The sequence below is a fragment of the Onychomys torridus genome, chromosome 13 (assembly GCF_903995425.1).
Source record: "Onychomys torridus chromosome 13, mOncTor1.1, whole genome shotgun sequence".
NCBI classification, from domain to species: Eukaryota; Metazoa; Chordata; class Mammalia; order Rodentia; family Cricetidae; genus Onychomys; species Onychomys torridus.
The window spans coordinates 55,609,500-55,662,083 of NC_050455.1; the positions used below are offsets into that span (position 1 = coordinate 55,609,500).

The 52,584-nt window shown below is 48.4% G+C and overlaps 1 protein-coding gene across 1 annotated transcript; it reads left to right on the forward strand.

Moving 5' to 3' along the window:
* The first annotated feature begins 17,900 nt into the window (after nt 1-17,900).
* Nucleotides 17,901-49,583, forward strand: Impa2 (inositol monophosphatase 2). Its single transcript, XM_036205298.1, has 8 exons — nt 17,901-18,199; nt 31,120-31,253; nt 36,340-36,444; nt 38,941-38,986; nt 40,635-40,743; nt 45,990-46,098; nt 47,260-47,411; nt 48,755-49,583. The coding sequence occupies exons 1-8, from the start codon at nt 18,098-18,100 to the stop codon at nt 48,868-48,870; spliced, it is 873 nt and encodes a 290-aa protein (XP_036061191.1). The 5' UTR covers nt 17,901-18,097; the 3' UTR covers nt 48,871-49,583.
* Nucleotides 49,584-52,584: the final 3,001 nt, after the last annotated feature.

Sequence of the window (52,584 nt, forward strand, 5' to 3'; positions counted from 1 at the left end):
CTCCCCTCTCACCTCATAGTACTCCTGACACCGGCTGACAGGTGAGTGGGAGGTGGGAGGGGACAGAGACACAGACATTCTTCCAACCCCAACCTGATCCTGTGATTTAAATAGCCCAGCTATCAGGGGATATATAAACTTCAAGAATAAAGTCTCCATCTCCCAGGTGACTTTTAAGAAACAGCTTTTGTCTGGGAAAACTAACTAGAGAGCGACAGAGTTTCCTGTAGCCCAGGATCATCTTGAACATACTTTGTGGCTGATAGTGACCTTAATCTTCTGATCCTCTTACCTCCAAGTGTTATAAGTATGTACCAACACACACACACACACACACACACACACACACACACACACACACATAATTTTACATCCATTGGTGTTTGTGCCTGCATGCATGTCCATGTGAGGGTGTCAGATTCCCTGGAACTGGAGTTACAGACAGTTGTGAGCCACCACATGGGTTCTAGGAATTGAACCCAGGTCCCCTGGAAGAGTAGCCAGTACTCTTAACCAATGAGCCATTATCCCCAGCCCCCAAAGTCAGGTCTTAAGGCTTGGTGACAAGCACCTCTTACCAGCTATAGCATCTAACCAGCCAGTTTCTACATCTCTAAGTCTACCAATCTACTCAAATACAAATATTTATATTATAGCCTTCTGAGTTGTTGGCCCCTCTAAAGTACTCTCAACATCTTTATTATTATTATTATTATTATTATTATTATTATTGGTTTTTCGAGACAGGGTTTCCCTGTGTAGCTTTGCGCCTTTCCTGGGACTCACTTGGTAACCCAGGCTGGCCTCGAACTCACAAAGATCCACCTGCCTCTGGGATTAAAGGTGTGTGCCACCACCGCCTGGCTTTATTTATTTATTTATTTTTGTGTATGGGTATTTTGCCTGTCTGTATGGCTGTGCGCCCTGAGTGTGTGCAGTGCCCATGGAGACCAGTGTAGTGGGTAACCATCCCAGCTTTGACCTGGAAGTTCCAACCCCCATTGAGGTTTCGGTAATGGTCACGCCTACAGGGTGGGCTGAGAGAGGATGTTGAAGACCCAGGATGAAGAGGAGAGGCTTCTCTTGGTTCCAGGAGCCAGGACGCTGGAGGTAGACCGAGCAGAGTTCTCCAGAAAACACCGCCGGACTGCGCCATCCCTTTCCCAGACCCTGCAACCTATCCCTTCATTTGTAAGCTACCCCACAAAATAAACCTCTCTTTTAACTACGTGGAGTGGCCTTAATAATTTCACCAATACTCTACCACTGAGCTAAATCCCCAAGCTGGGTCTTCTTATGTTCACTAAAATGATATCTACTCGAGCTTTGCTTCAGTGTATATTAGTTTAAAATGCCAACCTCTGAAATCCTTAAAGAGAGACCTGAAAGCATCTAGAAGTCTTTGTTCCCTTCACCATGCCCATCATTTCCTTTACCACGCCCATCACTTCCTTCGCCATGCCTGTATTTCCTTCACCAGGTCCATCCCTGGCTCATGAGAAAGCTTTCCGTGTTCTAACACTCTCTGATGCTGTGGATTGAGCCCAGAGTCTTTCATCCACTAAGCACAAACTCTACCACTGAGCGACTCCCCCGTGTCCTGTTAATTGTTATGGTGATTACAATTTTTTAGAGTAATAGCCTACGGTCTTGGATTGAATGCATCTTGGATAAGGAAATGCACACACACTAACACACACACTCATACACGAATATACACATGCTCTCACACACACAAGCGAAAGTGGAGGCTGCAACACTTGGCTCACAACACAGTAGGTGTGAGGAATGAAGTCAGAGCCTCTGAGAACTTACGAACAATTTCTTCTATAGAGAGAATTGTCTCAGTTGAAACCATTTCAAGTTGTCATAACTTGAAGAAAGGACGTGAAGACAAACACTACTTTTTGTACCGTGGAGATGTCCAAATGTGAATGACCTCCTCCAGCTGTCCCGTCAGGTCCCACCCCCCCCCCCCCCCCCCCCCCCCCCCCACCCCGCCTCCACATCTCTAACACCAGGAAAACAGAATAGAGCTTCCAGGCTGCTCAGCAACACATAACGCAGGGTGCCCGTCCCCTGCCTCACCTCACTCTCCTCACTTCCAGCAGATCATTAGACATCATCCCTACGGAAAAGCAGGCTTAAGGAATTAGGTCCTTGCCTTTACAGTTTGTATTAGACCAAGCAATTGCCTCACGTCTCTGCAAGAGAAGTTCACTGGAGTCATAAATACAAACTGTTGTGACAGCCGAAGGGAAAGCAGGAGTCTATGCAAGCTGGTTCCGGTCACATTCAAGCAGAGGCAGCCAAGGATCGGGACTCGACTCATAGGAAGCCCTGCCCCAGGAGGTCACAGCTGAGTGTTCATCCAAACCTGGGACCCAAGGAATCCCAAACCAGGAACCCCAACAGGGGATACTGCTCCTCAGGCCCTGGAGGCCCACACAGCTGAAAGCAGATTAGTAATGTCGCCACTAGGTGGTGCAAACTGCCTTCTGCTGTGAGAAGACACTAACAGCACGGAGAATTATTTATATTTTTTCAGGCTGTTTTTTAATTTTCATATTAAAATCAATATTTTTATCATTTTTTAACCATTCTCTGATTCTTCCCAGATCCTCCCCCTCTCCCTCCCCACCCAATTTTATGTTCGTTTTCTCTCTCTCAAAAAAAAAAAAAAAAAAGAAACAAGAAACACAAAAAAGAAAATCAAAATAAAGCGAGACCAATAAGAAAAAAAAAAAACAAAAAAACAAAGCAAAATGAAACCAAAACTTCACAAAAACACCACTGAGTTTGTTTTGTGTTAGCCAGCTTCATTCACCTGGCATGGAGTCTGCCTTGACGTGTGGTTAGTATACTCGACCATGCTCCACTAGAGAAAACAGATTTTCCCTTTGCCAGCAAGGACCAGTTACAAATGGCTTTTTGGTTAGAAGTAGGACCCTGTGCCCTATGCCTATCAGTACTGGGGCCCCCTTTGGCTTGAACCTCTGCAGGCCTCATGGGGGCTGTCACAAATCTCTGTGAGTGCATACATGCACCAGTCCTGTTGGGTCAGGAAGACACTGTTTTCCTTGGACTCATCCTTCACTCTGGCTCTTACAAACTTTCCACCGCCTCTTCTGCATAGCTCGCTGAGCCTTAAGGGAAGGGTTTGATGAAAACATCCCATTTAGGCATGAAGGATCCAAAGTCTCTCACTGCACACTGTCCAGTTGTGGATCTCAGTATTAATTCCCACCCAGTGCAAGAAGCAGCTTCTGGAATGTGAGTTGAACAAGGTATTGATCTATGGGTATAGCAGTGCGTCATTAGGAGTCATTTTATTGTTATTTTCCTTTAGCAGAATAATAGTAGTAGGTTTCCCCCAGCTTGTGAGCTTTTCTTTTTTTTTTTTTTTTCTTTCTTTTGAGACAGGGTTTCTCTGTGTAGCTTTGCGCCTTTCCTGGAACTCACTTGGTAGCCCAAGCTGTCCTGGAACTCACAGAGATCCGCCTGCCTCTGCCTCCCGAGTGCTGAGATTAAAGTCATGCTGCCGCCACCGCCGCCAACACCACCCAGCCTCCCTGTGAGCTATTTAGTCTCAGGTTATTGACCACTTTGGCAGTGGCAGGACAGGTTCCATTTCATGGATCAGGACTTAAGTCTAATCAAAAAGTGGGTAATGACTCTCATAATAATGATGCCGCTCTTGAACCGGAATCTCCTGTAGGCACGTCAGAGCTGTAGGTCACAGGGTGTGTAGCTGGGTGATATTGGTGATTACCTTCCTCCTTTGGTAGTGTGCACAGCACCTTCCAACACCATGACCACTAGTCAGTGGGGGTGAAGTTTCTAGTAGTCACTGGGGTGAAGCTTCTAGTTAGTCACTGGCTTAATATCTCTGTTGGATGCCATTAAATGTTCTTTTCAAAAAGACAAGAAGGTCTTACTGTTAGGTTGTGGAGAGCAACCAATAGTCTTGGGAAGAGCCTGTAATGTTTGGGAGTTTCTATAAGGCCCCTCTTTGGATAATGATTCAACAAGATGTGAACCCATCACAGGCACTGGAGGTTTTGCTTTGTGGCATTGTCTCCCTGATTATTTGGTGACATCATTCAGATTCCTTTCTTTTTTTTTTTTTTTTTTTTTTTTGGTTTTTTCGAGACAGGGTTTCTCTGTAGCTTTGGAGCCTGTCCTGGACTAGCTCTGTAGACCAGGCTGGCCTCGAACTCACAGAGATCCGCCTGGTTCTGCCTCCCAAGTGCTGGGATTACAGGCATGCGCCATCACCACCGTCCGGCTAGATTCCTTTCATATGTGTCTGTATTTTAGAAAGCTTCTACAGTAGTAGGATTCCATGTGGCTTTTCAAATGACCCTCCCCACATTGGTCTTCCTGGATCTGGGTTATCTCACTCAAGATGATTGTTTCTTCTTCTTCTTCTTCTTTTTTTTAAGATTTATTTATTTATTATGTATACAGAAGAGGGCGCCAGATCTCATTACTGTTGGTTGTAAGCCACCATGTGGGTGCTGGGAATTGAACTCAGGACCTCTGGAAGAGCAGTTGGTGCTCTTAACCCCTGAGCCATCTCTCCAGCCCAAGATGATTGTGTCTAGCTCCATCCATTTATCTGCAAACCTTATCATTTCATTTTCTAGGACTCCTGAGTAATATTCCATTGTGTATGGAGCTGGGTGGTGGTGGTGGTGGTGGTGGTGGTGGTGGTGGTGGTGGTGGTGCAGCATGCCTTTAATCCCAGCACCTCGGGAGGCAGAGCCAGGCAGATCTCTGTGAGTTAGAGGCCAGTCTGGTCTACCAAGTGAGTTCCAGGAAAAGCGCAAAGCTACACAGAGAAACCCTGTCTCGAAAAACAAAAAACAAAAAACAAACAAAAAAAAAATCCATTGTGTAAAAGCACCACATCTTCATTACCCATTCATCAGTTGATGGACATCTAGTCTGTTTCCAATTTCTGGCTGTTAGGAACAGAGCAGCAGTGAACACGGATGAGCAAGTGTCTCTGTAGTAGGATGGAAAATCCTTTGGGTGTATGCCCAAGAGTGGTCCAGCTGCATCTTGAGGTAGATGGGTTTTCAGATTTTGGAGGCACCTCCACACTGATTTCTATAGTGTCCATACCGGTTGGTACTCCCACCAGCAATGGGTAAGTGCTCCCTTCCCCCACATCTTCTCCAGCATGAGCTGCTGCTTGCTTTATTGATCTTGGCCCTTCTGGCTGGGGTAAGATGAAATCTCAAAGTAGTTTTAATTTGCTTTTCTCTGATGGTTAAGGATGTTGAACATTTAAGTGTTTCTCAACTGGGTGGTGGTGATAGACACCTTTAGTCTCAACACTTAAAAGGCAAAGGAGGCAGGTCTCTGTGAGTTCAAGGCCAGCCTGATCTACAGAGTGAGTTTCAGGACAGCCAGGGCTGTTACACAGAGAAAACTTGTCTTTGGTTGTTTACTTGATGTTCAGGTTTTTTTGTTTTGTTTTGCTTTTTAGTTTTATGTATAAGTGTGTGTATGTTTATTAGATGTTAAACCTCTATCATATATGTAATTGGTAAAAAGTCTTTTCCCATTCTGTAGGCTACTGTTTGTCCAAATGATGGTGTCCTTTGCCATGCAGAAGCTTTTTTATTTCATGAGGTCTTTTTTTTTTTTTTTTTTGGATTTTCAAGACAGGATTTTTCTGTATAGCCCTGTCTGTCCTGGAACTTGTTTTGTAGACCAGGCTGGCCTTGAACTCACCAAAATCTGCCTGCCTCTGCCTTCCAACTGCTGGGATTAAAGGCATGCACCACTACAGCCTGGCTAGTTTTAAAACCACAACAAAGAAATGGAGATAACTTAGGACACAGAAAATCACAACTTAGACCATGGACTTCTGCCAGACATGCTCATTTGTAAAAGCTTGCCATGTCAAGGTTAGCATGTGGAGATTAGGAGCTCAGTGGCCTTTGGTATATGGGTATAGCCACTCTGGAAAACCACGTGACATGGCCCACAACAGTCAAATACATACACCTGCACTGTGACACAGAATGCCTCTCCAAAGACACACCTACAAGCATACACATCTTTGAATCAAAATTCATGTGCAAAGTACTTGAAGCATGGTATGCAATAGCCAAAGTCTACCCAGTGTCTTAGGGTGTCTATTGTTGAAATGATCAAAAAATAATTTGGGGGGAAAAGGGTTTATTCAGCTTACACTTCCACATTGCTGTTCATCACTGAAGGAAGTCAGGACAGGAACCCAAACAGGGCAGGATCCTGGAGGCAGGAGCTGGTGCAGAGGCCATGGAGAAGTGCTTCTTACCGGCTTGCTTCCCATGGCTTGCTCAGCCTGCTTTCTTATAGAACCCAAGACCATCAGCCCAGGGATGGTACCGCCCACTATGGGCTGGGCCCTCTCCCATTGATCACTAATTTAGAAAATGCCTTACAGCTGGATCTCACGGAGGCATTTCCTCAGCTGAGGCTCCTTCCTCTCTGATGACTCTAGCCTGTGTCAAGTTGACACAAAACCAGCCAGTACAGTAAATAACTAGGTAAAGAGTGCTTACACAGTGGAATACAATACAGTCATGAAGACTAATGGGGTAAAGAGTGCTTACACAGTGGAGTACAATACAGTCATGAAGACTAATGGGGTAAAGAGTGCTTACACAGTGGAGTACAATACAGTCATGAAGATTAATGGAACTATAGGTATTGAAAGTGTATCACTGAGTCTCACTAAGTGAATCAAAGAAGCTGAATTTTTTGTTGTTGTTGTTTGTTTTTTGTGTTTTGAGACAGGGTTTCTCTGTAGCTTTGGAGCCTGTCTTGAACTAGCTCTGTAGACCAGGCTGGCCTCAAACTCACAGAGATCCACCTGCCTCTGCCTCCCGAGAGCTGGGATTACAGGCGTGAGCCACCATCGCCCGGCAAGAAGCTGAATTTTTAAAGAAGAATTAATATCAAGTGTTTCTATAGTCAAGGTCCATAGAAAGGAAAGAAACCGCTCCTCGTATCCCAGTGCAGAGTGTAATATGAGCAATTGTGAAGTAGACATATATTAACAAAATATCTTTAAAAAAATTAAAGATAGTACCTACAGGGTCCAACTATACTGCCAGATGAGGAATGAAAGAAAACAGTTGGGATTCCTGAAACGTCATGTAAGCGTGAGGACGAGGCCACGGTCTTGGCACACTGAGGCGGGTTCTGCTAGTATTGGAAAAACCAGCCAGGAAACTTCAACTGTTGGCACAAGAAGAGGTTGCCCTGCAGGGCGCCGCCGAACGTCGGGTGGAAAGGGGGAAGCTCGCCTCCCTTCGGCTGTTCTAGAACTGCTGTTCCCCACCATAGACACCTGGTGGCGCCGAGGACGGGGAATGGGCTGGTGCTGGCCTACAAAGAAGTGTGTGTGTGTGTGTGTGTGTGTGTGTGTGTGTGTGTGTGTGTGTGTGTGTGTGTGTGTCTGTCTGTCTGTCTGTCTGTCTGTCGCCGAGGACGGGGAACGGGCTGGTGCTGGCCGAGAAAGAAGTGTGTGTGTAGCAATAGCCTGATAGCTAGCGCAGGTTGTTTATGTGATGCTCAAATGAACTGCGGGGATAAAGGATACCTGGGCAAAGGGAGAAGGGAGAGGCTGCGGCGGGAGCCAGGTGTGTCAGGTGTGTTGGTGATCGCTTATGCGCGACGGGCCGGGGATGTGCGAACACAGCCTTGAGTTAACACCTGGCCTTCTCGGGTCTGCTCTGCTGACTTACCCAGCTAGCACACAGGGACCCTCCACTAAGCATCCGGGCAGGCCTCTCTGGTGCTCGTCCCAGATTATGTCCTCCCTCCGTCCCTCTCCCACCTCCCGAGGAGGCCGAACTCGTTCAACCAATAAGGCTTTGGCACAGAACCCTAGGGTTCTCTCAGACCCCCCCAAAACAGCTGGCACTGATAGTGTGGGTGAATATGTTATCTGATGGCGAGCTTCAGAAGGGTGTTAAGTACCTCTCCCCATCCCCCCCCAAACCACCGCCACCAGATCAGGAACTTGGGAGAAAGAGCGCCCTTGGGGTTATTGCTTGGAGGAAGGCCGAGGATGACGCAGGGCAGATCACCTGATTGTAAATCCAGCGCCTGAGATCTCTAGGAAAGCCCTTGGGTGGACACTGAAGTGGAGCCTGGAGCGGAGCTGCAAGGACCAGCGCTCTTGAGACCTTTGTCCTACTTGTCATGACCTGATTGGCAGCCTATGTGGACCGGGCCATATGGGGACCTGTTCGTTCAGTTCTCAAGCTTGAACTTGAGCACGCACTCATCACTCACCAAATGGCCCTTTCTAGAGCTTCTCAGTGCTTACGCCAGACCTTTATTTATTTTTTTTTTTTGGTCGGAGCTGAGGACCGAACCCAGGGACCCAGGGCCTTGCGCTTGCTAGGCAAGCGCTCTACCACTGAGCTAAATCCCAGCCCCCAGACTATTTTAAACTGCTCCTGGAAGTTCCCTAACTGAAGCCCCGAGGTCTCAGCCACCCTCTCCTACCCGCCGCCGCCGCCGCCGCCGGTCTCCCCCAGGCCCTGAGAAGCGGCTCCCACAAGGGCCTCGGGGCTCCAGACTGCAGCGGGCGCCTGCCCAGGACAAAAAGGTGGCTCAGCTGGTTTGTCGCCAAGTCTGCTGACCAGAGTTCAATCTCCAGGACCTAAGTTATGGTAAAAACTGACACCTAACATTTATTCTCTGACCTACCCCCCCTCCCGAAAACACACTAAATGAATAAGGCAGTAAAAATTATCATAGTATTTTTATTAATTCTTTGACAACTTCATACATGCATAAAATGTATTTTTATCAGATTCACCCCCCCCCTTATGTAACTTTATAAATCCCTTACTTAACTATATGGAATATTAAATCAAAGGCCTCTGACCATATAACTATCAGAAGAAAATAAAGCACAAAACTTTCATAACACTGGATTCATCAATGATTTTTTTTAAACATTCTTCTTTTTGTTTGTTTTGTTTCTTATACTTTTTTTCATCAATGATTTTTATAACACTAGTAACAGGAGATAAAAGAAACAAGAAAATTTAAATTTCTAGAGCCAGGAAAACGGTTCAGTGAACGAAAGTGCTTAGAACACAAGCATGACACCTGAGTATAATCCTCAGGACCTGAAGAGAGGTGGAGGAAGAGTCTGCAAGGTTACCCCGTGACCTCCAGTTTCATAAATATTGTGCCATTTAGCACAATGTCAGTGTTGGACACCTACTGGCATCCAGGTGGCGTCCCTTTTAGGGAAGTGTAAGGAAAGATAGCCTTTTGTTATTGATGGTTCTAGGCTTTGGTCCTCATCTGTGCTAAGCAGATCTACTGTTGAGTGACATCTCCAGGCCAGCCCTTGTTTTTAAACGGCCCTGACTCTGGGTTGCTGTGTTGGTGACATGGACAGCGGCGCTGTGGGATTTCCCAAAGGCCCCGTCCATCAATTGGCAGCACACCGGTGATACGGGATCTACAATATCAATACAGCCCTTTGGGTGCTCCCTTGTCTCTGAGTAGTTAGGAATGTTGTCACCCAACTTGCTTTGTGCCGACTCTGTTTCTTAGTGCTGTGCCTTGTCAGGAGGCCTGAGCTAGTGTATGTCACATCTGCCTCGGGAATGTGTCGTGAAGCCTCCTGCTCTGTGGGGGAGGTTGTTTCGTGGCAGCTGGTGACATTAGAATAGCACTTGTAGGTCATTGGGAAGATAGGGCAGTGTCAGAAGAGAGGAAGTGTCCACGACTGCATTGATTCGTTTGGACTGCCTTTACAGAGGGGCAGATCTTTGGGGAGCTAGTCCAGGACAGGCTCCAAAGCTACAGAGAAACCCTGACTCGGCAAAAAAAAACAAACAAACAAAAAAAACAAACAAAAAAAGTAATTGAATCTTTCTACAAATTTAGCCTGATGATGATGGCGCACAGCTTTAATCTCAGCACTCGGGAGGCAGAGGCAAGCTAGCCTGGTCTACAGAGGTCACACAGTGAAACCCTGTTTCACAAAACAAACAAAAAATTTAAAAAGTATTTTTTCACTTCACTTTTTAAAATTCATTTAGATCAAACTGGACTTGAACTCACAGAAATCTACTTGTCTCTCGCCTCTGCCTTCTGACTGTTGGGATTGAAGACATGCACCACCGTACCCGCCTGGATTACATTTCTTAACTTGAAATGCAAGGCTGGAGATGTAGCTCAGAGTAAGAGCGCTCACCTAGCATGGAAGGGAACTCTCGCAGGGCAAAAACAAACGGGGTGGGATTTCGGCGCTGGGATTCAGAGAAGCATTGCCCAAGAGCAATCTAGTTTTAAAGTGCAGAAGAATTTGTGAGTACACTTGTTGGAAACCAGCGGCTTCAGCAACTCAGCTCCAGCCGTGACGTCATCACCGGCCGCCAAAAGCAGCAGGAGGACTCTTGAAAAGGTCTCTGCCACCGCAGACCGCTCTCCCTCCGTCTGTCTGTCCCAGACTCTCTCCTGTCCCGGCTCCCCGCCGGCCTCTCGCTCCCCGCCCCCCATAAATCTCTGAAGTATTCCTTGGCTCCGATTTGCCAAAGTACCCTGTCGCCTAAACCCTAACATTCCATCTCTGTTCATTCTCATCCCTGACTCCAGTCTTTCCCATGTGGACAGAAATCTGAGGGTTCTCTAGAGTTTGAGGACACCGAAAAAACCACCCGGACTCTATCAAGATTTTAATCAGCTCTTGGTCGGACTTGGGACTGCTGCCCCGGCTGGAGCCAAGTGTGGGGGCGAGTGTTACAGGCAAAAGTCACAATTCATGGCTGGGGATGTGCGCTTCTGCAGACGCAGTTCCTGGGGACGTGCACCCTGGCTCTTTTGCATTCCTGGAATTCCTGAAATGTTCTAACTGACTCAAGTTGCCCACCAGCCAGTCTCAGACCTCAAGAATGGTTGCTTTAGCCAAAAATGGAGTCACTTTAGCTGCTACTATATATTATATTAAAAGGGGATTTATCAGAGCGGTTTACAGGCTGTGGCCCAGCTAGTCCAACAATGACTGCCTACCAACAGCAAAGTCCAAGAAACCAGTTGTTCAGTCCACAGAACTAGATCTCTCAGCTGCTCTTCAGTGTATGTTAGCATCCCAAAGAAGTAGGCTCTAATGCCAGGAAAAGAATGTTTCAGCAGCAAGAGAGATGAACTTACCAGCAAGAGTGAGGGCAAGCAGGCAAAAAACAAAAGCTTCCTTCTTCCCTGTCCTTTTGTGCAGGCTGCCACCAGAAGCGGTGGCCCCAATTTAGGATGGGTCTATCGACCTCCAACAATCCAATCAAGAAAATTCTTCTCAGGCATGCCCAGCTGCTTAGGTTTTGGTTGGTTGCAGATGTGGTCAAGTTGACAACCAGGACTAACCATCTTACCTACCCTGCAAGGATGGGGCTGGCATTGGTTGGAGGAAGAACTCAAAGCAAAACCATGCCCTATAGTATAATGTTGATAAAGAAAATAAAACAATTTGACGAAGATAAGAGGCTGTGTGGGAAAGTATATGAGAACTCTCTGAACCTTCCTCTTCAGTTTGCTGTAAACCTAAAGATGCTCTTTAAAAAACAACAACAAAAAAAATATATATATATAGGCTGGAAAGATGGCTCAGAGGTTAAGAGCAGATGTACCTTTACAAGAAATTTAAAAAAAAAAAAAAAAAAAAAAGTGCCGGGTGGCAGTGGTGCACACCTTTAATTCCAGCACTCAAGAAGCAGAGCCAGGCAAGTCTCTGTGAGTTCGAGGCCAGCCTGGTCTACAGAGCAAGATCCAGGACAGGCACCAAAACTACACAGAGAAATCCTGTCTCGAAAAATATAATAATAATAATAATAATAATAATAATAATAATAATAATAAATTAATTTTAAAAACAGTGGGAAAGCATCTGCCTTGTACACATGGGACCCTGGCTTTGGTTCCCAGCACCACAGAAAATTAGAACATATCTTATAGTAAAGACAAACTAGACTCATTCCTATTTGTGATTAAACCTGTTTCTCAAGGATTGGGCTATTCCCCACCTGTAACCTTAACTACAAATAAATGGTCCTGTACTGCCTGTACCAAGAATGATAATCATGTCTTTGTTTTAAAAAGCTAACAACCAGCCAGCGTTGGTGGCACACGCTTTTAATCCCAGCACTCAGGAGGCAGAGGCAGGCAGATCTCTGTGAGTTTGAGGCTAGCCTGGGCTACCAAGTGAGTTCCAGGAAAGGCGCAAAGCTACACCGAGAAACCCTGTCTCGAAAAACAAAAACAAAAACAAAAAAAAGCTAACAACCATCTTGCAACCCTACTTTTGTTTCAAAAGGGTTGTTATGACTACCTGTTGTTATGCCTACCTTGCAAACATGTCTTTGTTTCAGAGGGTCATTAGGACTAATTGTTATGATGTTCTGCTTCTGTAACCCTGCCTATTTTGCCCCTAAATCCCCCATCTGGAGACCCCCTACCCCTGAGCTATAAAAGCCTTGTTTTCCTCACATCCAATGCTGACCTCTCAAAGTCTGCCTTAGTGGGAGGCTGTCTGTCTATATGAATTTTTAAAAAGCCAGCTTTAATCAATTGCTTGTTTTAATTAATTTGGCCATGATGTTTTGGGTCAGTGGTCTTTCTCCACCCGTCTTTGGGATTAACAGAGGAAGATGTACTGACTCAGCCCATCCTCTCCTCCAGTGGATCAGAGTCAGGAGAGGCAGCTACAGGGCCATCATGAAGCCAGAGAGGCTGAAGACAATGTGCCCTTACAAGAGGTGAAGGGTGACTGAACTGCAGGATAACTTTTCTGGAAATATTTAGGTCTTGGGAGTCTGTTTATGATACCATGGAAGCAAGCTTCTGGTTTCCTTTAACAGGCTATCAACATGAGAAGTGTGAACAGCAAAATGGAATATCCCACCCAAGGAATGTGGCAGGAATTCCAGGCACTTGAAGGGTGGGACAAGGGACCAGAAATACATAGATCAGTGGTTCTCAACCTTCCTAATGCTGTGACCTTTTAGTACAATTCCTCGTGTTGTGGTGACCCCCAACTACAAAATTATTTCCGTTACTATTCATAACTGTAATTTTGCTACTGTCACAAATCATAACATATATATCTGTTTTCCAATGGTCTTAGGTCTGACCCCCCGCGAAAGGGACATTCATCGAGACTCATAGGTCGATAACTACTGCTCTAGAGAACCTTGACTAATACACACATCCATCATCAATCAAGAAAACACCTCACAGATTTGCCTGCAGGCCAATCACATGGGGGCATTTTCCAGCTGAGGTTCTATCCTTCCAGAAGACTCTAGGTTATGTCAAGGTGACAAAAACTAACCAGCCTACCAGGGCAGCTTGACTCTGTGTTCCTGTCAAGTCACTCACATTTAGCCAGAATTAACTGCTTTCTATTTTTCCTTCAAAACTGAGTCCTTGCTTTCTATGAACAAGACTGAGTTGTCTGAGAGCAAACAGGTTGTTTTCATCCTGCCAGGAGGAAGGCAGGCAGGAAAGAGAATGTCAGCTTGGGGAAATAAAGACAGCCATACAACTGACTCCGTGGGCTGCACGATGCAATATGCTATGAGAGAGTCGTTAATTTCCGTTAACGTCATCATGAACAATTACAGGTGTACAGGACTGAAAACTGTAGAGGACCAAGGCCTTGTAGTTCACTTTAATAAAATGCAGTGGTGACGATAATTCAAGGGCCACTTCATACATCCGGGAACTATAAATTTAGGAGACCGAGGAGTGACTACAGAGCAAAGCAAACACAAAAGACAAGTCCAGGAAAGGTCTGCACTGAGTTCTCAGGGAGAATCTGGAACAACTTTACACTCAGCAGGAAGCAGGTTGATGGCCATCTTAACCCCACTTAAATGAGGAAAAAGAAAAACGTGCTATGGGAGATTTTCCCAGAAGAAGAAAAGTATCTCTAGTTTTCGAGTGGAAATAAGTGAGAAAAGGACTAACCATCAGGAGAATTCTTTAACAAATGACTCTTCTAAAGGAGGGCTGCAAAGGGGCCAGAACCGTTCCTGTTGCAGACCCATGCACAGTGTGAGTGGCATGTTCCTGCACAGCATTTGTTGGCAACCGTCTGACTTAATTTAGTAAAACCTCTGGGGCCGATTAGTTCAAATGACCAAGTGACTCTGGGCTCTTGGGCCAGGTGATGGTAGGCGGGGTCTGGCTCTCCATTGCAAGACTTGTCAGGGGAAAAGAATTCCTTATAACCTGTCATGTGGGTGCCCACGGCACACTGCCTCAATTCCGTATGTCAGTCAGTTTGGGCTGCCATAACAAAGTGCCAGAGCCTGGGAGGCTTGTGTATTTGTGATAATAGGGTGGAAGCTAGGACCTAGTGCACAATAGGCAGACACTCCACCCCTGAGCTGCATCCCCGACCCATCTAGGAGGCTTAGACACCACAAATACTATTTTCTTGATCTTCTCGAGGCTCCCCGTCCATGATCAAGGTGTGGACAGAGTTAATTTTTCCTGAAGTGTCTCTACTTGGCTTGTGGGTGGCTGCCTCTATCTATATACAAATTCCCATGTCTTTAAGAAAAAGAACGTCAAGCAGTCCCTGACCAGCTCCAATTCAACTTAACTACCTCTCTAAAGCTCTGTCTCCAAACAGTCACATTCTTAGGTTAAGATGTCAGCAAATGAATTTATTTTATTTTATTTTATATTTTGATGGGCAGGTTTGGGGGAGACAATCAACACACAATTCAGCCCTAAAGAGCTTTTTACACATAAAGTTACAAATGATCATACAGTATCAGGAGTCCACTTCCAGAGATGCACTAATAAGATGAGTTCAGCCAGGCTGTGCTGGCACACGCCTTTAATATCGGCACTCAGGAGGCAGAGGCAGGCAGATCCCTGAGTTTGAGGCCACCCTGGTCTACAGAGCGAGTTCCAGGACAGCCAGGGCTACACAGAGAAATCCTGTCTCAAACAAACAAACAAATAAATAAATAAATAGATGAGACCAACCAAGAAGTGAATATAATGTCCAGGCCAATTTCTTGGACTTCTTTGACCCTGGAGGATAATTTCTAATTTCAATGCATCCTGTCAGAGAAGTAGATAGAAGAAACCTTTGCCTGGCATTTTGCCTTTGCTCTGCTCCAGGAAGGACAGAAGGACAGTCCTTACACACTGCCCTCTCCTGGCTTTTGGGCTCCTGCCCATACACTTTGCATGAGGCCTCCTGGTAATCAAGGCACACATGGAGGGGGTACCCTGGGGACATCAAAGGAAGGGGAAGTTGAGAAAGAGTTTTTTAAGCCAGAGCACATGGTGGCTTGCTGGTTAGCATGGCTTCCAGCCTCTGAATGTGGTAACATATGGTCAGGAGAGGCTGGGTGAAGAGCTGTTTCACATGTCCACTGAGACTTGCCATTTACACATGGAAGAGGTATGTTATCCATTATAAAAGGCCAATTTCAGTATTCAGTGAGTAACAGATTTATTAATTTATTTAATTTTCATAATGTCAGGGATTGAATTTAGGGCTTCAAGCATTCAAGGCAAGTAACTTAGGCTTATTTAATAAGTCTATATATCAGTTATATGGTATATTAATCTCTTGAGGCTATATTGGTGCATGAGTGAACGGATTTTGTTTGTTTTGGTGCTGAGGACAGGACTCAGGACACAGGTTAAGCATGAGTTCTGCCACTAAGCTACCTGTTATAGGGTATGACTGGCATACCCTGCCCTCTACCCTGAACTGAGATCAAGTTCAAGACAATGTTTGCATGGATAAGTTCAAGGGGCTGGGCTGCAAATGCGTGAGCGTCAAGCACAGAAATATTAACCCATAAAATAGTCACAAAGACCATTCTGTACTTGAATGGCGGTAAGACCAAAGAGAAACTTGGCTGCCTTCGATCTTCATACCTGTCAAAAACACACTACTCTGCATTCAGGGGGTTGTCAGTTAGACAAAGGAAGTTATCAATATTTTCCTCAGATGGGTTCAGATCTGCAATAAAAATTTTATACCGTGTTATAACTGAGCTTCCAGATTAGATCACAGGAGATAAGGGGAGGGGGGTGGATTATGTTCAGAAAGGGAAGCTAGAAAGGGCCAAAGTTAAGTCTTGTTTGTTTGTTTTTCCCCAAGACAGGGTTTCTCTGTGTAGCCCTGGCTGTCTTGAAACTCACTCTGTAGACCAGGCTGAGCTTGAATTCAGAAATCCACCTGCCTCTGCCTCCCGAGTGCTGGGATTAAAGGCGTGCGCCACCACCGCCTGGCCTCTCCAGCCCTTTAGTAGGTCACTTTTTAATTTTTTTTGTCAGGTCTCACAGAAAGCCTGGACAAGTCTCAGCACCTGTGACTCCTCTCAGCCCTCTCCCCTCCCCCTATCCTAAACGTCTCCCTCCAAGGGGATGGGCTTCTGCTCCCCCTCCCCCTAGTTTCTCTTCCCTATGTAACTCAGCCATTTTGGATACATACCCTCTTTGGTCCTCTTGGCCCCTAGCTGGTCCGGTTGCTGGATAGCTCTTGGTCTGCTTGCCCTCATCTCTTGCCAACCCTCCACCCCCACTCTGTGGCCTGGGTCAGTCTCCTGGCCGTGTTCAGTCCGGACTCTTCTAGATGTCTGTGGCTGTGCGCTCCCTCATTCCTACAATAAACCTTCTCCTATGTCTTGGAGTGGTCATGTCCTCATGTTTCATTCAATTTAAAAATCGCATGTACTTATTTCTGCACATGCCTGTGTACGTGCGCGCGTGCGCATGTGGTCAGAGAACAATTTTCGGGAGTGGGTTCTCTCCTTCCACAATGTAGGGGTTCCAGGGATCCAGCTCAGCTTAGAGACACCTGCTGAGCCATCTTCTGGCTCACATTTCATTTGTAAAAGAAGCATTCAGAGCAGTTCCAGGCGTTTTTTTTTTTTTTTTTTTAAAGCTCTACACGCTATCTTGAAGTGAAAAAAAACATGAACAAAGATGGAGCACAGCGGCCCCATGCTGACCTGGGCAATCCTTGGTCCCCTTTTCTGTGCCATGGGATGAGCTAGGTGAGTCAGAGTCCTTAGAGCGGACCCTAGCTAAAAAGGTTTACTGCCATCTTTAGGTTAACTTAAACATAATAATAAAAAAAAGTCCCGTCAGTGTTTTTACACAAACTCCCATTCTCCCAGACTGAGAAATGGCACTCCATAATTTCATGTGGGTCGATTTTTATATAAGTGGTGGGCAGAGGGACTCAGGAAGTTAAACTCTTGGACACTCAGGAAATGCCTTCCCTAGTATTTGTATTTTCCTAATAGGCGTGGACTAGCTTTCAGCGCCCAAGGTTAAAACGGTCACTCCGCTATAGAAATTCTAATCACAGTCACAGCTAGGGCTCCAAACAAGTTTTGAGTTCAAACAGTTTACTAACCCCAGCGACAGTCTCGGTGTTTGGCTTGCGGCTCCCCGCGACCTCCCACCTGGGAACCCCGTGGCTCTATGTGCTCTCGGGAATGAGCTCCAGAGGCTCAGCAGCGGGCAGATTTACAGAGGCGCCTATTAGCAGCCGCCAGGGGCTGGAAGTGCCCACCACGCAGTCCCCGCCGCCGCCTTGTCCGGAGAAGCTGAAAAGTGGGCCTGGCTTGGCGCGTGGCTGGGCGGGGCGAGCACGGGATGGGGAGGGAGGTGGGGCGGGGCGAGCTCTGCACGGGGCGGGGCTAAAGCGAGGGGGTGGGACGCAGAGTAGGGGGCGGGGGCTGTTGTGGGGAGGCGGGACTAATGATGAGACGCGGGGCCTGGGATGGGAAGGCGGGGCTTGGAATTGGGAGGCGGGGCGTGGGCGGGGCAAAGGGGGACGGGACGAATGGGGCGGGGCAAAGGGGACGGGGCGAATGGGGCGGGGCTACGAGGCGCTCCTACTTGGGCTGCAACTCCTGGCCGGCCTTCCTGCTGCACGGCGCGCGGGCGGAGGCACGGCTTGGCGGGAAGGCGAGAAGAGCGTGCGGAGCCTCCGGTGCTGGCGGCGACAACGAGTGGGAGCCCGGGTCCGGCCGCAGCACGCGGAACTGAGCTGAAGGTGGCGGGGCCCGGCGGAGCCGCGATGAAGCCGAGCAGCGAGGAGGAGGAGGAGGCGGTCCGGGGCGTGGGCCCCTGGGACGAGTGCTTCGAAGTGGCGGTGCAGTTGGCGCTGCGAGCGGGACAGGTGAGCACGGTGGCCGCGTCCAGCCCCGAGGCACACCCGAGATGGACAGCGTGGGCGCGCAGCGGGCGCGTGGGCGGGAGCGGGGGCGCGTTGCAAGGACAGGGCCTGTGTTGTTTCTGGGGCGCACCTTTCTCTGGCCCTTCATCCCTCCCTCCCACTTGCAGCGGGAGGAGGCGAGCTTGGGGAGCAGGGGGTCACCACGGTGGGGAAAAGAAGGGCGCAGCCTTCAGGAAAGCGTGAGGGACGCGCTCCTCATTTGGCGATGGAATGGCCAACTGCTGGGTACTTGACCTTGGCGTTTGAGTCACCTGGAAAGCAAACGTCCCTCCCAGGCTAGAATACCGCAGTTGTTTCTTTTTAAGGACCAATCCTGCAGCCAGGTTGTCGGTGCCCCCTGTTTGGACCCCGGGCGCGTGGAGCTCTGGCTGGGTTGCAGATGATTGTCCTTCTCCGGGCATCCTGAGCCCAGGCAGCCTAGGCTCACAGCCTGAGAGCGCCTCCAGGGAGTGACTGGCACAGACCCGAGTTCAGGAGGAACTCGTTAGACTGCCGGAAGGATGGAAACCAGCGCAGAGCTGAAGAAAACCAGACTGGGTTTGAAAACTAACTGTGGCGCCGCGCCTCTGTTTTTCATTTTTGTGTTCTCACCCTAACTGTTCCTCAGCCCCTTCAGCAGCGCCGAACTTATAATATTGGTGGAATCAATATGCAATGGCTCCCTAGGACGTCAGAGCAGGCCTTGTTTCATGCTCCATGCTCTGCTCCTTAAAACGTGGTTGCGCACCGCTGACACGGGGGACAGGAGTTACCGTAGTGCTGTGCACAGAAAGGCTTATATCAACAAAACAAAAAAGGCATTATTTTCAGGTGTATCTGAAAATACTCTAAAGGGGGTGTCTGTATTTAAAAGTGTTGCCATGGTGCTGGGGATGGAGCCCAGTGGTACAGTGCATGCGCAAAGCCATCTCAACGTAGCAACAACCGGAAGAGCAAATACTTTGAAACTACCCTTTGCATTATACAGTAAAAAGGGGAATCCGGCCCTTCCCAGACAACTGATAAAGCTTATAGCTCAGAGCAAACCCTCTTGCTGGAAAATAGGTTCTCTGTGAGCAGGAACTAGCAGCCCTCACTCCCATCTCCCAGCTTCTGTTCCAACAAGAGCATCCTTCCAGACAGAGTGATGTCAGCGTATGTAGGAACCTTAAGACTCCTTTTTTCCCTGATGACTATGAAAATCAACTTTAGGTCTCAGGCACTGCTGTGTAAAAGCTGGTGAGTCGGAGCTATAGGTTCTGTGGCCTTTCAGGTTTAAATCTTTCAAGAAACAGAGGCTTAAGTAATTTTGAATATTCAACGGTGCTCATCGGAAGTTTGCACTACCACAGGCACAGTTCTTAAAGGTTCTGTTCATTTTAACGTAAGGAGATTGGTGGCTTTGCAATTTCCCAACAGAAAAAAAAAAAAGCTTTTAAAAAAAGCAGTGAAATGAAGATTCTGACATTAGGAGTCTGGTCAGGGAGCTCAGGACTCTGGGCTTCCTCTTGGGAATTATGCAGCTTCCTGCCTGCCTGGCATTGAGTGAGGGAAAGGCTGAGAGAAACAGAAGGCTCGCAAGGTCGTGATAACTAACCTGTGAAAAGAGGGAACGATTCTCTAAATGATCTGTAGTAATTGGGTACTAACACCCCATAGCTCGGCAGCCCAGTGAGACAGGAAAGACATCTTTGAGGCCCCCTTAGCTATAGGCTCCGCCTGTGCCAATGCTCTGCTTTATCAGGGGCTCCTCTCAGTTACCAGCTGAGGGGCTGGGTGCTGGATGCTAAAAGGCCAGGGCCTCAAAGGGAGGGAGCTCCCAAGATATATGTCCAGCGTCCCCAGATTACACTAACTGCTCCCAAGTTCCTTTGCTCCATCGCGAGCTTCCCGCAGAGATGCCCCCTGGCCTTGCTGTTTCCCTCGCCTCCTTTGTGCTCCACCCATTTATCTTTCCTCTACTGGAGTCATTTCTGCCTCTCACAAGGTCCCGGCCACTCACTTGCTAAAGGGGCCTCACGTGCGTGTGCGTCTGTGGTTTTCAGGGGACCCCAGCCAGGGCCTCTAGCACTGAGCCACACCCCTAGCCCTTCCAGTATTTTCTCTCTCTTTCCTTTCCTCCCTGGTGACAGTCTCCAGATTTAGCCCAGGTTGGCCTCATGATCCCCCTAGCTCTGCCTCCCAAGTACTGGGGCTATAGGTGTGCACTATAATGACATCTCATTGTAGTTTTCTGTGAGGGAATAGAAAGATAAACAGTTTTTCCTGTTGCAAAACTGAATTTATTATTGGTAGTTTAGAAAGATTATGACAGTACAATTTAAAATTTTACAGTTATCATCGGCTGATCACGTTTTCTTTAGTGCCGCCATGTTTCATGTATTACTTGGACTATGGAGAAGAGTGTTGGGCAGGCCTGATCCCAGCTGCATGCATTAAAAACCTCCCTATCCAGTTAGCACCTTTGTGAGGCCGCTGCCCCATACAGGTCTACTCCTCTCTCTGTACTGAGGACCGGTTACTGACAGCAGGCCAGGCCAGCTGGTTTGGTGAACGGGAAGAGCATTTTTCTTTCTTTTTTAAGATTTATTTATTATGTATGCAGTATTCTGCCTGCAAGCTAGAAGAGGGCACCAGATCTCATTACAAGTGGTTGTAAGCCACCATGTGGTTGCTGGGAATTGAACTCAGGACCTCTGGAAGAGTAGTCGGTGCTCTTAACCACTGAGCCATCTCTCCAGGCTGGGAAGAGCATTTCTGAAAGTCGTCCCTTTATTAGCTGGTTAACAATAACTTATAGACAGATAATGCCTGCACGTCCCACAGACAGGGCTCATCAAACCTGAGTAAGTCTATTTTAGACCTCCTTCTTGCCTGAACTGACCACACCCTCTTCAGTACCAGCCGATGCCAGGTCTAAAAGGGAGCTGGTAATGGATGAAAGGGACAGTCCGAACCTAGCCAAAATAGCTGATTTCTGCCTCATGCAAAAGGTGACCTGGGGAGTTGAGACTATGTTTCATTATTGTTTGTTTTTTATTTTTATTTTCCGGAGCTGAGGACCGAATTCAGGGCCTTGAGTTTGCTAGGCAAACATTCTACCACTGAGCTGACTCCCCCAACCCCTCATTATTGTTTTAAATGTCTTTTGCATGTTTATTTACTTCTTTGATACTTTGTGTTTTAAAACTGTGGCACTAAAACATTGACGTTCATTCACCAGACAACATGTGTTGAGCAACTCGGGAACTCTAGTCTCCGTTCGGAATGTGATGGGAGGTATTGTGAGAGTCCTGTGTCAGACTCACCAGCCGGAGCCCACCTGGATCCCACATGACTGACTGAGCTGTGTAAAAAGGGGTGAAAAATGGTTTGATCTTTGAAGGCTGAGGGTGACAGTGTGGATTGGGTGTAGGTCATGAGGGAAAGAGGTGCTAGGATGACGTCAGGGCTTTGGGCCTGAAAAGCAGGTTGCATGACGGATTTGCAATGTCTTGAGACAGTGAGCTGCAGGTAGAGCGGGTGTAGGGGGGGGGGTGTCCCAAGCTTGTGGCACATGGCTGGTCACTGGATTTCTCAGCCGAGAGACTGACTGGATCCAGATTGCAGGAGAGAAGGGAGGTGTGACCGTGGTGGACGTTGGTCAGCTGGCTGCCCACAGAATGCCATCATCACCCCAGGCTGGGCTCCCGTGTTCTCTTTGGGAGAGTCCCAAACGCCCCTGTATGAAGTCTTTCCCCTGGTGGTTCCTTTCTCCTGCCTGGGCTGAAACATCTGTCACTGAAGGAAGTGAGGAGAAAGAGGATGGTGACTTCACATCTCCACAATCTCCCTGTCTGCTTCAGTCCCTGCTTCGCGTGCCCCTGTTCCCCAGGAGCCAGCCTGGAGGGAAACGCTGGAACTCTGCCCAGCATTTAGTTCACTCTCTACCCGCCACCCTAGTGCTGGGGATGAAACCCAGGGTTTCTGGCAAGTATTCCACCACAGAGCCAGCCGTACACTGAGCCTTCCGTCAGGGCAGAGTCCCTGTGAGGCACCAGCTCACACATGTACTCAGGAGCTGTGCTGCTTTTCCAGGATCCTGACCCCACCCACAAGAAGCCAACTCTTTTCTCCTTACACAAAATTATGATGAAAGGGTTGTATTTCTTTTCTTTGATTTTTTTTTTTTAATTAATTATTTTGGGCTGGAGAGATGGCTCAGCGGTTGGGAGCATTGACTGTTCTTTAAGGGGTCCTGAGTTCAATTTCCAGCATCCATAGGGTGGCACACAACCATCTATAATGGGATCTAATGCCCTCTTCTGATGGGTAGGCATACATACAGACAGAACACTATATGCATAATAAATAAATCTTTTTTAAAAAAATTTATTTTATGTGCCTTGGTGTGAAGGTGTCAGATCCCCTGGAACTGGAGTTACAGACAATTGTGAGCTCCCATGTGGGTGCTGGGAATTGAACCCAGGTCTTCTGGAAGAGAATCGGTGCTCTTAACTGCTGAGCCATCTTTCCAGCCCTTGGTTTGTTTTTTGGTTTTTGTTTTGTTTGTTTGGTTTGGTTTTGAGGCAAAGTCTTCCTATGTAGCCCAGGCTGGTCTTTACCTTGGGTTCCTCCTCTCTTGGCCTCCTGACTTCTGAACGTAGAGGTGTATGCCACCAAGCACAGCTGCCAGTGACTCACTGTTATTTCTCCTCATCTTCCTCCTTGTTTTTCTTTATCCATATTTGTCTTTAAAGGATAAAAATAAGCATTGTGTGTGTGCGTTTGAAGACCAAGGTTGATGCTGGATGTCTTCCTCAGTGGCTTCCCACTGTAGTTTTTGAAGATTTTTCTTTTTTTTTTGTTTTTGTTTTTGTTTTTGTTTATTTGGAGCTGAGGACCGAACCCAGGGCCTTGCACTTGCTAGGCAAGCACTCTACCACTGAGCTAAATCCCCAACCCCTTTCTTTTTTGTGTAAGGGTGTCTTTGCCTGCATGTTGATGTCTGTGCACCACGTGAGGGCAATGCTTAAGAAAGCCGGAAGAGGGCATTGGATCCCCTGGACCTGCAGTTGCGGTGGTTAACTGTCATGGAGATGCTGGGAATTGAACCTGAGTCCTGTGCAAGAGCAACAGTTAGTGCCATAAACCACTGAGCCATTTCCCCATCCCCACCCCTGTATTTTTTGAGACAGGATTTCTCGTAGAATCTAAGCTAGACTGACTGGCCAGGAAGCCTCAGGCATTCTCCCTCTCTCTGCCTCTTGGATTGCAGCTGTGTGCTGCCAGGCTTGGCTTTTTGATGTTGGCGCCAGGAATCCCAAACTCAGGTTCTCACACTTGCATGACAAAGCACTTCACTGACTGAGCCTTCACCCCAGCTTCCACGTTTTATTTAACTTTAATTTTGTCGTTTTTTTCCCCCCATGGGAACAGGCTCAGGAACTTTGGGTCTTCTCTTTGTATTTCTCACACCTCATTTTTGTTAACGAAAACTGTCTGAGAAAAAAACGAGAATGGAGAGCCTTTCCCACAGAGGGAAGACTTGCACCTGTGCCGGGCACCTTTCCTTCTTGGCAAGTAGGGAGTCTGGGGGGATGCCTCTTTGGTCTCACCTGAGGAAAAGCTGGCGGAGAGCCAGTCCTGGTCTCTGAAGCCCTGAGGTGGTCCTTTGCTAGCCCAAAGGGGGTTCTGCCTAGTGGTGATAAGTCCCTGGGGCTGGGGGAGGACAAGGCTAAAATCGAGTAGCCAAAGGAGTAAGAGTTTAGTAATCAATTCCAGGAAGTCCCCTTCCATGCCCACCCAGCACTGAGGTAGGTAGAAACTGAGTAAAGCACCTGGGTGCTGGGAACAAAGTCGGGTGCAGAAGAGAGGGGGTCCTGTCCGGCCCTCACTCCCAGCCTCAGCTGGCCAGAGCCTTAGGCTGGCCTGGTCTGCTGCTGCCTTCTCTTGGGAGCTGAGGGGAGGCTTTGGTTTCCTGGGGCTGAGCCAGTCTTGGGGTCCCAGTTTTGCTGTCTCTGCCTGCTCCTAGCCACTGGTGTGTGTTTCCAGATGTTTCTTTGCAGTGGATGGAGACTAGTCATAGAAGCATGCCAAAGGACCACAAAGGGGGTCATAAGAGGACCCGAGAGGTGGGGACAGCTTCCTGAAAGATGTCACAGTTACTTTGTGTCTTCAGGAAGACTAGGTGATGAACTCCGGAGGGTAGAGGGGAAGACAAAGGATTAAGGCTAGTGTGCATATGAAGATGGCGTGGATGAATGGAGTACAGAATCCAGGGGCTGTGAGAGCCTGGGCCTAAGCCTGAGATAAGAGACCTGGAGGGTCAGCCACTGGGCATGAGAAAGAGATGTACACTCGGCTAGAGGAGGGGCACTTGGCTTAGGCTGTCTGATATTAAAGGAGATGCATACCTTTCTTTTTTGAGTTTGGGATTCAGGCTCCAGTGACTTACATCCCCGTTTTATATGTTAAACATTAATGGAGGGCTCCTGGGAGACAGGAGGAAGTCACGCCAGGAGGTCTCGAAAGCACATGCCACAGATAGTTAACTGTAGCCATTTTGTTTAAAGCACACACTCACTAGTAGAATGGTTAAAATCTCTTAAGAATGAAGGGAAAAGAGTCATGGAAAAGGGCTTAAAAAATAACAGTCCACATTAACTTGTTGGTAGAATGATTAGAATCTCTAAGATTAAGGGGAAGGAGTCACAGGAAAGGGCTTTCGCTGGTACTCAGTATACATTCCCATCTCCCACTGCAGCTTAGCCACGGCTACAGAGCAGGGTGGCAGGGTTTCAAATCTTAGCACTTGACTGAAAACATTCTATCACCTTTGCTCTTGGTGTGGGGAGATTTAGGAGTGAAAGTTTCTTTTGCATGCTTCCTTTTTTTGTTTTGTTTTGTTTTGTTTTTTTTACACATACAGAGCCAGCCCCAGAAACCAAACTTTTCTTAACCCCAGATATTTTTAGGCTCCTGTTTGACATTTGCATGTGATATGTGTGAAATAGGTTTCTGGCCTGGTTATAAGCCATTCCATCTTGTCAGGTCCGTGTTCTTACAAAAACCAGAGTGGTGGGAGTCTGGGAGTGTGCCGGTCAGCATGGGCACCTGGCCTGTACTCTTAAAACAACTCTGTGTCTCAGATGCCACTGCTGCCGCAGAGAATGGTGCTGTGGCTCAGGATCCCAAGTTGCTGTTGAACTCAGGCTCAGGTGTTAAAAGTAGCTTATCCTCTCTACCCCGCCAGTGAGAGGAGAATGGTACCAACAAGATGGATGAGGTAAGTGCGTTTGTGGAGCATCCCTGTGTGTGGGTCCCCTGGGCAGATGCTGCCTGCAGAGGCTGAGCTTGTCCTGAAGCTGCTCAGGGCAAAGGCTTGCTGCCTTGAGAAGCACACAGTCCAGGGAAGGGACGGTGGTCAGTACCTGCCCCCCCCAGTAGCCAAATGCTGTGGCTACCAACCACTGGCCCAGGAGAAGGGGGCTCAGCCAGGACCTAGATGTGCTGAGGTGAGACTGGGAGAGTAGGCGGGGTTGAGGGATGGCTAGGGATGTCATTGTAACTAAAAAGACCATTGTGTCCAGAGAGACAGAGATGGGAGGAGGCATGCAGGAGGAGAACCAGAGAGGGACTGAGCCTGGCATGGGCTGGTCCCAGGGTGGCCTCAAGGCCAAGGGGAGTTCAGGCTGGGTCTGAAGGGCCTGCCACACAAGATGTAAAAGGCCAGTTACTTTGCTGTATTCATGTAATCCCCACACTCCAGAAGTTGAGGCAGAAGGAGTATCAGTTCAGTGTTGGCCTGGCCCATATAGCAAGACCCTGTCTCCAAAAACAAGCGTGGGGCAGCGAGAGGGCATACTAAGGCTTAATATGAGACCAGGACCTGACGGAGAGCATGAGCTGGGTAAGGGGAACACACCTGTCCTACTGTTGGAGGACACAGATGCATTCTGTACCTATGGCAGCTACAGTAAAGCAAACAACAACAACAAAAAAAAAGTTTAAAAGACCATAGTACATGTCACCCGCAGTCTATGCTGCTCCCCTGTTGTAGAATCTGTAGTGAGGTGAGACCTGGTGTGGATGGAAGCTTTTGGGTCTCAGTGACCAGCCCGAAGTTGCCCTCAGAGCCCCTGAGCTCCATACTCAGCTGTTGGCCTTTTGGAACTAGAAAACCAAGCTTGTAAGTGTCCCTGACATGTGTTAGACATGGTGTCACAAGAGTACTTTCTAAAGCTTTCCAGAGTGGTTAGAGGGCGGCTTAGTGTACAACAGCAAGACCTCTTTATCTGCTCCATCAGCAAGTGTTCACAGCGGCCCCTCAGGTGTGGCAACCCATGCAGAGGCTCACACTTGCTTGTAGGAGGTGATCCACACAGAAGGGAGGGGTCCTCTAAGTGCCCTGGGGAGCCTGCAGGTTGCATTGTGTGCTGCAGTCCTGTGGAATAAATGCTGGTCTCTGTGGGAGGCCTCTTGTGGAGGGGGTGACTTTCTGGCTGAGTCAGAGGGAAGAAAGAGGTCTCAGTCACTGTTCGGTTGCTGTGAAGAGACACTTGTGGTAGTTTGAATGTAATTGGCCATCATAATCCCATAGGCGCTATTAGGAGGCGTGGCCTTGTAGAGTAGGTGTGGTCTTGTTGGAGGAAGTGTGTCACTGTGGAGGTGGACTTTGAGGTCTCATGTGTTCAAGGTACCGCCCAGTGTAACAGTCTACTTCCTGTTGCCTGTGTATCATGTAGCAGCTCCTTCTCTAGCACCATGTCTGCCTGATGATAATGGACTAAACCTCTGAACATGTAAGCCACCCCAACGAAATGTTTTTCTTTTATAAGAGTTGCCATTGTTGGGTGGAGCAGTAGTGGAGCACGCCTTGAATCCCAGCACTTGGGAGGCAGAGCCAGGCGGATCTCTGTGAGTTCGAGGCCAGCCTGGTCTATAGAGCGAGTTCCAGGATAGCCAGAGCTGTTACATAGAAAAAACCCTGTCTCAAAAAGTCAATAAAATAAGAATTGCTGTGGTCATGGTGTCTCTGTCACAGCAATAGAAACCCTAACTAAGACAGACACCATGGCCAAGGCAACTCTTATAAAAGAAAGCATTTCATTGGCAGCTTGCTTACAGTTCCAGAGGCTTGGTCCATTATCATGGTGGAAGCACGGCAGCATGCATGGCACTGGAGCAGCAGTTGAGAGCTACATCCTGATCCAGAGGCAGAGAAAGAGATGGAAGGGGGGAGAGAGGGAGTGACGGGAGAGAGAGAGAGAGAGAGAGAGAGAGAGAGAGAGAGAGAGAGAGAGTGTGTGTGTGTGTCAGACACCAACACTAGGCCTGGCAGGGGTTTTCAAAATCCACCTACTCCAACAAGGCCACACCTCCTAATCCTTTCAAACAGTTCTGCTCCTTCCTTGGTGACGGAGCATTCAAGTGTATGAGGCTGGTGGGGCCATTCTCGTTCAGACCACCACAAACTGAAAGCCTCATAGAAGGATGCCACCCTCAGAGCGGTAGCATGGGAAGGAGGCCGATGGACATGAGAGACGGGGCTCTTACTGGCCTTTACGAAGTGCAGTTAGTATACGGTCAGGAGAGGGGCCCTGCTTGTGGGAGCCCCCGGGAGCCGAGGTTCTTCCTCCTGAGCCGAGGGCCTCTTCTTGTGACTGCCCTTGCTGTCATTAGCGAGGGTCACAAACTCCTGAGAGGAGGAAACACACTGAAGGGAGGCACAGTGTCTTTTTGAGGCTGTGGCTCTGAAGGTGCAGAAGCATCTCCATCCACACCCTCTAAGCAGAGCTCACCAAGCCCAGCAGCACAAGGGGGAAGTCAGGGGAATCTTGGGAAGCAGTTCTTCCTGAAATGTGGGGGTCTGCTCCTAAGAGAAAAAGAGGAGATAGATGTCAAGGCCAACTACACCCCTCCCTCGGGTCCTTGGCCATCCAGGGTAGTGAGAGCTATCTGCACTTCGCGGGGAGATGGTAGCTAAGAAGGTACAGCTGGCTGGTTATTGGGGGCGGGTACCTAAGGCAGACTGAGTTTGGCTTTGAAAGCAGGATAGTAGAGGAGGCCATGTTTTAGGAAGGCCCAGAGAGCATAGCCGGCCCCAGGCACATTGGAACCTTTGTTAGCACAACCAGGGAAAGAACCAAGAGGAGACGCTGGGGTGGCCAGTGTTTGCACAGACATCAGTGGTTCTGTTGGAAGGAATGCGGTAGGAACCAGTCCAGGAGTCCATGTGCCTTCCTTTCATCCCCACGGCTCTGTACTGGAGGGGAAAACAAGCAGCTAGACAAAAATGTCAGGGAACCTCTGCTGTCACAACGTAGTGAACTATACCTAGGAGACAGCCGCAGGTTGGGAGGAGGGCTAGCTAGAGGACCCGACTGTACAGGCCCTGGGTAGGAGCGTTGTGCTACGATCAGCAGGGAAGTTGGAGACAGATGGAGGAGAGCAACTTGGTATAGTAGCTTGTGGTGGAAGGTGAGGTGACAGGCTGGCAAGGGTCTGGCCGTGTAGCATTTGGGGGCCCTCTGGCAGCAGTAGGAAGCTGTTGGGGAGTTTTCAGATCTTTGTCTTAAATCCTCCGTCCAGCTTCTACATGGAGGCCACATGGGGGTGTAATTGGGCTGACTGGTTTCATGGAGGCTTCTTCCTCTTTAAGCAGGTCCCAGGAGGCACTGGTTCAAAATGGAGATATCTTTTTGTACACACACCACTGCCCAGTGAGACTGTCCCAGCCTCCTGGTGACCTTCCTTGCTCCAAGGTATGAAAACTGCCCCAGCTCCTTACCATGATGGATCTTTCCAGAACTATTGATCTCAGACCCCAACCCTGACCAAGCAACCAGTCTCCTTCCAGCAGGCTCCCAGAAGCTCTGGTGCTGTGTGCTCCTGATAGCTTCTTGAGATGGGTCTCTCTCCCCTGTTCTTACTTTCTCCTGTCTCCCCCCACCATGACAGACACATTACCCAGATATATCTGCTACACCCACACACTAACCTCCCTCCCTGTATAAGATATACACACAGTGCCAAGTGGCCTGCCTGGACTGGCCCAGAGTTTGGGATTCCTGGACGATGTCAGGTTGTGTGAGCTAGACATTGAAGAGTGTTGAATATATGAGTAGCCGTGGAGATTGGTTTGGTGAGAGATGCTGTGTGTGAATTGGTGTTATAAGCGAATTAGCATGGTGGTAATAGGCAGGATATTGCAAATTCAAGACAGGAAGCCCTGCAGTGCAGGATGTGAACGGTGGGAGCTGACATTAATGGAGCTGACTGTAGGTGGCCTCTTAGATTTTCGTATTGCCCATTACATTTCAAATCTTCTGTCATGCATAGCTGTTATTTTTTGTAGCCCAGATTAAAAAACAGCATTGCTTTGGTAGGCTCATTATGGGATGGGTCAATTATGGGAAGGACAGTGAGGCAGAGAGTAGGGACTGCTGGATGTCGTGTTTCTGTTTGTTCTTTAAAATCCCATTTGTGGGCCAGACAGATGAAGGTGAAGGTACCTTCCACCAAGCCTCAGGACCTGAGTTTGATGTCTGGGACATGCCAACTCCTGCAGATTTTCCTCTGACCTCCCCCACATACACTGTGGCTCATGCCCACACAGATGGCCAGACACACACAAAACACAGAAGGGAAATGTAATTTCAAAGATTCTATTTACGACCCTCCTCCCCAGGGAAGAGCTCTCCACCTTGGCATCATTAGTTCATAGTAGTGCTGGCTCCATGTTGGCATCATTAGTACATAGTGTGGGCCAGGTAGTGCTTGTCAGATGCCACGGGCTAAGTGTCACATAAATGCGCACAGGGTGTCAAGTCTGAGTGGCCCATCTGAGTAGTACTTTTTTTTTTTTTAATTTATTATGTATGTGTGTGTGAGGGGGGCATATATACCATGATGCACATGTGGAGACCAAAGGACAGCTTTGCGCCTGACTTCTCTCCTTCCACCTTTACAAAGATCCTGGAGATTGGATTCAAGTCATCAGGCCTGCCTGGCAAGCACATTACCCCTTGAGCCAACTTGCTAGTCCTTGATGGCACTTTCAAGAGAAATAAATGGTTGCGGGGGGGCGGGTAGCCGGTTGTGGAGGGAATAGGTCAGGTCTATTTGGGTTTCCTGAGTTCACCACTTTTATCCAGTTTTAGACAGACTTGGAGAAAACAGCCCCAGATAGAACTGGAGGTTGCATTTTCTTCCACAAGCTGGAATTGATCCTCCTGAAGCATTCCACGATGGACCTACTTTTCTGATTTGGGTCTCTAGGGGTTCCAGGCCAGCAGAAAGGGCCTTATAGTGGGTTCAATCCAGATGTGTTGGCAGCTTGCCCAGCTGTAGAGCCTGTGTTTGTGGTTCCTTAGCAGTCTCCAGTATCTGACGTGCCCCCAGGGGCGGCTGGTGCTGTTCTGCACACAGCGGCAAGAGCCATCTTGGTTCCTGTGACACAGCTCGGCTCTCATGGGGATGTTTGTAGCCTGCTTCCACAGGCATGCCACATGTTGGTGTGATTCATAAAGTGAATCAGAGTTTTTACACACAAATCTTGCAAATTTGGAATCACGGGATTCGAAGAGGCAAACCTGTAATGTGCCATCTTTGGGGAGTTCCCGTTTTTTCAAAACCTTTTCTTCCAGAGAGAACTTGTTTCAAAGGTAGGGTTTCAGATGGAATTTGAATGTAGAATCTCAGGTCTGTCTTGGGAACAGAGTAAAGGCTGGTAGTTAAGGTTCCTAGCGGCCCTGGGAGCCAGGCGTGATGCCATGAGTCAAGTGTTGGAAGGGGGTAACTGCAGGCCCTGGCCAAAGCCAGCCGGTCCCCAAAGAACAGAGGGCTGGGGAGGAGGAGGAGAAGGCCCACGGTTCTCACTGCCTCCTGTGCTCTTATTTCAGATCATCAGAAAAGCCCTCACTGAGGAAAAGCAGGTCTCGACAAAAACTTCCGCGGCAGATCTCGTGACAGAGACAGATCACCGTGTAGAAGACTTAATAGTTTCTGAGTTGCGAAAGCGGTTTCCTTCACACAGGTGAGTGCTCTCTTCGGGAGGTACGGACGCCCCAGTAACTCTCACCAGCTGAGAGGTGCTGCCACTTGTCACTGAGGGGCACATGGGAGACCCCAAGTTGCCAAGTCCAGGCCCTGGTCCCTCAATTTTAGGAAAGAAAACTGATTATTGTTTCTGTTCTCTTCACTGTTTTCTTGACGACATCTAGTCTTTATGTCTCCTTAGGAATATGGAAGAGCCTCTGCTCTTTTACATGCATATTAGACTATTCTATAGGTTTCTTTCCCAGGAATAGTTGTATGTACAAACAACAAGTGTGAGACTTTTGTTTTCATGATCTAGTCATTTATTTTACATTACTTTAGCTGTTGGCTTTAAAATATATTATAGTTCCTTTTCCAGACATAAGAGAACTTTTGGGTTTTGGTTTGGTTTGGGTTTTGGTTGGTTTGTATTAGTTTTTTATTAGCATATACATAGCAGTGGGTTTCATTATAACACTTTCATACACGTATGTAATATATTTTGATCGTATTCACTCCTCATTACCCTCTCTTACCCTCTTCCAGCTAGTGTCCTGGCCCTCCTCCATCCATGTCTGTCTGTCTGTCCATCCTCCCTTCCCTCTCTCTCTGAACCAGTAAGTTTTACAAGGGTTATTCTAGGGTGAGGGGCTATTGACCGAAGCCCAGGCAACTCTCGAGTGGTTACATCTGATGAAAATGCCTCTCCTTCCCTAGCAACCACTAACTACCCACAGATCTTCAGGAAGGGGCTGGGTCTCAGGAGCTCCTCCCTATTCCACGATGGAATGTTGACAGGCCCAATCTTGTGCAGGTGATTATAGCTGCTAAGAGGCACGTCACAGCCAGGTCATACCTAGAAGGTGACAGTTCACAACACTCGACCCCGTCCTCTGGCCTTTAAACTCGTCTTGTCCCCTGAGCCTTGGAGGGGGTGATGAAGCCCATTTAGGGTTGAGCATTCAACGGTCACTTATTCTCTGCACTTAGACCAGTTACGGGTCTCTGCAGTAACTATCATCCACTACAAAAAGAAATGTCTCTGCTCCAAGTTCACAGCAGCACCCATCTGCGGACTTAAGCATCAATAGTTAAAAGGCAATTCGACAGGCACAGCATGTCCATGTACTTAGCAAAACCAAAGTAACTTCTCTACCAGGATCTACGCTGTCCCCAGCCACAGACTTTCCATGATACCGTGGTACCCTTCCTTCCTATAAAATGGGCCTCAAATCCAGTCAGAAAGTGGACAGGCATGCCTTGCCTGGCAGGTTGGTAATACACACACACGCACACACGCACACACACACACACGCATGCACACACGCACACACACACGCACACACACACACATGCAGGCGCACACACACACAGTGTCCACACAGCAGGAGACCATTGGTGTCATTTCCCCCTCTGAAGCCTACCCCCAGTGACACACTTCCTCCTACAAGGCCACACCCACTCCTGCAAGGCCACACCCACTCCTGCAAGGCCACATCCACTCCTGCAAGGCCACACCCACTAATCCTTCTAAGTAGTGCCACTCCCTGATGACTCAGCATTCAAATATATGAGCCCATGGGGACCATTCTCATTCAAACGACCACAGAGTTTATTGGCTCCAGAGCTTTTCTGGTGGAGTCCATAGGACCTTTTCTGCATAGAATCATATCTACAAATAGGGCTACCTCGATTTCTTCATTCTTTCTCTTGTCTTATTGCTCAACCTATGACTGAACACTTCATTGAGTAAGAGTGGAGAGATCTGTGTCTCCTTCCTTGACTTGTTCCAGGATTTAGAGGAAAAGCTCAGTTTTCAGTATTGAGCATAACTCTGCATATAGGCTTTGTCATATATAATTTTGTTTGTTTGGTTGGTTGGTTGGCTGGCTGGTGGGTTGGTTGGTTTTTTTCTTTTTTCTTTTTTCTTTTTTTTTTTTTTTTTTTTGTTTTTTCGAGACAGGGTTTCTCTGTGTAGCTTTGCGCCTTTCCTGGATCTCGCTCAGTAGACCAGGCTGGCCTCGAACTCACAGAGATCCGCCTGCCTCTGCCTCCCGAGTGCTGGGGTTAAAGGCATGTGCCACCATTACCTGGCACTTTTTATTTTTGAGGTATGTGTCATCTATTCCTAGTTTCTTCAGGACTTTTTATTTTATTTATCTTATTTTAATTTTTTGGTTTTTTTGAGACAAGGTTTCTAGGATTTTTATCGTGAATTCATGAGAAAGTGAACTTTGTCAAATGTCTTTCTTGCGTCTGTCAAGCAGTTTCCATCCTTAAGTCTGCTGTATGATGCATTACACTTCTGTCCTGAAGTCGGGTTATCTGGAGTCTTACATGACTTGCAGTGTTGAACCAACTTTGTGTCCTAAGAAGAAGCCCGCTTAGCTGTGATGTAGGATCTTCTTCACAGGTTCCTGAGTCATTTGCAAGTACTTTGTTGTGCATTTTTGCATCTTGTTGTCCTTGTTTTTTCGGTCTTTATCCAGTTTGGGTATGATTTAGATAATACTGTGTTCAATTGTTTAGACAAAACTGGCTTGGTAGATTGGTGCTGTTCTCTCTCTGCTTTGTAAAGCAGCTGAGAAGTGTTGTTAATTCTTCCTTAAAGGTGTAGTAGAGTTCAGTCGTGGATCCATCTGTTCCTGGACTGTTTGTTGTTGTTTTGGTTTTTCAAGACAGGATTTCTCTGTGTAGTTTTGGTGTCTGTCCTGGAACTCACTCTGTAGACCAGGCTGGCCTTGAACTCACAGAGATCCACCTGGCTCTGCCTCCCAAGTGCTGGGATTAAAGGCATGCGCCTCTACCACCCGGCGGGTCCTGGACTTTTTATTTGTGGGAGGACTTTAAGTTTCTGCTTTAGTCCCATTGCTTGTGATGGCCTGTGCACATTGTTTGTGTCTTCTGGTTTTAATTTCGGTGGATTTATACTTAGAAAATGTGTGCATTTCTTTTAGATATTCTCTTTAAACTGGAGTGTTCTGTGATCTCCTGGGTTTCACTGGAGTCTGTTCAACAGCTCCTTTTTCATCATCTCTAATTTTATTAATTTGCATTTCCTCTGTATGTTTGGATAGGGACTTGTCAGTTTGTTAATCTCTTAAAGGAACAAGCTGTTCGTTTGATTCCATGTTTTGTTCTCTTCAGCTCTCATTCATGGCAGTGACCTGTCACTGATACAAACCCTGTAGAGATCTGTGGCCTCTTGAGTGACGCATCCAAGATAGAGAGGTTCTCTTGGGCTGGAGGAGAGAATGGTAGCTTGGACAGCTGCTCAGTGTCCCTGCTGCCTTCTGCCCCCTCAAGGTCATTGTAACCTGGTACCCTGTGGTATGCCCATCACACCACAATAGCTGCTGAATGCATAAGTCAACCAGAACATAAAGCAGGGTCCTTGACAGAGGAAAAGACCATTCCCGCCACCAAAGCTGGACATCCGTGCCCAGTCATCTTCCCAGTGGGCTTTCCCCTGGACTCCCCTCTGAGCCAGCTGGTGGACACAGGGCTGCAGCTTGGGGAGACAGGACCACATAGCATCAGTCGGCTCCTTTGTGGGCTGAAGAGACAGTCCTGACCTACTTGACACCACATAAGTAGCTGGAAAAGAAGAAAGTCTCAGAAGCAGACAACTGTCAGAATGATAATGGAGAGCTTGTTACAGCTCTGGACTCGAGGCATATCTTTTCACCACTTGTGTCTACCTGGTGCTGCATTCACAGGCTTTGGCACCTGCTCCTTGGATGTGTTTTTAAGAGTATAGTATGTTGTCTAGGGACTGGAGAGATGGCTCAGAGGTTAAGAGCACTGACTCCTCTTCCAGAGGGCCCAGGTTCAATTCTCAGAACCTTCATGGAGCTCACAACTGTGTGTAACTCCAGTTCCAGGGGATCTAACACCTTCACACAGACATACATGCAGGCAAAACACCAACCCACATAAAATTAAAAGAAAAACAAATTACTTACACACACACACACACATATAAAGAACACAGGATGTTTTCTTTAGAAACATAACTCTAAGACACTTTAGATAAAGTCAGGTAACTACAGAGGACAGTGCCAAAAAATGAGGTGACTCCTTAATTCTTTGACCAAGAAAAGTGGCAGAGACAATGCCACATTCAGTGTCACCTCAGTGGGCCGCTTCTGTCCAAGCCCACGTGTGGGTAGAAAAGAAGGGGGACAGCTCCTTCCCTGCCTTTGGCCCAAGCAGCTGGGGCTTGCTGGCCCCATTTCTTTAAAGTCTGGCATTCCCCTCTGCACAGGTTCAGCTTGAGATGTTGGTTCTGGCTCCTAGTAAGACAGAGAGCACACTTGTGGCTGGGTGTGGTGGCGCACGCCTTTAAACCTAGCACTCGGGAGGCAAAGGCAGGCGATCTCTGTGAGTTCGAGGCCAGCCTTGTGTATAGAGCTAGGACTGTTACACAGAGGAATCCATGGAAATCTGCAAAAAAAAAAAAAAGAGAAGGAAGCACACCTGTGAGGGTAGTTACCGGAGCCTTATTTACAGAGAGCTGTGTTACAAAGGGGCCAGCCCAGAACCCCCTGCCAAGAACCTCTCAGATGAAGACAAGCCAGTGTGGCCCTAAAGGAGCATGTCAAAGAGGCCACCTTGAGGACAGGAACCTGCTTCAACACTCAGGACAGGAAGGACAGGAAGCATCCGGATAACCACACTGCTCCCTATTCTATCCCTTATTTTCTCCCAAAGGGAAGCAGAGACCAGGGAGGGAAGGGTAGAGGGTCACCTGTAGTGAAGGGAAATGTAGGTGACAGTTACTCTTCCATGGCCCGAGGTTCTGCTCTGTCCACCAGCGTGACCTCTTGAGCCTCTGCTGCAGAATTGGGAACCAAGTTTTGCTTACCTCTGCGCTCCTTCGGGTGCTCTGCTCTCCCGCATCTCTACCTGGCCTGCTCCGTTTCCCTGTGTGCCTCCAAAACTGTCACAGTGAAAGTCACTCTGGTTTGGGGTGGGGGGGGGGTGTTGGTACTGGGACTGGAACCCAGAGCCTTGTGCCTGCTACACGTACACTCCTGCTGAATGTTGCACATTGACTCAGGCTGAGCCCCCTGCCCCAGCAGGTTCATTGCAGAAGAGGCCACAGCCTCAGGGGCCAAGTGTGTGCTCACCCACAGCCCAACCTGGATCATCGACCCCATCGACGGCACCTGCAACTTTGTCCACAGGTAAGGAGGAGCTGGGCGCTTGCGGGCTCGGGGCTCCATGGGGCCTCTGGGTTTCCTTTTCAATAACGTAAGTTCTGAAGATATATATGTATAGTAGGTGTCTAGTTTTGTAAAAGAAAATCAAATCTTGACATTTAAAAAAGGTTTTCCCCTAGGCAATGGTGGCACACACCCTTAATCCCAGCATTTGGGGAGGGAGAGACAGGCAAATCTCTGAGTTCAGGGCTAACCTGGTCTACAGTGTGTAAGTTCTAGGACAGCCAGGGCTGCAACGTAAATACTCTGTCTTGGTGGTGGTGGTGGTGGAGGAGGTTCCATTTGTGACTCTAAAGAATACAGAAGAAAATTTTGTTTTAAAAATATTTTTTTGCCAAGCATGTTGTCACACACCTTTAATTCTAATACTTAGAGGCAGAAATAGATAGATCTCTGTGAGTTCCGGTCCAGCCAGGGCCATATAGTAAGACCCTGTCTGGTGTGTGTGTGTGTGTGTGTGTGTGTGTGTGTGTGTGTGTGTGTGTGTTGGCATATACTTGTAATCCCAACACTTGAGAGGTAGAGACAGAGGAGAGTCAGAAGTTGAAGGCCTGAGCTACATTGAGACACATCCCACCTCTTTTTTAAAGTATTTTTTGCTACTACAGACCTATAATCCAAAGGTCAAGATGGGATCACAAGTTTGAGAACTGCCCTCCCTATACTTAAATACTAATTGCCTGTAGGTGGAGCTAATTTAGAAGATTGTTTGCAGTTGTAAGACATTGACTTGGATTGAAGAACAGCTACTTTGAGAAGGTGCCCCGAGAAAAGATGTGGAATTAGGAAAGGAAGCCTGTGGCTGAGGGACGGAGCCAGGATGTGCCAATGAGATTGGAGAGTCACTCTGGGAGGAGCCAAGCCCGTGACTGCAGCAGACAGGGCTTGTGGGATGAGGCTGAAGAGCTACCTAGAGGTCCCTGGCAGTGACCAGTATGGGAGCTGTGTGTACTTGTCCACAGCCGTGTAGAAGGAGCCAAAGACACAGAGGTACTTTCAAAGGTGATGCGGCTTCCAAAGAGGGCAGGTATTTTAACTTACCATTCCCTGGAGACATTTCTGTGTGGCCAACACATCCCCACTCCCAGACTCGCACACACAGGTTATGCACACACTAGGTTGAATAAGTCAGGTGAGCAGAGCCAGGCGTGGGGTGCCTAGCTCCGGCCCTTGTTAGCCTCCATGCTATGCTTACATGCAAAGTAGTTCCAAGTGCACAGGAAGTATGACCGCTGTGTAGCGACTGTTACCTTGAAAACTCAGTCACGCATGAACAAGGGGACCCTTTCAATGCTGGGGAGCAGTGCCATCTGCTGCCACCAGGATGTCACCTCACTGAAGCATAACCCCCCCCTGGGGGGCACGTCTCACTTCTGGTTTGTGATCCAAGGTTCTCCTAACAGGGATGCAGTGTCTATATCACATTCCAGCTGAAGGCCACGTGTTCATGTTAAGGTCTTCTGTGGCTCTGGTGTCCTTGGGGTCTCTAGTACTTCCTGATCTGCAGCCCTCAGGGGACTCGGGCTGGAAAGTGTGTCCTCTGAGAAATAGGCTCTAATATTGACCTAGAAGTCCCAGGATGTGAAGGCCACAGCTGCAGCCTGTGACCTGAGCCATCAGAAAGCTTGCGATGCTGGGCCCATAGCCAACATGGCTGAGGGAAAGCTCTGAGGAGCCTGCCTAGGAGGCAAGGAGGCTTGGCCTTGCCTTTCAGGGTTTCTGCACAGGATTCTGCTCGCAGTCTGGGTTGGTGTTTTTCCCTGTGAGTTAACAGTACTTGGTTCTGTTTCCTTGCCTCTTTCCTGTTTTTAAGCTCCTATGATCTTTACACAAAGGAGAGGTTATTTTGAGACCCAGGAACAAGCTCACAAAACTAAAGCCTCAGTCCTAAAACCATCCCTCTACCACTGGCTCACCCTGCTCTTGCTTGCTGGGAGTTCAAGCAGGAGACAGGATGGGGGTGGGGGTGTTAGCACCACTGAAAGGTTGCACCTGCGTGGCCGCTGCGGTCCCGGGTCTGTGACGTCATCTACTGGGTCCTCCACATACATCCTCAAACAGGGATCCTCCTTCGTCAAAGTCTACCTGCTTAGGTTGCTGAGAGCCAGGAGTGTGGTTGTTAAAATCATGCCTAATGAGCATTATGTGGTCATTGTTACATTGTATCAGATATTAACACGGCTTCCAGGGCCCTGCTGTTGCTTTAAGTTAGCTGTCTGACAGTGTGGCTAGCTAAGTCTGTTTATATTGGAAGCCATGAGTAAAACTGGAAAGTCATTTTGAAAGTCAAACCCAACCAGTGTGCAGAAAGGTCCTTGTGTACAGGAGGGGAGCCTTCACACACAGACACACACACACACACACACACACACGCACACACACGCACGCACGCACGCACGCACGGCTTCTGAGAACTAGTATCCCTATGTCATGTGTAACCCATTCCGTCTTCCCTTGCAGATTCCCTACCGTGGCAGTCAGCATCGGATTTGCTGTTCACCAGGAGGTAATGTGACCCTCCTCGTCTGGTTTCAGCCTCTGCATTACTCTTTACATGTGCCTTAAGCATGACTAGTACATCCAAGTATGTGTTTCTCAAATCCAAGGACGTAAAGAACCGCAGACGGATTTTGGTAGGGGTGTGGGTTGGGGGCTTATCTCCCAGGCTGGGCTGCCTCTTGTTTTTTGCTATGGTCTAGTCGTAGCTGCTATGGAAAGTGATGTTCTGAGCAGATGGTCAGAATGAGTCTCCATTTGACCCTGAGAGCGTGTGATCTAGTCACAAACAAGGGAGCTCCTATTTTGGGATGACATTTTTTATCTAATAATCTATTCTTCTTTCCCTCCTGGCTATTAGTATGAGAACGTGGCCCCGTCAGGATTCCCAGAGACTTTCTGAACTAAGCCATAGCATAAGACCTGAAGGAAAGGCGGGGGCTGGAGGCTTATGTAGGAAGATGGCCGGAGCCTTAATTTCTTCTACATCTGGCCCCCTTCAGAACAGCATAGCGTTGCCATCCTCAGTATCAACATACATTCCCCTCATGGGAACAAGAGTTTGCACGTACCTCAAAGCACTTTTGGTGTCCATCAATAAAAATTTTAATATTGCCAGTTGGGTAAGGAATTGATGAGCCATTGGTTTCTCTGTTCGATGTTGTCACGGAGACCAGTGAGCATGAATTTTCTCCCGATCACCAGCTTATTGTAATAAGAGTCAGGGCTGCCAGGAAAGAAGATTAGGGGCCACAAAGGTCAGCCGGGTCCTCGGCATGGCTGCGTTCTAGTATTATGTCCTCTATGTGTTTCTAGTCACAGAGCACAGGAATACTTCCTTTAGCCAACCTAGGAAGCAACTCTTACTTTCCACCTGCCCACAGGACATGATTTGGGTATCATCTTGTAGCCTGAGTCCTGGGGGTGGAGAGTGGGGGTGGCAAGGAAGTCTTTCGAGAGAGCCACACACTGTTGGGAGCTCTCCTCTGGAAATAAAAACCTGTTCTAGGACTGGGTACCCATTTCTGGGTGGCTAAGCTTACCTCAGGGCTACCTAAGACTCTGCTGAGCCATCCTGACCTCCCTAAAGATGGGCACGTGGCACCTGATACCACGCGCGGGGCGTATCAACTCCAGGTGGTAAAAAGCAGGTAGAAGAAGAAACCGCAGTGCTGGGTGGGAGGCTTGTCCCTTCCGTGGTGGCCCTCTACTTGTTGGGAGGCTTTGTCTATTGTCACTGGTGATTCTGCCTGCACAGGGACCCTCTCTGGGCAGTAGCCACGCTCCGTAGGGCTGTTTGTGGGTTCCTGGTTCTGTTGGCTCTATGGGTGTATGCTCAGCTCTTCTCACACCAGCAACCTGGAAACAGCTTGCTTAAGGTGTTTTTTCAGTTGGTTAGTCTTTTTGCCAGAGTGAGCGGGGAGAGAAAGCCGCCATTCTAAAGAATGAAACTTTCACTACTTTATTATAACTTCATCTAAGAAACGGCTTGCTTTCATATCCAGGTGTAGTTTGAAGTTGGCTTTTCCCCATTCCTTTCTGGAAGGCAGTTTCTGTCCCCTGGTCCAGCTCTAAGAGGAGCCTTCATTTTTGTTTAGATCGCTGTTACTTCTGGATGGAGGAGTGACGTGCGTTCGCTTTCTTCCTGCCCCTTATAGCTGGAATTCGGAGTGATTCACCACTGCACGGAGGAACGGCTGTACACCGGCAGGCGGGGCCAGGGCGCCTTTTGCAATGGCCAGCGGCTCCAGGTCTCCAGGGAGACAGGTGGGGTTCATTCAGCTCATCTCAGGTTGTTTCAGATAGAGACAGCTGAATGGGAAATGCCCAGTGTCGCTATTACACAGATAGGTGCAGCGCTCGAGAGGTCTAGCTCTTTTTAGGGGATGCCACGCCCCTAGGGGAAATGGACACAACGTATTCTGTGTAGTGGCAATGGTCAGGAGCTTTGAATGGGTTATTATGTCCTCTTGTATCTATCTTTAAAGTGGCAGTTAGTGGTTACAGTGTGGTCTGGTGGGTCTAAGAGAGTGGCCAAGGCCGAGGACCTGCAGAGCATTCCAGCACAGCTCCGTGGTACCTGTGGCCACATGGCCGAATTTGGTCTCTGACCTGGGTGTTAGAAGGGCAAGCGTGGTGGGGATGAGCTAGGTAGAGAAGTGGTGTTTGCACGTGCTCAGTCCTACCACCCAGATTACGGCTGTCGGTGTACAGGTTCAAGGACATTCGTCGACTTGTGGGAGCTAACCTGTGGAACTGCCCGCCACTAACAGTGTGCCAGCTGGGGGTTCTCCCGCCTCCCTTTGTCCCACAGAGACTAAACTCTGTATCGTTTGTTTGCCTATAGGATGGGTAGTGCGAGCAACAGAGAAATGCCAGGATTTTTGTGTACGTTGGCAAGGTGGAGACATGGCAGTGTGCAGATTCAGAGGAGAAGAGAAAGGGAGTCTAGAAGAGAGGCAGCTGTGGGAGAGGAAGACTTTAAAAGACCCTGCGTGGCCGCCATGTAGTTGAGTTTGGGAGGGTAGTGAGAGCTGGGGATGGAGCTGGTGGCGGAGTGTCTGCCCCGCTCCGCAGCACCGGGCGGGACGTGGGTGGCAATCCTCTGCTCTCATTGACGTGGTGTCAGGGGATGCACGTCATAAAGTGTCCCAGAGTCAGTCCTTGCTTTCTGTTTGCTGATCCCGGCATCTGTCCCCAGGTGACAGCACTTGGCTCCCAGCCTGTCTGCCGCCTTTGAGACCCTCTTCTCTGTGCCCTCTGTGGGTTTATCTTTGCACAGTTCCTTCCCATCCATGTACCCCTTCCCCCCTGTTTTCCACTGTTTCATCCTCCCAGGTTAACACTGGTGTCCCTAGCCAACCTGGTCACCATCAAGGGCAGCACGAGCCAGCCTGTGAGGAGCTGCCCTACTGTGTGAAGGCCCCATGTGTGTGAATGTGCTCTTAGGCCTTTGGAGGGCAGATGTTGTAAGAATCATGCACAGACCCAGAACAGAGGGAGTGGAACTCGCGGGGACCCTGGGAGGCACCCCTGCAGGACGATTGGGCAGTCAGTTCTCTGACCCCAGAGTGGGCGGGAAAGAGTCCCTTGCCCCATGTCTCCCTCTGCCCTGTTTAGTTTGGCTGTGGAGTGGTTCTAGTGCCAGCCTTGCTGGCAGATGGCACCCGGCCAAGCCTCGCTGGGAAAGGCAGGGTGAGGAAGCCAGCCATTAAACACGCTCGGGTGAACTTTGCTCCAGATTTCATCTGATATAACCCGAACTATTCACACACCCGCTTCCTGGTTGGCTGCCTTCACAGTTCATCCGGTGGTGACTGCAGGCTCGGGTAGACCCACCCGCCTCTGCTCTGGCACCTTAACCGCACACGGGTGAGATTTAGTCAGACTTTCCCATTCCTGGACCCCAGAAAGCACTGGGGACCGGGTACAAAGAAGCCACTGCCCCTAAAGGCCACCCACCTTCCTTCTGCACACTGCCACACTGTCCTCACCTTGCCAAAGCACATTTGTGACTCTAAGTCCCATGTGCTCTTCTCCACTCTGGTCACAGATGTCAGTGTTCTGGGCAGGATGCAGACAAGCCGAGCAAGTCAGGTGACCTCTCAGAACTCAAGCTGGCATGCTCAAAAGCAGCTTCAGGTGGAAGATAGAGTGAGTTGTGGAGGCTGGGCGGGATCTTGGAGGACTTTAATCCCAGTCCTTTCGGGGGATAGGGCAGGAGCAGGAGGATCTCTGTGAGTTCAAGACCATCCTGGTCTGCATGGTGAATTACAGGACTACCAGAGCTACATAATAGGGAGAACCCATCTTTAAAATAAAATAAAATAAAGCTGTGATTTAGATAGCAGGGGTGTGGTGGTACATGCCTGTGATCCAGCACTTGGGAGGTGGAGCAGGAGGTCTGAAGTCTTTAACTGTTGGGAAAGATACAAGTTTTCCAAAGTTCTCTTCTTTTGTTTTGATGGTTGAAATGGCTCTCACTGACATAGACCAGACCTGCCTTAAACCCCACAGCTCTTTCTTCTGGCTGCTCAGTGCTGGATCACAGGCATGCACTACCACCCCAACACAAGTGCTCCCAAATTCTAAGCCCTACTTGAATTGATATCTGGTGATGCTGGTAATTGGTGGGCTCATTTTTTCTCTTCCAAATACTCAAGTCATAATAATTTTAGTTTATCAAAAACCTCTGGTAGCTGGGTGTGGAGGTGCACACCTTTAATCCCAGCACTCGGGAGGCAGAGCCAGGCAGCTCTCTGAGTTCGAGACCAGCCTAATCTATAGAGTGAGTTCCGGGACAGCCAGGACTACACAAAGAAACCCTGTCTTGAGAAACTATAAATAAAATTAATTAACTAATTAATTAAAAAAACAAAGCAAAAACTGTGTTCTTATGGGGGCTGGAGAGATGGCTCAGTGGTTAAGAGCACTGAGTGTTCTTCCAAAGTCAGGTTCAATTCCTAGCACCCATGTGGCAGCTCACAACTATCTGTAACTCCAGTTCTAGGGGACCTGATTCCCTCATACGACACACATACAGGCAAAATACCAATGCAATGAAATAAAAATATTTTCTATAAATCTTCAAAAATCCACCGGGCGGCCTTTAATCCCAGCACTCCGGGAGGCAGAGCCAGGTGGATCTCTGTGAATTTGAGGCCAGCCTGGTCTACAGAGCGAGTTTCAGGACAGGCACCAAAACTACACAGAGAAACCCTATCTAAAAAAAAAAAAAAATCCTCTAGCTGCTTGCCTCCTTACTTACTGTAAAGGTTGTTTCCAAAGAAAAATTTACTTATAGTTCAAGGTCTTATACATTTGATAATATTCACAGCTTTGTAATTATGGAGGACACCTGCCGTTTTCCTGCTGTGTGTGACAGGAGGACCTCATGTCTATGCCCGCCAGCTGGGATGGTGAGGCCATGGACCTCTTTGGTGGCGACCCCACCTCCCATGCTTGCGGTTGTCCGCTGAGTGCACAGGGCAGCATAGGAAGAGGACAACCGCATCCCGATGTGATGGGGGGATGCTGATGGAGCAGCCGGTGGAAAGTGATGAGAACCAGGCTCCGAGAGTACAGCCCTAGTGGACCCCTCAGGACGGGTTCATGAGAACAGTGCCGTCTGACTTCCGTGTGTTCATTACAGCTTGTCATTGGCCTATTGCTTGTAAGTTTGTTTTTCTAGCCATAAAATCCAAGGCTCGCCTCTTCTGTGTGGAATGTCTAACATGTGCCCATTGTGCGCTGGCAGATAGTGTTGTCGGTGAAAGTGAACAGTTCAAAACCGGATTTCTTTTTAAGACAGGGTCGCACCGTGTAAGGTAGCCTGGGAACTCAGCCTTCCTGTCTCTCCCTTCTGAAATGCCGGGCTTACAGAAGTGTCACCATACCTGGTGACAGTTTCATTTTCCTCCGCTTGTAAAGGATGTCAGTTTTCCTCCTCGATGCACCTTTTGGTGTTTTGTTGTTTTAGAGGGTCTTGTGGGGTGTTTTCTATGTGTTTTGTCTCTAGACCTCCCTAAATTTTATTGAGGAGACTTCAGAGCCCAGTCAACTCTCCTGGATGTGGTTCTTTGAATATTTCATATCTCTTTTTACTTCAAAAGTATTCTTGAATTATAATTGCCAATATGTTTTTTCTTTAAGATTTATTATGTATACAGTGTTCTGTCTGCATGTATGCAGGTCAGAAGAGGGCACCAGATCTCATTACAGGTGGTTGTGAGCCACCATGTGGTTGCTGGGAATTGAACTCAGGACCTCTGGAAGAGCAGCCAGTGCTCTTAACCACTGAGCCATCTCTCCAGCCCGTATTTTTTTTTTCCTTAACTCTGTTTGTGTTCTGTCCTTGGGGATATCTATTACAGGATGTCCTTTCCTTACAAATCTGTTACATGCAGATGTCCTCATGGTCCAGAAGAGGTCATCTAGTCTCCTGAAGCTACAAGCAGTTTGCAGCCATCCAGTGGGGGCGCTGTGAACCAAACTGTGGTCCTCTGGAAGAGAAACAAGTTTAACCACCGAGCCAGCCCGCTAGCTCCTAGTTTATGTTCTTCTTATTCACTATACGAAATATTTTCCATTTTTCCCCCTAAGCTCTGTACCCTCTAATTTTGAGTTTTGCTGTTCTTTGTGTTATTTCTATTTTATGGGCTGGCTTTCAAGTGTTCTCTTTTGGACTGTTGAGATGGTATCCTGTTTGTTTACCCTTTCATAGTCATGTGTGGGATTCACCGTGGTTTATTGTAGTATTAACAAGAGCTTGACTGTCTAGAAAGGAGTGAGGGGGTCTGGGATGCGGAAGACTGCTTTGGAGGTGTTAGAATAAGGCCTGCAGAGTAAAATAACAAGGTCGAGGCTGTTTGCTGCTAGTCATGGGGTAGCTGAGGTTTCCACCCGAGCCCCTCTAGTGGTAGGTAGGACAGATTGCTCCTGACTTCCTCCACAGTGAGTCTCAGTGATGTTCCTGACGCACAAGCCAGGCTCTCAGCTCAGGTACCATCACCCCATCACATATCTGGGCCCTGGGTGTGAGCACTTATATGGCCTAGAGTGAAAGTGGCCGTGAGTTTCCAGGTGCCAGCCCCTCTGTGTCCAGATCACACCACGGACCCATAGGAAGAGATCCACCCTGTGATCGGAGCAGAGAAAGGTCTTACACCCTCATAGAACGATGTATTTGATGAGATGCTCTTTCATCCTCAGACATAGACGTGTGGAACCATTTGACAGTGGCTATCTTTATAAGCCCCTGGGTTCTCCTGAGGTCCGTGTGCTCCTCCGTACAGTGGTTGGTGGGGTGTCCCTGAGAGGAGTCTGGGGAGTGCTCCTCAGCTGTCAGAACCAAACAGCTCTGCAAGGCAGTTGCCACTTGAACAGCCTAGTTTCACCTTCTGTCCATCACAGCGGAGAGACACATGGAATATCGGCCACTCTTGAGGGAGCCCAGATGACTCTGTCAGAACCTGGACTTGCTGTTTGTGTTGATGGGAAATTCTTTCTTGCAGATCTCGCAAAGGCCTTGGTTCTGACAGAAATTGGACCCAAACGTGACCCCGATACTCTGAAAGTTTTCCTGAGCAACATGGAGCGGCTGCTGCACGCCAAGGCACATGGGTACAGGTCCTCAGTCCCATAGCCAGTGGGTTGAAAACCAAAGGTGCTTTTGGCTAAACACTCCCAAGGGATGTGAAGAGGAGGCGCCGTGAGAGGTAGGGCAGGAGGCTGAGGACACCAGGCTAGAGAGGCACACCACGCACCATCATCCAAGGAACACTGGCTGCCAGGTGTTAGGAAACAGGGGCCTCATGTCCTTTTAATCTGTGCTTGAAAGCCAAGTAACTAAGCTTGGGTCCCTCAACCAATGAGTCTTGAGTCTCTTTAGAGCTTCTCAGCAGTCTAGCTTTTGGACCAGGGGTGTCCAAAGTGATTTTCTATTGCTATGATCAGATACTATGTGACCAAGGCAACTTGTAGAAGAATTTATTGGGGGCTTTCAGTTTCAGAGGGTGAGTCTGTGACCATCATGGTGGGGAGCATGGCAGCAGGCAGGCATGGTGCTGGAGCAACAGCTAAGAAATCATATCTTAAGACAACAACCACAAGACAGAGAAAGATAGCTGGGAAATGGTGTGTGGGGGCTTTTGAAACCTTGCCCCTAGTGAGAACACTTCCTCCAACAAGGCTACACCTCCCAATCTTTTCCAAACAGTTCCACCAGCTGGGGACCAGGTACTGAAATATATGTGCCATATGCACCTAGGGGGGGGCCATCCTTGCTCCCAACACCACAGTGCCCAACCATTTGCTGTTGTGTTATGGTGTCATATTTATAAACAGGTTGGGTGGCGTTTGTACCTAGCCTAGGCCAAATGTGACGGTCTGTGGGCCACAGGTTGGACATACCTGCTAGATAAGCTGTTGATTATTTATTTCTCACGTGTGCTTAAGTCAAAATTACTTCATCCTCGCCTCCCCCTCATCTGTGTGGTAGCCACCAGCCATTTGAAGGCCCTCCATGTAGCCTTCCAATGTTGAGTGGAGTAAAAAATTTAGGCCTCAGGCTGCACTGGCCACAGTTGACACTCAGGAGGCCCTGGTGAGCAGCCTTAGTGCAGCACGCAAACATCATTGTGGGAAAAGTCGTCTACCCAGGCCTGCCCTCCGCGTCCTGAGCTTTCTGGCAGAGTCCCTAGCAAGGGGAGAGGGGATGAGCATCAAGCATGCCATGACAGGTGACCTCTTACTCACCCATGTCCATCCTTCCCTTCCCTCCAGGGTCCGAGTGATTGGAAGCTCCACCTTGGCACTCTGTTACCTGGCCTCAGGCGCCGCCGATGCCTATTACCAGTTTGGCCTTCACTGCTGGGACCTGGCAGCTGCCACAGTCATCATTAGAGAAGCCGGCGGCATTGTGATAGACACCTCAGGTAGGCTCTATGGCCCTCGCAACCCTCCCCACCCAGTAGCAGACACTAAAGCAGGTGATACTGAATAGAGCACACCCGAGGTCCACACCACATCGGATTCCTCCATCTTCTCTGAATTCTGCAGATGAGGCTACACCAGGGTGCATGGCAAGCTGTGGCCAGCCATAGAGGGCTTTGGTCCTGCCCTTCCTCAGACATAAGCCAAGGTCTCTTGGCTGGTAACAGAATCAGCAGCATTCCATATTCTCACATCACTGACAGTTTCCCATGGCTTCTGAAACAATCCAGTTGGTAGACGGAGCAGACTCTTCCCCCAGATCTGCAGCCCAGAGCTGGGGCTGCCCAGTACCCAGGAGTTGTCCTGTTCCTCTGCTTTTGTGCCATTGAGTCCCAGTCACTGGTCACTCAGAGCATTCCTGAGCCCCATACAAATCTGCCCAACCACTTAGTTCCCAAGCCCCCTCCCTGAGTTCTGGCAAATCTTGTTAGACCCATTTTTCCCCTTTTGAATTTTTTTTTTTTTAAAGATTTTATTTATTATGTACACAGTGTTCTGCCTGCATATATACCTGCAGGCCAGAAGAGGGCACCAGATCTCATTACAGATGGTTGTGAGCCACCATGTGGTTGCTGGGAATTGAACTCAGGACCTCTGGAAGAGCAGTCAGTGCTCTTAACCTCTAAGCCATTTCTCCAGCCCTCCCCTCTTGATTTTTAGTTTAGAGTTTGTTAGCGAAAATGCTGTGGTCCACTTCTAACTACTGGGTGTAGAAAGTGGGTCTTCTGTACTCTGGCTTCCACCTTTGTCTGTCTTTTGAGAGGCTTGGATCTCCTAGCAATGTATAAAAGTAAAGTTGACTGGCTTTTGGCAGTCAGTGTACAGGACAGTCTCACACTAAAAAGCATCTCACTCTAAGGTTTATCCTTCGAGCACCTTGAGGCCTCAATCTGTGTGTGTTTGTCATCACTGGGTGTGATGGCTCCTAGATTGGGAACCCAAGAAGGTGCATGGAGGCAGGTTTGGCCCTCTCAACCACAGCAGCCTGCTGTGTGGTGAGATACAGGACATCCTACACCCATCCTGGTCTCACCTAGTTTTACATTTCCCGGAACTATCATAACTCTAAGATGGGACAGCCTTGGCCATGTTCCTAGGGCAGAGTAGGTAGCAAGAGTCACTGTGCCTTCCACACAGCCAGGTTAGCCAGGTTCATTTCTTAGCTACTTGATGGATACCAGCCCTGGGACTCCATCTCAGGCCTATGAGCTAGTTTTCTCTGTACATAGATGTGAGAAGTTGCTGTTCCAAGCTGTTAGATGTCTGCTCTCCTCTCTGTCCACAGGTGGACCCCTTGACCTCATGTCTTGTAGAGTCGTGGCTGCTGGCACCAGAGAGATGGCCGCGCTCATCGCCCAGGCCTTACAAACGATTAACTACGGACGGGATGATGAGAAGTGAGGCACACGCAGAATGAGGCACAGAGGCTGACAACATCCAGCAGCTCCCTGGGAAAGAGCTGTCCCCGTGGCAAGGGCTCCATGACAAAAGTCTACCGTAGCTCTTGCTGGGACTCGGTGCTTTAGCTGGTTTCTCTCTAATCTAATATAGCCTTTTTCAGGCCGGTACATGTTCTTTCATCAGAGCCAAACCCAAATCTCTTGTGAGGTGTGTATTAGTCATTCAGTCTTGATTGTTTTTCCAGAATGTAAATCTCAGGTAATAAAGCTTTAGAACTTGCTCTCAGGCCCTCCCCGCGCCCATGGTAATACAGAATGCAATAAATCAGAATTATACTTCCAAAGTTGGTTCCCCTCCAGCCTCTGGTTCTCAGGCTGCCTGAACCCCCACGCTGTGCAGACAAGTCTGTTACTGACGTCACCCCACAGGTCAGTGCTGTGGCTCAGCTTGTATGTCTGGTGCCCCAACCATGGCAACAATGAAAACATTTCCCCTAAGTATCAGTCTCCTGATCTACAGGCTCTATTTAATTGTGCATATAAATCACCTTCCATTTTTTTATACTGCCTTTAGTGGACCTTCGGAGAGTAAGTATACTGTATAAATTAAAATGATGTATACAGAACCTTTATTAAAGCCTGACTGTATCGAAAAGGGAAAATGAGAAACTGAAAAACAATAGTAAAATATTTTGTGACAAACATTCTTTTAAACAATCTTTTGGGAGTTGAAACTTTTTAAATGATGGAGTTTGGTTTTGATTTTTGTCAGGGGGGGAGGGTGCTGGGATAGAACTCAGGACCTCATGCACATAAGACCAGCTTTCTACCACTGAGCTACATCCCAACCCTAAAGACCAGAATTCTGGTTCTGTGGATCTAGACTGTTGAGACGAGGCCCAGATGGCTCTGAAATATCTGTAATTTGCCTCAGGGCCTTTTCCCAGCCACTGCCATACATGCCATACTATAGTTGCTGTGGGAGAGAGACAGTACTTTCCTTCTGTGCTAGAAAATACCTTGTTTGTTTTGCTGTTGTTTTATGAGACCGGGTTTTTCTGTGTTGCCCTACAGGTCATTCTGTAGTCCAGGCTGGCCTCAAACTCACAGAGATCCCCCAGCCTCTGCCTCCCAAGTGCTTGTTCGCCCGCTCACTCATTCCTTGAGGGATCTGTCAGAAAGCAGTTGGCCAGTTGCTTCTGTGGTGCTCCAAGTCAGCAAAATCCCCACCCTCCCTCCCACACGGGGCCTTTCTACTTCTGTTCCAAACAGCATTCACTTGTCTGCTGCTCAGTCAGTCCATTCCTTCAGAACCTCTCATCAGCTTCCACACACTCCCCCCAACTTCATCTTTTCTCAACAGCTTTGCTGGTGGCATCCTGTACAACAGTGGTTCTCAACTTGTGGGTCTGACCCCTTTGGAGGCGTTGAATGGTTCTTTCACACTTGGAAAACACAGATATTTACATCATTCCTAACAGTAGCAAAGTTACAGTGATGAAGTAGCAACAAAATAATGTTACGGTTGGGGGTCACCACCACATGAGGAACTGTATGTAGTAAAGGGTCACAGCATTAGGAAGGATAAGGACCACTGCTGTAGAGGAAAGACTTTTGGGGGCCTACCTTTGTCAGTTAACCGAATGATAAAAGCCCTGCTGTCACCAGCAAGGGGTCAGTCAGGTGTGGGTTGTTAGTGTTCTGGTTGGTGCTGCCTCAGGAAAGCCGCTGGGCCGCCTGCCCCTGGCCTGCCTGCCCTTCCCTCAGACATCACTGGGTATCCTGGGGAAGCCAGCAAGGGCAAAGCATCGGTGGATTTCTGTTCTTTCGTTTTCACCGAGTTCATCTCCATCAGTCTTCACTCAAGGACAGGATGTTGTTCTGCTCAGACTCTTCCCTGGGCTGCTCAGTTGTCACTGTGGTGTGCCCTGGCAGAGTGACCAGGTTCTACCTCGTGAAACTGAGAGGGAAGGCGGCTGGTGACCAGGCAAGCAGCTGGCTAGTCTGTGGTAGAGAACAGAGTGGCATCAGAATGTCAGGGTTTATCAAAGAGTTGGCCTGTCGCTGTCTTGTCTGTCCTTTTAAAAAATAATTCAATACATAAAAATGTGAAAATTATATATATTTCAGACACATGTGATATATCAATGTATGTGCTTTATGTAATGCTTAAATCAGTAAAGCATATTCGTGATTTACCATTTCTTTTATGAGAAAACATTCAAATGCTTTGTTCTAGTATTTTAAAATCTATAATACTAATTATATACAGGCACTTTACTATGCACAATTAATTGCTTTTTTTTTGTTTTGTTTTGTTTTTTGCTCTTGCTATTTAGAAGGTCAAACATTGTAACATCTTCCATAGCTCACTAGGATGGCTTACCTATTAGAGAAACCAGAAATGGCTGCCCCATAACTTAGACAGGTTTTGCCTGATTGAAAAGCCATTTACAGAGCCAGGCGGCGGTGATACATGCTTTGGATGGCAGCACTCAGGAGGCAGAGGCAGGAGGATCTCTGAGTTGGAGGCCAGCCTGGTCTACATAGTTCCAGGACAGCCAGGCCTCCATAACAAGACCTGTCTCAAAAGACCAAGAAGAAAAAAGAAAAGGGGGGGGGAGGGTCCTGCAGCACACAGTATTCAAGCCTAGATGCAGGCCAGACACCCCAGAGTCCACGAGGCAGTTCATGAAGAGTGCCTGAACCTGAGGGGAGACGGAACTGATACAGCTCACAGTGGGGAGGGTTGAGGTGCTGAGGCCCTTATGGACCCTTCTGTCGGTGGGAGCTTCTGCTTGTGACTGCTGATGTATATATACCAACCTCTCATGGGCCCATGCCCCAAGAGCCCACTGAGTCTGCATCAGGCGCACAAGGACCAGCGTGGACAAGCCCACCAGGCTTCGTGGTGAGGTATGAGTGACCTCGGCATGATGGATGGGATTGGGTGAGACGCCAGAGCAGGCCATCAGGTGGTGAGGAAGCAAGCATGTGGAAGGAAAACACTTGTAAGAGTAGCCAAGCTCCCAGCTAGCAAGTCAATGCCATTTGGGGAGAATGCTATCAGTCATGAGGTAGACATGTGCCCCTCTGGCAGAAAGACCTTATATATCAATCCATGGAATGAGTGAAGCTCTCACAATGTCTCAGGGCCCTGTCTTAGGGTTTGTTTCTGTGAAGAGACACCATGACCACGGCAACTCTTAAGGAAAACATTTAGTTGTGGTGACTTATATTGGTGAAATTATTAAGGCCACTCCATGTAGTTAAAAGGGAGGTTTATTTTGTGGGGTAACTTACAAATGAAGGGGTAGGTTGCAGGGTCTGGCAAAGGTATAGCGCGGTCCGGCGGTGTTCTCTGGAGAACTCTGCTCGGTCTACCTCCTGCGTCCAGGGTCCCCGAACCAAGAGAGTGACCTCCTCTTGATCCTCAGTCTTCCGCTTCCCCCCTCTGCCCCGCCTTGTGGGCGTGATCATTACTGAAGCCTCAATGGGAGTTGGAACTTCCAGGCCAATGCTGGGATGGCTATCCACTACAGACTTACTTAATGGTTTCAGAGGTTTAGTCCATTATCATGGCGGAGAGCATGGTGGTGTGCAGGCAGATGTGGTGCTGGAGAAGGAGCTGAGAGTCCTACATCTTGACCCTAGGCAACAGGAAGTAGTCTGAGACACTGGTATCTTGAGCATATCTGAGACCATAAAGCCTGCC

What these genes read in the sequence shown, in the direction of transcription:
- Impa2 (XM_036205298.1), top strand. Translation starts at nt 18,098, where the DNA reads ATGAAGCCGAGCAGCGAGGAGGAGGAGGAGGCGGTCCGGGGCGTGGGC. An exon ending in TGGCGCTGCGAGCGGGACAG is followed by an intron (nt 18,200 to 31,119) that starts GTGAGCACGGTG and finishes CTCTTATTTCAG; the next exon opens with ATCATCAGAAAAGCCCTCAC. An exon ending in CTGCACGCCAAGGCACATGG is followed by an intron (nt 46,099 to 47,259) that starts GTACAGGTCCTC and finishes CCTTCCCTCCAG; the next exon opens with GGTCCGAGTGATTGGAAGCT.